This window comes from Miscanthus floridulus, chromosome 12 (genome assembly GCF_019320115.1).
Source record: "Miscanthus floridulus cultivar M001 chromosome 12, ASM1932011v1, whole genome shotgun sequence".
NCBI classification, from domain to species: domain Eukaryota; kingdom Viridiplantae; phylum Streptophyta; class Magnoliopsida; order Poales; family Poaceae; genus Miscanthus; species Miscanthus floridulus.
Window position 1 is genome coordinate 72,186,511 of NC_089591.1, and position 69,234 is coordinate 72,255,744.

Below are 69,234 nucleotides of genomic sequence, written 5' to 3' on the forward strand. Positions count from 1 at the left end.
AAGCTGGCCGCTGGCCGGCATGGCACGAGCACGACGACTCGACTCCAGTCTCGATCCGCCTCATCCGGAGGGCAACTTCGATGTAATTTCTAGGAGGACTCGAATTGAGAATATATCGATTACGTGATCTTTAGCTTTACAAAAGAAAAAGTAAAGAATATCGATTACGTGTGCCTGCCTTCCATCGAAAAGAAATCTTGATTGCGTGGTGACATAAAAAAATCCTTATATAGTCAATGAGAGTAGTTTCCAGAACATGTAAAACAATGCTAAACTTGCTACTATCGTGCATCGTGCACTACAATAATAAGCCGAATGGTTGGGTTGGGTAGGATGTCTACATCGGCGTTATAAAGCTAATCAATTTTTTTATCTCTACTTTAGTGCGGTTAAGTGTTAACTATATATATATATATATATATATATATATATATATATATATATATATATATATATATATATTCAGTAGCCAGTTACAAAATAAGTTATTTTGTATCCACCTCCATTTACGATAATTTTATATACTAATTTACGATAATGTCAATACATATTTACGATAGTTGGGTTACCGTAACATATGGGGATATTTACCATAACATTATAGTAAACCACTTAGTAAGGAGTTACTACTAATCTCATAAATTAGCATAGTAATTATCGTAACTCAAAGTAGGCTACAGAATAAGTTATTTTGTAGCTAGTTATAGGGTAGTAGTTCTCTCTCTCTCTCTCTATATATATATATATATATATATATATATATATATATATATATATATATATATATATATATATATGATAAGTGATGACGTCCACTGGTAGTACCCATTAATAGGTTGCATAGTTCTATATATGTTCCCTTTTTTCAATTAGATTCTAGATGAAAAAATTGCCTCGCCGCAACGCGTGGTGTGGCCCTGTTCGCTTCAATTTACTTTTCAACGAGCAAACAGTGTTTTTCTCTCACAATAAATCAGTATAAGCCAAATTTCAGCGAAACAAACAGTACTAGTGATTTGTTGTGAGAGGAAAACACTATTCGTTCGTTGAAAAATACTTCACTGTTGTACGGAGTGCATCTATATATGCAGCTATTAGGGATGAAGACGGTACGGAAATATCCCGTACCGAACCGCATGTTTTATACATTTAATTCGATCAAATTCGTGTTTTCGGACAAATTTAGAATTCAGTCCGAAATCCAGAACATCAAATTCTAAATCGGAACGACAACGGTTTTGACATTTTTTTCGACCGTTTTCTACTTTTCTACTTTAAATTCAGAATATCCCGAATTCGAAATTCGGTTTAAACCAAATTTGGCCCACTGGAAGTCCAGCCTTAAAAAAATTATACCTTTTTATATGATCTTGGATGAAGATAATTTTTATATGAAAATTATAGCTCTCGACGAGATCTACAACTTTCTAGTTTTAAGTTTTTTCATTTACGGTCTTTAAGATGTTTAAAAAATTAAATAAAATTTCAGCGGTATATTGACAGCGTACCAGCACGGGTTGCTTTCCACTGTTCACCGAGTCCTGTAGCAGTTACTTCTCGACCGTATATTTTTTACTACAAGTGCACAGATCGAGACTCAAATTTACGAGACAAATCTATTAAGCTTAATTAGTTCATGATTTAATAATATGGTGCTACAGTAACATGTGCTAGTCATAGATTAATTAGGGTTAATAGATTCATCTCGTAAATTAGTCACGACTTCTGTAATTAGTTTTATAATTAGTATCAAATATCCAATGTGACATCTATGTGATATCCGATGTAACGTCTTCTAAACTTTAGTCCATGTATCAAACACCCCAAATCTGTGCAATTACCCTTTATTTTCTTTTGCTCAACCGTAAGTACATCTTTTACCGAGTCCATTGTTCATCGAGTCAGACACAGAAAATCTGCCCTAAGGGCATGTGCCCTTACGCGCAAAACTTTCCCCCGTCGAGTCCTGTAGCATTTACTTCCCCTTTTCCTTTTTTTTTTTGCTCAACCGTAGGTCTTTGTAGCATTTACTCTCCCTTTTTCTTCTTTTTCTTTTGCTCAACGGTACATACATCTTTTACCGAGTCCTGTAGCGTTTACTTTCCCTTTTCCTTCTGTTTTTATTGTTCCACAACAATTACCCATCGATAATCCTATCGCAGACTACTGTAGCCCTTTTCCTTTTTTTTCTTACTACCAAGTCCTGTACGTACTTTCTTTTGCTCAACCGTACGTACATATTTTACCGAGTCCATTGTTCATCAAAATCCTGTAGCATTTACTTCCCTTTTTCTTTTCTTTTTTTTCCTCAACCGTACATCTTTTGTCAAGTCTGGTAGCATTTACCCTCCTTTTTCCTTTTTTTTTCTTTTGCTCAAACCGTACGTCCGTACGTACATCTTTTACCAAGTTCCTTAGACTGTCTCCAATAAGGTAACCTAAACTCAAAAACTCAAAATGCATCGTACATAGTGTTTGGCGTATCAATAAACATGGTCCAACAGCACACCAAAACAGATGACCCATTTTGCATCCCATCCGAGTCGAAACGCAAATAAGCGTTTTCGACGGAGACGACGCAAATCTCTGACGCCCGAAGTGGTGGGCCTGTGGCGAGGCGCGGCCGGCTCGACGAGGCGAGCCCGCGGCGAGGAGCCACCGACGCTTCTAGACGGGTCCACAGGCGGGGCGCGGCCGGCGGGGCAAGGCAGGGAGTGGGGCGAGGCGGGTCCGCGGCGGGGAGCCGCCAGCGTGGAGAGGAACGGCCAGCGGCGAGGAGCAGCCGGCGTAGCGAGGCGGGTCCGCGGAGGAGCGCGGCCAGGCGCGACCGCGCCGAGGAGCCGCCGACGCTCCGAGCAGGCGGCCGCGCGGGCCAGATCCAGCTCCCAGTGCTCTGGTCGTCGTCGGGGCCACGCGTGCCGTCGTCATAAGGCCGCCATCGGGACCGCGTGGGGTAGTCCTCGGGGACGCCGCCGAGGGCCTAGTGGTGGTTGACGAGGTGGAAGAAGCCCCAGCTGCGGGCGCCCTCGGCTGCGGCTGCGGCGACGGCGGAGAGGGCGCGGGGATGGAGAGGTCGACGACGGGGATTGAGACGCCCGGCGGCGCGAGGGGCGCAGAGGCGTAGGGGTCCGGATGGACGAAGAGCACGGGGACAGAGGAGACACCGGACTCGACGAGGCCGCGGACACCCGTGTGCGCCTCGTCGAAGGCCTTGAGGAGCGCGGCGCGGTCAGACTGCGGTGCGGTCAGACTGCGGCGCCGGAGGATAGGGGATGCCATGGCTGGCGGATTGCTCGAGAGTCGAGACGCTCGGTCGGTGCTGCATGGAAGGATAGGGAGCAGGGGAGGATTTTTGCGTCGGCTGTTGAAGAAGACATGTTGTGGGTGTGGGACTCTTTTACTGTGCATGACCTAAATCATGGAATGGGTCTCTGGTTTAGGTCTGTGTCGTTGGAGCTAGTCTTATATAGTCAATGAGAGTTTCCAGAACATGTAAAACAATGCTAAACTTGTTACTATTGTGCACTACAATAATAAGGCGAATGGTTGGGTAAGATGTCTACATCGGCGTTATAAAGCTAATCATTTTTTTTATCTCTACTTAGTGCTGCTAACTCGTACTTCCATCCATACTAAAAAATAAAGTAATTTTGGACAGAGATATGGTCTTCCAAAGTATAACTTTGACTACTTATTTTTATAAAGATATTTATCAAAAAGTGATATATGTAAATTTTACGAAATTATTTTTCAAGACTAAATCTATACATATGATTTTCATATTTCCAAACTCAACGACTTAAAAGTTATTCATGATTTTATATTCTCAATGTTTAACCTAACCCTTGTCAAAACGACTTCATTTTTTTTTTAGTAAGGAGGGAGTATATACCTTCATAATTCAGTGGTCAGAGCACTATTTCGGACGTCAATGGTGGTCACGGTGGGCAGGGGAGATAAAGCCTTGTTCTGCTGTTCGTCGTGGCTTGATGGTCAAGCTCCCATTTATATGTATACCTTGGCTTGGAGGAAAAATCAAACAGTGAAGGACGACCTACTCAATCACAACAGGACTAGGGGGCTGCGGAGGATGGAGACCGTGCATTAGATGGCCGAATTTGTGAAGTTATGGGACCTCGTAAATCGTAATAGCCCAACAACTTAATGACCAAGATGATCAAATTTTATGGAGATAAACAGCAGATGGGACCTATACTACAAAGTCTGCGTACCTGGCTCAGTTCAGCGGGTCTTACTCTGATATAATTGTTCTTTTAGCTTAGCTGATAAGCCATGATTGAAAGTACTGTTGACTGATTTATTGTAAGAGAAAAATAATAATTTGTTAGCTGAAAAAGTTCGACAAACGAACAGGGCTGTGTTCCTGGTACTGGTACTACACGTATGCATATCCACAGGAACTTGACTTGTGTTGACCTGCGTTCTCAAACTCCCAGTTCTGCCCTCGCAGCTTCCGCCATCCACGTTCCGCCTTCCGCAAAACCGCCCGCGGACCACGACGGGGCAAAACCGGCATTTTACGGCCCCACTTCCACGGCGCGCCCACGCCCAGTATAAACTACCCCCTCAAACCTCCCCCTTTGAACATCATCATCTCACCCGCGCTTCAGCGGAAAACACTCCTCAGTGGAAGGGAACGCGTTCGCTCCGGAACTGAAACCCTCGGCGCTTGATCGATCCATCATTCCATCCACGCTTGCGATGGAGTACGAGCGCGGAGGCGGAGGCGGGCGGGGCGGCGGAGGTGGCGGCGGGTACGGGCGGCAGCACGGAGGCGGCGGCGACGGCCGCGGCGGATACGGGCCCCGCGGAGGCGAGTACGGCGGCGGCGACGGCCGAGGCGGTTACAGGCCCCGCGGAGGCGAGTACAGCGGTGACGGAGGGGGTTACGGGCACGACGGAGGAGGCTACGGCGGGGGCCGTGGAGGCGGCGGTTACCACCAAGGGCCTCGCGGAGGGCGCGGCGGCCAGGCGTACGGGCCCGGCGGCGGCCGTGGCGGCAACGCGTGGGCGCTGGCGCCGGGTGCGGGTAGAGGTCGTGGAGTTGGCGGCGGCGCGGCCGAGTACGCCCCCGTCAGGGGGCCCGCGCCCGCGCCTGCGCCTGCGGCGAGGGCGGTTGCGCTTGCGCCCAAAGACAAGGACGCGCCGAGTTCGTCGGAATCCGTTGGTAACTGCTTCTCCCGATTTACTCGCTCGAATTGTGCAGCTTGTTACATTACATTACATTACATTACTCTGTTTCTGGCGTTCAGAATATATTTTAAGGTTCCGTTCCGTGATGCTTTGTTTTCTTTCTGTGCTACTATGGTTTCTCCACCGTGGTCGATGGTACAGTAATCGTCGCTTATCATTTTTTAGTGTGGTATATATTGTTCTTGCAATTTTCGATGTCTGCCTGCTGATTCGTGCTCATTACATAGATTAGACTACTATGTATAGTTTTCTGTTTCTGATAAATCATTATGTAGATTAGACTACTATGTATAGTTTTCTGTTTCTGATGAATCCATGTCTAGCGTTGTAGATGAGATGAGTGGTCCTGGTTTGTGAACTGAGGTTTGGATTTAGAAGTGGAGGATCTCTCTGCATGTCAATATCCATTCACCGATTTTGATGCGTTAGAGGTTAGACCTATAGTGGTAGATTGTTAAGAGGGCGCCCTTTGTGCTATTACTCTCTTGTAAGTAGTGATACATGTTGTCACTTTGCCTTTGTTTAGAGAGTAATCTGCTAGTTTCCCTTTTTTTTTTGCTTGCCTTTTAAGTGAGTAGTCTTCTTTGGCGGTAGCTCAGCATCCTTCAGGTTCTCATTACTTTATCATTTGTCGAGTGTTCCTAGAAAGCTCTCAGATTTGACAAGTAAAAATTATGTGTCGTTTATTATCTAATACTTACTTAAAAATGCGTTTATCTCTTTCCTGCGCTTTTGGTACTTGGTAGTGTGTTCTTTATATAAATGCACTTGACAGATGTCATGAGAAATCACTTCATGGTTTGGAGAGTGCATCTGCAGGGAGTGAATATACTTTCATGTATTGATGGAACTGAAATTGCGGTGAATGAAGATCTTTACCTGAATCTGAATTCAATTTTACCGAGCCAACATTTGGGAGATTATGTTGGGCCAATAAGACTTAAGGGGATAATGTAGCTTGGCTAATCTTTTATTTAACATCTTGCTCTTTTACTATTTTCTCTCATGTACAATTGACCATGTCTGTTTCTAATTGCTCTTCCTTTTTCTTGTAGAACGCATCGCATCCAGTGAATTGGCCAGAGTAGAACTACTAGCATCCACACTAGCTGCCACATCTTCTGCTGGCACACGAGTGCCAATGCAGAGACCTGATTCTGGAGGTTCATTATCTCAAGCAAAGGTCAAACTTTTGGTGAATCACTTCGTTGTCAACTACCGAGAGGTGACAACTATTTTTCACTACGACATAAACATCAAGCTTGATGAAGCTTCCTCCAAGGCTTCAGGCAAAGAACTCTCCAAGGCAGAATTTCTTTCTGTCAAGGATGAACTCTTCAGGGAAAGCAGTTTACGGCGTCTTTCCTCATGTGTTGCTTATGATGGCGGAAGAAATCTCTACACTTCTGCTGAACTGCCAGCAGGTTTATTTCGTGTGAGAGTTCGATCAAAGACCTACATTGTATCAGTAGATTTGAAGAAGCAGCTGCCATTAAGTCAACTCTCAGAGTTACCTGTGCCTAGAAAGGTCTTGCAGGGTCTTGATGTTGTTGTGCGTGAGGCCTCCAGATGGCGCAAGATTATCCTTGGTAGAGGATTTTACTCACCAAGCAGCAGTGTAGACATTGGGCAGGGTGCTGTAGCAATGAAAGGAACCCAGCAGACCCTTAAATGCACTCAGCAAGGGCTGATCCTGTGTGTTGACTATTCAGTTATGCCATTTTACAAAGGTGGGCCAGTGATGGATATTGTTCAGAAATTAGTGCCCCACCTTGATTACCGGACAACACTGAACAAGAGGCAAATGGGAAATCTGGTTGATGAGCTAAAAGGCCGACGTGTGACTGTGATTCATCGGAGGACTAATCAGAAGTACACAGTGCAAGGGTTGACACCCTTACCTGCCAGCCAGATGACCTTTGTGGATGCTGAATCCGGCCAAACAAAGAGGCTTGTGGATTATTATGCTCAGAAACATGGCAAGGTGATTGAGTATCAGATGCTGCCATTCTTGGATTTGAGCAGGAGCAAGGACAAACCGAATTATGTGCCAATTGAGCTCTGCACTCTTCTTGAAGGACAGGGGTTTCCAAAAGCAAACTTGGATAAGAATTCTGATAGGATACTAAAAGGGAAGGCTCTAATTCCTGCATCTAATCGGAGGAATGAGATTCAAGACTTGGTGAATGCTTCGGATGGACCTTGCAGGTAACTAACTGTTTTTCCATGTGTTCTCTTGTCAACCTGAAAAGTTGAGCTACTGCTATATAGCTATACTTTAACTGTCACTGTGAAATTAGATGCAATGTGATTGCCCGTTCCTCATAACTCAATTTAACTGTATATATACATATACATACTATTAGTTCTCTTATTTATTCCTACCATTTTTTTCTCCTGCAAATGCACAACAACGTAACTTTGAGCCATTCTGCATCTCTTTTCTAGGATAGCATACGAACTGATCATTACCTTTTCTTTTCAACAGAATATGCAATGTGTATTACTAGCTACTGACTATCATTTCATTTACAGCGGAGAAATTGCACAGCAATTTGGGATTTCCTTGGATGGGCGAATGACAGAAGTCACGGGTAGGATACTACCCCCACCAAACCTCAAACTTGGGGCATCCAATGGCCAGACCTACAAATTAAGTATCGATCAGAACTGCCAGTGGAACCTTGTGAAGAAGAGACTAGTAGAGGGCCGGGATCTTCAGTGCTGGGGCATCGTTGACTTCAGTGCTGAGCCGTCTCACCCCTGGCAGGAGCCCCTCAATAGATGGATGTTTGTTGAGAAGATTGTGAAGAAGTGCTGTGAGCTTGGTATCCGTATGAACTCTAATCCATGCTTCGTACACACATCAAAGATGGCAGTGCTCTCCGATCCACATCGACTTCAGGAGGAGCTAAACAAAGCAAAACAGGCTGCAGTGAGCAAGAAGCAGAGGTTGCAGCTCCTTTTCTGCCCGATGTCCAAGCAGCATCCAGGGTACAAGACAGTGAAGCTGATTTGTGATACACAGCTGGGGATCCTGACCCAGTGTTTCCTGAGCGACCGCGCAAACAATCCAAATGGGCAGGACCAGTACATGACCAACCTTGCTCTCCAGATTAATGGCAAGCTTGGGGGCAGCAACGTTCAGCTGTTTGACTCGCTCCCACGGGTCGGTGGTCGGGCACCTTTCATGTTCATCGGTGCTGACGTTAGCCACCCGTCACCTGGGGACGTGGAGAGCCCATCAATCGCTGGCGTGGTTGCGTCTATGAACTCCAGTGCCAACAAGTACGTGACAAGAATCCGTCCCCAGCGACACCGCTGCGAGGTGATCCAGCAGCTTGGTGAGATCTGCCTGGAGCTCATTGGAGTCTTTGAGAAGCAAAATGGCGTGAAGCCACAGAAGATCATCTACTTCCGTGACGGCGTGAGCGACGGCCAGTTCGACATGGTCCTGAATGAGGAGCTGGCTGGCCTGGAGAAGGCGATCAAGGTGGATGGCTACGCGCCGACCATCACTGTGATCGTTTGCAAGAAGCGGCACCACACGCGGCTGTTCCCCAAGGACCAGGGCCAGCCGCAGACGAAGAACGGGAACATGCCGCCTGGCACGGTGGTGGACACGGGCGTGGTGGACCCGTCTACCTACGACTTCTACCTGTGCAGCCACACCGGTATTCTGGGGACGAGCAGGCCGACGCACTACTACTGCCTGGTGGACGAGCACGGCTTCGGGTCTGACGACCTGCAGAAGCTGATCTACAACCTGTGCTTCGTGTTCGCACTGTGCACCACGCCGGTGTCGCTGGTGACGCCCGTCTACTACGCCGACCTCGCGGCATACCGTGGCAGGGTCTACTACGAGGCAACCGTGATGGCGTCCCAGCGAGGGATGGGGCCGGCTTCTTCGGCATCCTCGACCTCCTCTGTTGGGACTTTTGACTTCACTAACTTCCCGAGGCCGCACAAGGACGTGGAGGACAACATGTTCTTCATCTGACACCAGTTTTTTCACCGTTGTCGTCGAGCAAGCTCGGGCTGATAAGTCATGGCTGAAAGTACTGTTGGCTGATTTGGTGTGAGAGAAAAATACTGTTCGTTGGCTGAAAAAGTACGGCTTATAAACCAAAGCCCAAACGAACAGGTGTTTGCCGTGTGGCAACATCGCATGGTTTTTATGCTGTTGCCTTTTGCTGGTCGTGTCCTTTTGCAAACTGTCGGTGTGTTTGTGATATACTGCAGTCAGTGAAGGTTATGCTTAAACTATACGCGTCTCAGTTTGTTTTTATTGTGTGTGTGTGACAGATTGATGATCTGGTGTAAATATGGTTCTAAGTTTTAACAAACTTTAGTATGCTGCAGTCTACAAATTCTTACTGGATATACTGAATGACTGTAGATGAAGGAAAAGAAGCAGGTTTGAGCTCCGAAGATACTTCTGTACTTGTTGCAGTACAACAGATATTATTGCAGGTTCCCGCTGAATAAGGGGAGCAGCTCACATGTGGTGTAGCTTCTCTGATTGCAGGTTCCCGCTGAATAAGGGGAGCCGCTCACATGTGATGTAGTTTCTCTGGTTCAGGCTGGGCACTCAGCCTGTTCGGGAGGCCGTATCGTATCGTGGATTATTTACTGCTGGCTGGTTTGGTGTGAGAGAAAAATACTATTTCCGGCTGGAAATTTACGATCGTTTACGAGCAAGCGAACAGGCTAACTGTCTAGGGCAGGGCGTTGTGATTTGGTTGACGGGTTTCAGGGTCTTGTGCCGTTTTTTCGACCCCGGGTGCGCTCGTCTTCCAAAGCTGTCTGGTGTACCATGTTCTTGTGTTTGTCCCAAAGCCAATTATCTATTCGGAAAAGCCCCCTCACGACATCTCCTATGCTCACCACGACCGACGCCTAGAAGACGGCGGTAACATCTCGACTTGAGCATGGCGTGATCTTCAGTTCGTTCTCAAAGATCTGCAGTCAGTTTAAACGTACGCAAGACATGGATAGATTATTTCCTGTCAAGTAGGATTCCGTTCCGTTCCAGTTTCCATTCCGTCCGATTCAAGTGTTACTTTTATGCTTAGAAAAATTAAGCATCTATTGCGCATGGCACCATACATACACACTAATAGTCTGATACACAACGACATCCATCACTAGTTACAATGCCATCCATCTACCGGGCGAGCAAAGCAAACTACTAACCTAGTACTTACAGATAGCCAATTACAGTATATACAAAGGCCCAGAGGGTCCTTTTGGGATGCAGAACTTAGTAAGTAGAGAAAGGAAACATCCGATGGAATTCCGCCATATATCTGGATCTCGCTTCTCTTCGGGCGCCAAATGCTTTTTCAACTCAGGTGAACGGCAGCCTCTCACGCGCAGGGTAGGATGGACAGTGCAGGGAAGGATGGCAGTGCGCCAGGCAGCTCAAAGAAAATCCCACACTGGTATTGACGACTGACCCTCATCGCCAGTTCTGATGATCAATTTGAGGGGTTGTCTCCACAAATTGCAATGCATGCATATCGCCAGGATATCCCTGAAGCAGTGTACAAATCATATAATTCATACTTCAGTAAATGTGGCAGTTAGGGTGCTAGGAGCAGATAACAAAATAGCAGATTTCCAGCACAATGTGCATCTATACTTTGGTCGCATGCCGTTACTCTACAGTGGGAAAGAACTTCAAATGCAAAGGGGGGAAAAATGAAATCCAACATAGACTTCTCTACGAATGCCAGTAATTATACAAACATGGAACTCACTGGGGTTAGTTGACCATTCCCAGTAAATGGCTGCTGTTGCAAGGTAGAAGCTGAGGAAGCCTGCATGCAGCACTAGCCTGAGAATCTCAATGCTTAATCAGCATGATAAGAAATTTACATTACAGACAAGCACAGACCTGATCGAACTGATTCAAATTGTCATGAAGGTTCTGTGAGGTACCTAGCCCAAAGTTGTGGCCAAGTACATAATGTCCCTGCATGATAAAAGCATCAGCTAATGTAACATTTTCCCAGACTAACAAGGGAGGATAGTAATGATTGCCATCCTGCTTAAGAATTCACCTGCATTAATTGATCTGGGATGAACTGGTTTGAATCATTACTTGGCTCTGATTGGAAACTTCCTGGTGCAATGTTCAGCTCTCCCCTTGTTGGTCCACCATCTGTTGCATCAGGTTGCCCTTTGTTGACGACAATAAGTGAAAATATTAGTGTTCAGATTTACATGCAGAACATCAACGATAAAATCCTTAAAAGGAATCTATATATACACACACCTTTTCTTGCTTTCTTCCGCTTATTGGTTTCCGAATCATTTCTATGGCGAGTGCACTTCACACTTCTTTCCAGTAGAACCTATACCTTCAAGGCCAGATGACTTGTCAGACAGTGTAGATAACAAAGTTCCTTCAACTTCTACAAGAAGGTTATCTGACTGGCTTGCCATCAGTGCAAATATCTCTTCATTCTCTGCAGCCTTAGCAGCAATCTTGTAGAATAGACGGCAAAGAGCTGCATAACGTCCTGGAATGGAAGATTTTGTGTCACTATCAAAATTAAACCCATCAGTTTCATCCATGGTCACCAACTTTGCATCTTTCCTCCACCTCTTCAGAAAGTACTGTGGGGGAATCTCTTTAACATTCCTCAGCTCATATACTTTTAATATATGACAGCATAACAGCCCAGAATTTTCAAACTTTTTGCATGTACATGCAACTGAAGCATCTGATGAGTCAAATCGCACAAGCTGATCCTTAGTTTTGTTCTTGATGGTAATCATATATTCAGAAAGAGAGCCAAATTCCCCACAACCATAAGCCATGCAGTCCATACTTAGTTCACATTCCTTTCTAAATAATTCAAATATTGTTGGGGTATACAAATTCACAGCCTGCCATAGCAATGGCAGAGGTGTTCTCGGTACCCCTTGATTGGCTTGGTAATCAGCTTGAATCTCTTCTTGCCTCCTCTTCTCTGCTGAACTTTCAAAAAATTTCAAAAAAAGGGACAGATCTGTATCGTAACCCAAGTACTGTTTAAGCTTAGTGCCAACATTTTCTGCTTGTAGCAAGCTTTTAATCTCCCCAGAGAATATTTGTCGATTGTATGGCATGGCCCAGTTTTCCCGATCTTCGTAAAGCTTAATTAACCATTCATTTTCTCTAAGGTTGTATTTTTCCATTATCATGTTCCATGTGTCAACGAACTCTTGTTCATCCTCGATATTAAAAACACAGTGTCTAAAATCATATGTGAATTCTTCAGAAGCACTAAACATATGTGCCAAGTACTTAACAGTGCTCTGGTATATTTGCCACACACAGGAACGGTGAATAGTACCAGGCCAAGTAAGACCCAGAGCTTCCTTCAAAGCTGAAGATCCATCCGTCAAAATTGTCTTTGGGTGTTTCCCACACATGGCATTCTTAAAGGTCTCAAGAAGCCACTTGAAAGACTCAACAGATTCACCGTATAAAAAAGCCGCACCAAATATGATCATTTGCCGATGATGGTTCATACCTAGAAACAATGCTAAAGGCCTGCTGCAATCATTTGCTTTGTGGATCATGTCTAAGCGGACTACATCACAGAAGTAGTGATAGTCCATGATTGACCTTGCATCAGCCCAGAAGACATTAGCCGCTTTGTCATTTTCATCCACCTGAATGGCATAGTAAAACGATGGATTATCACTCTTCATTCTTCGAAAATAATCCATCAGAGTTCTGAGATCCCCTGATTTCATATCTTTTGTAGACCTGGACCGGAGATAATTCTTGTACCCTGGAGGGATGTTACTAGCATTTTGGCTTCCAGGTCGAACTTTGGTCAGCACTCTTTGTGATTTCAACATCTCAATATCAAATGGTGCAGCAAGTTGGTGATTATGATCCTCCACAAATTCTGTTACACGATATTTACCACTAGGTGTCACCTTAATTGCTATCCGTGCAGGGCAACCCACCCTTGTCTCTGAGCGAGGTCTCTTGGTGTCATTCTTTGAGCGAAATCCCTCCCTAGAACAGACATAGACCCTTGACCTCTTGGAACTTTTAGCTGTTTTCTCCCACCATCCTTTTCGAACACTAAATCCCATATTTCCTGCATAACTAACATAATACTCATATGCTTTTTCTTCACTCTCAAAGACCATACCAACTATGGGTACTCCTCCAGCATTTGAGAAGACTTCTGGTGGCAATTCTGGCTCTTCTTCTGCCTTTTCTTCTGTCTTATCTGCAGTCTGGGGAAAAAACAAAAGCTCTTACACAACAGAAGTTTGGATAACTAAGTATATATAAAATCATCTTTCGAACACAATGTTGAAGTATATCATTAACATGGTGTCTTCAGCACTAATCTCCACTTCTGATAGTTAACATTAGTCTCCACTTCAGCATAGGTACTCATCTACTACCCAGTTCATTTATGCAGTCAATATAGCTTGGACACTGAAGTAAAAGAGCCAAAACATCAACATTTCTAACACTAGAACTGCTTTGTTAACGCAAAATTCTCTCTATTGATGGCATGGCAAAATTCACATAAAACTGGCCTAACTTTTTTTTTATATATATTTCATGAACTTTAGCCTATTTGTAATGTGCAATACCAAGTGGTTCCATTCTTTAGGAACCGGATATCCCGGACTGTACCTGGGCGTCATCCTTGCCGAGGAACTTCCCTCCAGCACCCCTCCGCCGCCGGACTGCCAGAGCCTGCCTCGATGGGACCTGCAAGCAGCAGCGGCGGCAAAGAAACCTGTCAGCTTTAGCGCGCTCTGCAACCCAATCACCCCACTAAACTAAGCTCTCAACAAACAAATCGCACCTTACTGGCCGCGCGGTTGACGACCTGGCGGCCGCTCCGCTTCTGCATGTAGCGGAGGATGATATCCCGGCGCTCCTCGTGCGTGTAGCGGGAGACGCGGATGCCCAGCTCCCGGAGCAGCCGAGACGGGTGGGACGAGGACGGACCCGCCTTGGACCCGTCAGTTTCATCGTCGGCGGCATCCGTTCCCTTGTCGCCGGCGTTGAGCTGGTTCTTGGGAGCGGAACGGCGCTTCCTGGAACCGGAGAGGTCCAGGTAGGTGCGCACGATGTGGGAGATGCGGGATGTTGGGTGGCGACGCTGGGATGGTCCTAGTGATGGGGTTGGGACTGGTTCGCCGGCGGCGGCGGGGTCGCCGGAGGTGGATGGGGTGGCCATGGTGGTGGACCAGTGGTGGGATCGGGAAGATGAAGGGTACTTTTGTTGGGCTTTTGACGCTTTTCGCCTCAAAAGTTAAAAACTCAATTAAAGGGGTTGCTTTTTTAGGCGATTTTTTTAGAAGCAACTGTTTTTCCGTAGTACAGTTTTGAAAGCTGGTTTGATTCTACTTTTGACTTTTGGCTTTCTACTTTTCAAAATTGGTAGAATAAAAAGTTCTTTCATAGTTGTTTTAAGAGAGATAAAGATAGAAGATATATTTTATACTTTTTAATCAAACAACTTTCAGTTTTTCTACAGTTCACAACCCACAGCAGCTTTTTCATAGCTCATAGCCCACAACAATTTTTTTCCACAGCCACAGCTCAACCAAACACACCCGAAGCCTTAGGGATGAGCAGAAGGATGTGTGCATGACATGTGGGCCCATGAAATCAGTCCTTTGGGGTATTACGTAGGACCCACCTATCAGCGAGAGTGTTCGTGTTGAAACTTCAATCTTCTCTATTTTTGCTTTTCATTTTTCTAATGTATTAGGGGCTGTATGGATCATTAGCACTAAAAATTAGCTAGCTAATAGCTGCTATTTTTTAATAGATAAGGCCTGTTTATATCCATTAGCACTAAAAATTAGCTAGCTACTGCTACTATTTTTTAGTAGGAGAATGTTTGGATCCACCTACTATTAAGTAGTTGGATAATGAGTTGAAGGTATTAGCACCTATTAGCAGCTCTAACAGTTATTAACCCTCCAACTAAAAATTAGCAGGTCTATTTGGATCCATTAGTACTAATTTTAGCTGCTAATGGATCCAAACATGCCCTAGTATATCGCAATTCAGTGATTCACAGCCTGGAAGAAAAAGCTCAGTACACAACAAAGTTCATAAGTAGTACTACCAGTGTAAGGCATCCCATGGATACGGTGAAAAATCCAGTTCAATAAAATGTCCTGTGATATAACCCAACAAAAAATCACAATCACATAGTTCATCGAATATCTCAGTACAGAATTACAGAACGAAAGTTTCCGTGATCATATCCATTCCGCATACACATGGCAGTTAGAACAACCGCAAAGAAGAGTTTTATACAGCTTTCTACAAAGGGAACTAGGGAAGGCACCTGAAGGCTCAAGAGATTTGCATCCGAATTTACAGCTGGAAGACTTGAATGTCAGGGAAGGAGTGAATATATGCTAAATCAAACGGGCCAAATTTCTGGTAATCATGAGATTTTTGCTTTTAAGTCACAGCTCCAAATTATTGAGAATGAACACCTTGAATTAAGGTGGCCTATATACAGATCTCTACAATGTGATCTTGAGAACCTATGAAAGGGCATTGTTATTCCAACAAATTCTTCCCTGGAAACAAATGACATGGAGCAGACATGATTAGCCGACCAAAATATTAGATTCCTTAACCGTAAGAGACATAGGAATGGACGAACCTGCTTGATTTAGAGAGAGAAAATACTGCTTCTGACAAATTTTCATGATTGGTTGCGATTAAGCATATTCTGGAAAGAAATGTATAAGTCTTTGTGTTCTGTTCCAAAAATCTCTTCTGCTTTTGACAGGGTGTCCTGCAGATATTAGCTAGTTAAATAAAAATCATCACATTGACATGTTTTCCATGTTTCTGTCGTAACCATGAAAACAATGGTAGATTACGATACCTCTCGTGATTGTTTCTGAGCATTGAACTCCTTGATATTAGCCAAAAATGCTCCAAATTGCTCATAAGAAAGTCTTGTCCTGGGAGTTGTAGGCACAAACGTTAAGAGAGAAACAAACTAACCGTTGCTGCAAAAGGTAACCAGAATAACAACTAACCGTGCTTGTCGGAAAAATTCCTTCCCATCTATACGTGGCCGCCCTGGAAACAGAAAAGAGTTAGTGTATGCATCTTTAGTAAGCTCCAATATATGTCACATTTACTGTCTCAAACCTGTGAACGAATGGCGTTGAGGAGGAGAGGTAGGTGCTGAATACTGATGACTTGATGGTCCTTGCCATGATGAAAATGTCAATTGGACCTCAGATCGAGTTTTTGTAGGAGAAGTCGGACCAGATAAGAACTTGGGAGAGGGTGGGCCAGTTGAATAAGCTCGGGGAGAACCACTGGAGGACGAAATCCTAGGTGTTGAGCCAGGAGTTAATTTTGGAGGCATATATGATGTGTTTGAGAACTTGTATCCTGTAAAAGTGTAAATTTTTCCACTGTAAGTGGCTGGGCTCAAAAATATGTTAATAGTTTAGCTGTTCACTGTTCAGTAGCGAGAGTGAATTACCTCCACCATGGACGGATTCAGTCATTGTGGATCTGATGGACGTATCTGAAGAAGTTTTACTGCTTGAAACTTCATCTATAGTCATTTAAAACAAAATGAAAGCATGTATCAGGCATGTGGTTATGCCTATTGTTTAACAGAAAATGGTGTCAAAACTGTAAGGTTGCTGAATGACACCTTTCCAAGACGGGACTCGAGCTGTCAAATTATCTTCTCCGTTGTGATCTTGACTGGTTTCAGACAGTTGCTATGAAAATATGCCAATAAAATCATTTGCTCACACAAAAGTTCCAGCAGAAGAGAAGGCTTGAAAGGTAACAGTAAATTTTGACTAAGAGTGAAAAAAGATTTGATCAATACAACTCACCAATAGATTATCTTCACTCAACGATTTCATCAATTGTTTCTTAAATGCTTCCAACTGCACAGAATGAACAATCTCTGGTAATTTGGGTAACTAGCGAAGTGCATTTTTCATGTAGAATAAAAGTACAGTTTTTGAAACTTCATGCTGGTTAGAATTCCTCGCCAGGCTCATACATACGACATCATACAAGGAAATGACAAATAAACAGAAAAGTAATGTTCCAGTCAGAAACTTCACAGCCAATTATTATAGTTTCTGCAACACTATGCGTGAAACTGCAAAGTAAAGTAACTGACAGTAAAGCAGTAGCCGAACCTGCCCTTATTTCTATGCTATTTATCTACTGAATCAGTATCCACAAATCTGGCTTGACAATCTGGTATCCATAGCGTTGTGTTCAAAATTATTTATTACCGGCGGGCTTCTCTAAAATATCGTCAATTTAATCTGCCACACAATCTCAATGTCTGCAGTACAATTATCTATTTTCCAACTATACGAAATCCTTAACTAAGACTGAAAGATATAAAAAACACCCGCAGTGTACAATTTTGTATCCAGCCGAAGTTGAACCATCTGACTAAAGTAAAGAAACTTCTACCGCGTTCTTGAAATCATCAAGAACAAATCAAATGCTGTATTTCTTCCATCACAGTAAGTCAGTAATCATATAACATAAGACATACTCTCCACTGCGATGACGACTACACTATAAACAAGGCTACACACACGGTATATCCAAATTCATAGCAATCAAATGCATGTTTGTCCTATCTTTACCAAGTGTCCAAAATCATGGACTCATGGTAACTGAAAAGCACATCTCTGACATACAAAAGCAGACAACACTAAAAGAAGAGTGTCTGGTCAAAGTCACCAACAATTCCACCAACTGAACACTCTAAACACACCTCTAATCAAAACTTGCAGGTTCACATAACAATCCATGCCAAAGCCAAAACTTGCAACCAGAATTGAGAGGATTCGCACTACAGATGGGCCTAGAAAGCTAGTACCTTTGCCAAATTCCTGGCCAGCTTTTTGGTCGTCGCGGCGAGCGAGTCCCTTTCCTTCGCTAGCTTCGCCTGCGCACCAAAGGATCAGAGCCAAAGAAGCCCAATTACAGACCACAATTCTACGGGAAGAATTCCGGCAAAGGGAAGGGGAAGGCGAGGACGGGGGGAGCTTACGTTCTCGTCGAGAGCGGCGGCCAGGCGCGCGTCGGAGTCGGCGAGGCGGGCGCGGAGCTCGGCCTCGGCGCGGTCGCGGTCGGCGAGGTCACGGCGGAGGCGCGCGGCGTCGGCCTCGAGGCGGGAGACGCGGGAGGCGATGGCCATGGAGGTGATCTTGCGCGCCACGTCCAGCTGCTCGTACGGGTCGGTGGGGATCACGGCCAGGATCTCGTCGGGAAGGTGGAAGTCCACGCCCGGCGCGGCCGCGGCCGCGGACGCCGACGCCTCGTGCCTCGCCATCGCCGCCGCCGCCGGGGGACGACGGGCGGGTGCCGGGGTGGGTCACTTCTTGGTGGCGCTGGCGGTGGTCCCCGCCTCCCTGGCGTCGGGGAAGAATAGGAGTGGAAATTAAAGTTTTTTTTAAAAAAAAAATCTTTATGGATACGGACGCGGACATGTGGTTTGTGATGGCCTGATGGGGATGGGTTTGCCTGGCTGTACACTGCGGGGTGTTCCATGTCATTTTCCCACTCATTTTTTCTCCTTTGATTCCTTTTGCATTTTCTTTGTACACCCTTTTGTTCCTACCCTCCGTATATTATTGATGAGTTGGTAGGAGCTACACTTATTCCTCCCATGATCAATAATGTCTAGCATCTTTTTTCTTTAAAAAAGATATAAGTGCTGGCAGCAACACTATTATATTGAAAAAAGGAAATACAAGCAAAGCAGTACGGAGTACTATGCAAAGCTGTATTTGTAATAATTTATAAAATACTTACTATAGCTACCAAATCCTCTTCTGCTTTATGTAGGCAACCCTTGAACTAAAAACCTCATATTTGAGTACAAAGAAAATCTTATTTATTCTCCAACCAACGTACATATCAACATGCTGGTGTGAATATGTGATGTGCTTTGGTGACTAAGTAGTTTCGTATAAACTCGTACTTAGCATTTTCTTCAACCTCCAAATGTCTAGAAAGAAGAAGAAAAAATAGAAAACACGTGCAAAGGTGAGAAAGATCAAGGACCGAATGGCACTCTTACGAAGTCATCTTCTGCTGGGCCGGCCTTGCAGCTTTCGCTGTGGGGAGTGAATGGCACTCTCAAGGAGTAACGCGCCAGGCCCAATTCGCGTCGCGCAGCCGAGGCCGCACAGCAGATCGCGCAGTGAGACAGTCGAGTTCGGGGGCATTAGCAGTTTTAGTACACCTCGCTGCTCTAGCTCAGTTGCAGTCCGAGAGAGAAGCAGGCTCCGTTGGTGTGTCCTTAGATCCGGTTTCATCCGATTTTTTTTTATTTGGAACATTATTTTTTTTTATAGATTCCTCCAGATTCATCCAAATTTATTCAGATTCCTCCAAACGAACGAGGCCATAAAAGGAGGGCCAGGGCAGCCTGAGAAGGCACTCAGCTCCACGGTGCACACCACCTTTTACTAAAGAATACCGTGTGTGCGCCGCAAATAGCAGCATACGCCAATTTTTGGAGCGTATTCTCTTTTCTGGAGGGCCCCACAATTCAAATCAAAGATTTTTTTAAAAGAATTTAAAATTTAAAATAAAGAATGTTTAAAAAATATTGTAGCTGTACAAGTTGTCTTTCAGAAGTAAAAGAATTTTTTAAAAATTTGGCAGTTTAACTCTGTACGTACAGTAAGAAGGTTTTTGAAAAGTCTTTTTATGTCCTAGTGTCAATTCAAATCAAAGTTGTCTTTCAAAAATTAAAATAAAGAATGTTTAAAAAATATTTTACACTTACCAAGTCGTCTTGCAAAAGTAGAAGAAAAAATTTAAAAATCTGGCAGTTTAACTCTCTGTACGGTAAGAAGGTTTTTGAAAAATCTTTTTTTGAGAGCGGGAGGCTATGTGCAGTGAAGTTTGCAATTCAAAACTTTATATACTGGTTTTTTGTGTAAAAAAATGCCATACGTCTGATGGCTGGCTTTTGCTCAAGCGCGATGGCGCACGGAGGTGATAAACGCGTGGTTAGATATATGTTCGGGAGGTGTACATATATTACATATGTTGTTGAACAAATCGATGATGATACATAGGTATATACACACACCCATACTCCCCCATCGGGGTCGCATCAGGTCATTTTTAGTACAACTCAGATCCAAATCGCACATGTCATGGTGGCCTGTATGCTACATTAGGTATAACTGCGTAGCTGCCGATGATTCTATGGGAGTCTTCTTAGTACTTTGGTGCACGATGAGGGTGCTGGTGAATGAGGCCATGCTTTGGCAGCCAGATGATACTGTTCATGTACTATATATAGCATGTTAGATGTGTGTAGGTAGAATGGAAGTGTGCTGTGTCTTTGTGACAACAGTATTTCACCTGAATTTTCATACAATCCTATTAAGCAACCTGCAAAACAAATGCGATGTAATGTAGCTGTAGTGTACCTGGTGACTGGAATGCGGAAGTGGCGCCATCATCTGGCAGGGGTATGTAACCTGTGGATGAATCAACAACAGCTTGGAAGTGATGAATTAATAATTTGCAAATTCAGGTGTTTCCCATGTTTGAGAAAGCAAAGGAGGAATTTGAAGCCTCATTGTTCATGGAAGTATTCAACATTGCACGTCAGGCCATCTGTAACGGAGGAACGGGTATATCTTTAGACAAATCAATCCGATATACCAAAACCGGCGAACTGACCAAGAAAACTTACATGCAGTTGTATACGATAAGAATTGAGTTAGAAATGCATCCTAAACATATGAGAGATCACATTCTATATTGGCAGAGATTGTAGTACATGTTAGCGCTGCATTAGATATCAACTGCGTAAAAATTCAAAGATTTTAACAGCAATATAGAAAAACGTACTATGAAAACTTGAGGTTGGAGGTACGTACAGCAGCTGCGAAAGTGGCTCATTCTAGTGCACCACATCAGGTAAGAAGCCAGCATCACCCAAGGAGGTTTTTTTCTTTTGCTTCATAAACAGTACATGTAAACCCCTTTTTAACCAAACAGCCATGTAGAAATGGAGCATAAAAAATAGCATGTTAATTCTATGGTGTTCTTTACGCAACCCACTACTGCAGGCAAAAGTTTTTTTATTTGGCTCGTGGTTCATTTCCAAGGAGAAAAATAAATTGAAACTGCACTAATTTAAGAATATTAAGCAAATAAATCACCTTTTGCATACGTATTGGGAGCCCAGGACTGCTTGGGTGACTTGGTACAGCATGTAAGCTGAGGTGGACTCCAAAACTGGGGAAGCATCCAGCTCTGCGATATTGAGGGGAACCATCAATAAAAAGAGGACACCGTGAATCCACTCAAAAATTAGGCCGTAAACTCATGCAGCAATGCCATCTTTAGTAACCTAAATGGAAAAAGGTGCATATATCTCACAAAGTTTCAGCCCAATGTGGATCATAAAAACTGTTAACAGTCGAACGTATCTCTTCCTTTTCTTGGTTGGACCAGATATCAGTCTGACATTAGTGTCTACAATTTTAGGGACTCAATTAATAATATGGAGGTTCAAGGTTTTCTAGTCTGCTAAAACTGCGCATAAATATTAAGATATACTGTAAAGACATGGAAACAAAGAAGCATTTCACAATTGCCCAATCTTCATATGCTCGTGCTAGTTATTCTCTGTCGAGCACCTAACCTCAAGGCAAAATACAAGGCTATAGATAACTAAGGAGTAAGACGCAAAAACCTTAATCAATACTAATGTCTCTGAAACAGGATATTTATAATACAGAGCGTTGTCGTGTATATATTGTTTGAGATATGAAAGATGCACAAGGCATCTTTTTTGTTTTGAAGGGACAGAGGGATCCTGGACAGACAGTATTGGTTGACACTTTTGACACCACCACTAACACCATAGATATAGCAAAGATGCAGCACCTGATTTTGGCGATGGTGCATAATGCATCTATGTAGACATGAAAAACTAATAGTCACTGAAGAAGTATTGTTCGGAAAATCATCTCACCAATAGTGCAGTTTGCCCAGGCCGACAACCTTGATCTGATGAAAAACCTCTAAATTTGCAAATGAGGTCCTTGTTGTCCCAAGCTGAAAGAGAAACAAAGCCATCAAGCCTCCCAAAATAATGCATTGAAATCGGCAAAACAAAAAAAAAACATGTCGAAGACCAGACATGCAAATGGGGAAAATAGAGAAAAGACACTAACCAACCTCTAGATTGAGAAAAGGAGGAAGCAGGAAATCAGAAAGCAAAAAGATGCGGAGTTTCTTAAACCCCCTCCAGCATCCAACTATTTGAAGGGAAAGAATAAATGAAATCAGCATGATTGAAATCCCTTCCTTGCACCATGGCCTCCCCTCCTACCTAGTGTGTACATAATAAATAATATAGAAAAAGAATTAAAATGAGGACGGAACCTATAGCACATTGAAAGAGTGAGCAGTAATCAGACCTTTAAGGTACAGTATTGTAGAATGATTCTGGCATAATGTAACTTCTGAGTTGACTCAATTCCTATAGATCAGGCTAGAGAAGAATGTGATGATGCAAACCTGAAACATAACCTGCAACAAACAGAATCACCTTGTAAAACCATTTTGGGTAGTGAACAAATTGCAGTGATGCTAAGCAAGGAGCTCAATGGAGAGCCAAATACTGGCCGCTAAATGTTTACTGTATTTCTCATAGATCATGGTCGATCATGTAGATGCTGATCATGTTAGGAGTAAAAAACAAAAATGATGGCAGCTTACCTCTGAAACCATGGCAACGTTTAATCACAAAATTGGTAAGCATGCCTATCAATATAATGTAAAGTAATTTCGACGTTGGAAATCCAGGTTTTCTTTTTTGTAAACCACATATTTATATATTGTATCACCTGAAATACACAATACATAGAAATTAATAAAGGAAACTAAATTTAGGTAAATCAGCGGTACTGAATGAATAGCAAGCAATTGAATTAGTGGCAGTGCATGATGCCTAAGAAATAAAGGATAATGTCACATGGCAGCACAACAGAGAAAGCTGGAGTAGTGCTCGAGCAAGGAAAAATAAGAAGGCAATCTTTGTGCAGCCTAATGTTGGGCACCTAGAAAATTAGCAAAACAAAAGCGCTAGCATTCATTACTGAAACACAATACTAATCGCAGCAGAATAGGCTGCACAGTTTGTGTCTGGCCATGGGAAGGATCTAAGCCATATCTTATTTGTCCGAGCATGTAAAGCACCGAATTGGAGGAACAAGGAAATCTAGAATGAGCGTATGTACATGGCAGTTTAAAATATTTCATTTTTATTTAATGGGAATGGCATAATATAGTTTGCTTCATTGGTGGAGCAGTAGGTCTGTATAGAGTATTGACGCAACTATATAAAGTAGAACTATATTGAAAAAGCAGTGGACATATTTGCTGGTTTAACTGAACGTAATATGGGACTGTGGATGTATAATGAGATGTAAAAAAACAAAGAATTCTATAATCAGTAATATGGAGTTATCAGCAACCATGATATTTCATACTAAATAAATTACAATTAGGTTGACGAGCTGACTCTAATAAATTGTCACAAAATGATGATTTCTCTTAATCATAATTTACACACTCTGTAAATGTATTCATTTTTATTTAATGGGAATGGCATAATATAGTTTGCTTCATTGGTGGAGCAGTAGGTCTGTATAGAGTATTGACGCAACTATATAAAGTAGAACTATATTGAAAAAACAGTGGACATATTTGCTGGACATATTTGCTGGTTTAACTGAACGTAATATGGGACTGTGGATGTATAATGAGATGTAAAAAAACAAAGAATTCTATAATCAGTAATATGGAGTTATCAGCAACCATGATATTTCATACTGTTATAAATTACAATTAGGTTGACGAGCTGACTCTAATAAATTGTCACAAAATGATGATTTCTCTTAATCATAATTTACACACTCTGTAAATGTACAACACATTTTTTAGGCATCATCTACAGCTCTGTTGCACACAGTCACAAACTGTAGCAAAAGAAGTACTTGAAAAGACTAAATGGATCAAATCGGATGGAGGAGAGATACCAAATAAATGGAGACATACGCAACCTGCGTTGATCACACACATTTGACATGGTACATAGTATAAGGAAAATCAACAACAAATGGTGGGTATTCAGCCGAACCTGTGAGCAAATGAGTAGTAGAGTGATGAGGCCACACCAGTTGTTCTATACGATCACACCAAGGATACAAAGAAATTGCAAATCCCTTAACTCTGCGCACTAATGTTGTGGAGCATTCAGCCGACACAAGGTGGAAAATTAAATAAAGCACGGAAGAAACAACAATCTTGGAACCCAGGTGGTAACAAAAACCTACAAAGGTAACCTACCAAAATGGAAAAAATTGCAATCAGGAGGGTCTTTGGAGCAGAAATATTTCGCCAAAAGCGGTTAACCTGAACCTGTAAACATTTTGATAACATGACTGCATGAGTACCAGCAGAGGGAGTTTAGTGTACCAAAGTACATTACATCATAATCACAGGAAGAAACAACAATCTTAGGCAGTATGAATGGGCAGGAAAGCGTAAATGCATTGAATGGTTGCTGGGAAAAAATGGCCAGCACAACTAAGAACTCAGTTAAGCCAAGAACCCACGCTCTAAATATAATGAGGGAGATGGCATGACTATATATGTCCTACCTACTTGGAGCGAAGAACATACACCACAGTAGCATAAATTATCTGCAAATTAGAAAATGTATTGTCAAATATTGTAGACGTAAGCATACATTCTGTTATCCATAACTGGGCATAGGTTGGACTGATAAAATAACAGGAAAAATACAATATGTGTCCATAACTGTGGCACAGTTTATTAGGGGAACAGAATATGAATATCCGTGTAGCAAAGCTATTATATTCTAAAGTTATACTCCAGATTAGGAAAGTCATATTTCAGATAGCAAAGTTCATAGCAAAGTCATATCTCACAATGTCGTGGAATGAACCTACAAATACACAAAGAAGCCGGAAGGCATGGGAATAAACTGCAACACTAAATGGATAGGCCTCTGGCTGCAAATCTGAAAAATGAATATAACATGGACCTCTATGTTTGCAGAAACTATATCAATTTCAGTTTCAGATCGCAAGATGGCAACTAAGTTGGGGTAGACAAAATAGAACCTATAAATGATGGAACATCCCTAAAAAGGAATCCATATATTCTTCCTCCCCTCGGCACCCTACATGCGACAAGATTCTTAATTGTTGAAAAGATGCTTATATCAATTCCTAAGCATTACCTCAAACCACCAATCAAATAGAAAGGCTCATAACTTGATGTCGCATTATTGTGTTAGTATCCATGAGCTGCTCATTCAACCAACCGCTCGTTCAGCAATTTTTTAGATGATTGATGTTGTTCCTCTACCATTTTCTTTCCAATGGATCATTATTAGAAAATAGGCCAAAGGTTACTTACATTTGTAATTCTTTGGTTGACGTTTGCAAGCATCAGAAAATTAAAATGGTTTCGCTGATTGGTAGGTACCGCTAGACTATTGCTCTGTAATGAAGAATCAGACACGGACGAATATGCATGTTCACCAGGTAAGAAATATGAAGAAGTCAATTTTTGAATGTAGTAAACTAAACACTAAAGATCAAGCATAGGGGAAGTGCCCATATCCATCCGTACCTGGTGACTGGGCTTCTGTGCAATAGGAGAGAGGCGAGGAGGAGGAGACGGGCCGGCGGCGCCGCCGCCGCCGCGTCACCCCGCGTGGAGGGGTGAGGTACGCCAGTTCTGTCCACCGAGCTGAGCCACCAGCGCCGCCTCCGAAGAGGAAGAGGCCACGCGCAGCCGGGATCCTGAAGCACCTAGGGTTTAGTCGAGCACAGGAACCAACGCGGACAAATGGGAGGAGGCCGCGCGGGGGGCACCTGCGCCGGCGGCCACCGGCGGGGCCCTATGGAGCCACGCACGGGGGCGCACGCGCGGCGATGCGCCGCAGCCTGGGGGCACCGTCACCCCGCCGTGGCGCCGCGCACTCAGCTTAAGCGGGCGGATGAGAAGCCGGAGAAGCTGAGAAAGAGGCAAAAAAAAGTGAGAAGCAGGACGAGGAGCCACTTCGGACGAAATCCGCTTCAACAAATCTGGACCGTCTCATGGAAGATCTAACGGCTGAGAGAATTTGGAGCGACGTGGACCCTTCTTCACCCACCTTAAGCGGGCGGGTTTTGTAGGGTAGAAATTGGTATTTTGTCACACGTTGCGTTGACAAATGTGAAAGAATACATGATTTGAATCTGATGGAAGTATTTTGCATAAAAAACACATGGCTCCTATAAAAATAGGTTCATATAACTGATTACATGAATCTGCACGCTAGGACGCTTGGTTCGACGTGACGAGACTGATCCTAAAGTGCACTTGACTACTAGAGTGTTAGCTTGGATCTTTGTATACCGTTGACTTTGCCGTCATATCCAATTATCCATCTCCATTGCTTCAAAAAACGTACAATTGTTCTCCTTGGTCTTGAGAACCATTGTCAGACAGAGTAAATATATGGACAGTTGACTTAAAATTTGTATGACTGTGAAAACTCAAACGGAAACTACCTGAGCTAATTTTCGACTTCTGAATCAAGCAAATATCAACCAATATATAGGTGTTCATTCCAGATAATTCAACTAATAAAGATGAATAAGTGGCACCCTGGTCAGTGGGGATCCTGTCAAACTATACACAGACAGCGCTCCTGTTTCTAGTTGACAGTAGAACCTTTGTACATCTCAAATATTCCGAACGAAACACTCAAACAGGCCATTTGATTTCATTCACAACGGACGGTTTACACAAGGGGGGAAAAACAGAGCCACAAGCAAACGGAACCAATGCACAAAATCAGAGGTGATCTCGGTTGTTTTTGCCGTCTCTTCTATTATCCCCTCCGGTTACCTCAGATTCATGATCACTACAGGCTTCTGCTCCAACATCAGCCTGCAATGTTGATGCTATCGAGATGGAACCCTGCAACAAAATGAAGCAGTCAGAAGTCCGGGCATTTCAGCTAACGGAGATAAACGGCAATCAAGAAGTCAGGCATTTCATCTACAAAATGAAGCAGTACATTTTCTCAAAATAAAATGGGATTCAAGAAGATGAAGAAGAGTAAGCATTTACCGTCGAACCGGAATGAGCAACAATGGCCCCCCTTCGCTTCCTCTCTTCCTTGGATTTGTATCTCAGTGATTCCACCGGTGTGTACACCTGCCAGCCACCATGACGTCGTCTAATAAATTTACCAAAATTGATAGCAAAATCAGCGGTCCGTCGCAGACACAGAACGCCACGGCGGGCGGACTTACCTCAGGCATCCCGATGAGGCGCATGAGCTCCGAGACGAGCCTTCGCTGATCCTCCGCGCGGCGCTCCCACTCCGCCGCCGCTCGGTCCATCACCTCGGCGCGGCTCTCCATCTCCCGTTCCGTCTGCTCCCGCGCCGCGCGGAGCCGAGCGCGCCGCTCCCGAGCCTTCTCGAGCTCCTCCGCCAGCGACACTTCTGCCACCCCCGCCGCAACAGACACGCCGCACTGGGCCGTCACAGCCAACGGGAACAGCGGTGCCGGCGGCGGCAGTGAAGGCAAAGCCGCCGGCCTCGTCCCAGCCTTTGGATGAGCTTTGGGCTTAGGCGCAGCAGCAGCCTTCCCGACCACCACCGTGGACGCCGCCACGTTGGTGTCCCGCGGTTGTAGCGGCCGCCGGACAGCGGCGCTGGCAGCTACGGCCAGGCCACCGCATTTCGCCTCCATCCCCATCAGCCTTAGGCTTCGAATGAATCTCAATTGGGAATGATTTGATTGATTGGTAAGGAAGGAAGGAGGCGTCGTTGATGACGATTTTATTTGTTGGGATTGGAATCTGGTGGTTTGCGGGATTCGAATTTGAACTAGCAAGGCAGGAGAGCGAGCGATGGGGGTGAAATAAACTGTCTAACGGCTAGTAACTTTGTCAGCGGAGTGAGGGGGAAATGGTTTACCGTTTACGGGATAGGCGGGTCTCACACTCACAGCAGTGCGGGTGCGGTGCTGGTGATGAGCTGATGACCAACTTTCGCTTGGATTTGGGGCCTTGTTGACGATGTGCTCCGGCAACGGAAGTGTCACCTGGCGTGTTGGGCAGCTTTCGGGTCCGAATTGAATTGGTTCCCAAAGGTTAGAAAAAAAATAGATGAGATCGTGTTTGATTTGGGGATGATGTAGAAGTGGAGTATACAATTGTGAGACAGCTTTGGACAAATCATGAAAGCTGCGCCACTAAATATATGTACTGTGACTTGAAATTTGTATGACTGAAAACTCAAATGGGAATTACCGGAGCTTATTTCTGATTCAAGCAAATATCAACCAATATATAGCTGTTCATTCAACTCAACTAAAGATGAATAAGTGGCACCCTGGTCAGTGGGGATCCTGTTAGACTATACACAGACCACACTCTGAATCTATTCCTAACCCTGTTCACTTTACAGACCGCACACCAACAGTTCTGACTTTAAACTTGTACTGTGGCAGCTCATCTTCTTCTTCATCGTCGTCATCTTCACTTGAATCGTCTTCAACTTTGTCCCATTTTGAGTAATCAAGCCCTGAATGGCCCTTTGGTTTTGGGATGGCCTCCCAACCCTGGGGTTTTGAAGGCAGAGCGGATGGAAGCTCAGCCTTTAGAGGTTCACTTGCAGGTTTTCTATCGAGAATCGGTCCAGTTGAAGGTTTGTTATTGAGAGCCAGTTCAGTTGCAGGTTCGTCGGGCTTAGCGATAGAAGTCTCAGTCTTCTGAACTTTTTGAGGAAGTTCTTCCTTTTCTTCTTCAAGACAAAGAGACTCCTCTTCACACTCAGGAATTGGGGCTAGTGACTTCAAAACAGTACAACAGATGGGCAATAAAATAGGTCAGCTAAGTACACGAGGCACAATTAGGTGAGGATGCCAGGGAGGTGAACCAAAGTGAATTAACGAAGGGAGCAAAAACTGAAAACATACTAGCTGTGTCTTCAATCGTGCCTGCAGGTTCCGATATACTTCAGACGACGGATTTATCTCAATGAGCCTGTTGACATCAAATAGAGCCGACTGATAATCTTTCAGAGTAACGAGAGTCTGGGCACGTAACATCAGAGCTCCAGCATGCTCCGTGTCCAACTCAAGGACAGATGTACACTCTTGTGCTGCCTGTACCAGATGTCACAAATGGAGAATTTAATGTTAGAAACAAAAATGATGATATAGAAAAGGGAATAATAAATGATGCCATGATGCCTGCAGTACCAGATGATTCCAGAGGAACGCAGACTGCTATTTTCACGGTCAATACATAAATAATACTCCCTCCGTTTCTTAATATAAGCCATATAGATTTCTAAAGAAAATTCCAAAATATAGGTATGTATCAGCTCCTACGTCGATTAGTTTGGAAACCTTCCCACCGTACATAGCACATGGCTCAACCAATTACTTAGATTTAGGAAGCAATCTGATTAGGAGAGAGAAGATGGCCTAATTTTCCTTTTTTTCCTCGGTCTCACATCCTTCCTCAAGCCGTGCGTTAATATTGGTGCTAAAAACTATATGGCTTATATTAAGGAACGGAGGGAGTAATAACTATGGCCCCTTAGGCCTTGTTTAGTTCGCGAATTTTTTGGGGAAATGGTACTGTAGCACTTTCGTTGTTATTTGATAATTAGTGTCCAATCATAGTCTAATTAGGCTTAAAAGATTCGTCTCGTAAATTTCGTCTAAACTGTGTAATTAGTTTTATTTTTTATTTATATTTAATGCTTCATACATGCGTCCAAATATTCGATGTGACGGAAAATCTTAAAATTTTTTGCAAAATGAAGTGCAACTAAACAGCACCTTGCTAGCTTTCATAGTCGAACATCCATTAAGCCATTTGGCCGTCCCTCAAATTTCAGGTGCCCAAATCAAGGGAATCTTTGAGTAGGGCCATTCATAAATTTCAGGTATCCAAGTCTCTCTTTTTTTTTTCCAGATACCGTGCTACCTTGCATGTTTTCTAGTACTTTTGCTATTTTTGGTAAGGCAACAGCAAACAAAACAAAAGCACTGCATCTTCTCAAGTCGATTCCAATCAATCTAATGAATTCAGTTGCGTCTTAGAACACAAATTTTACCAGCAACTGAGATAAATGCGGAGAGATCACCATAATAAGCAAAAGCTAGACTGAAGATTAGAGGAGCTTGGACATAACAAATTAACAGGAGTACTCAATTAACAGTATCACTACCTGCACACAAATGCCTAGTGTCACAAGTTCCCCTTTAAAGAATGGAACCCATCCACAGTCCAAATTGAGCATTCCTATCGTTGTATGACGACCAGAAAACACAATCTATCTATGAGACCTAAATAGCAGGAGCCCTGAACCCGGAACGAAACAGGACACCTGTAAGTATGGCTGAAAAAATTCGATCCTTTGTACCAAAACTGACACTTGGAAGCACCAAAAGGGACGCCCCTCCCCCGCAGCCACCACCGAGGCGAAGTCAAATCAAAAGCAACGACGCAATCCGCCAAGGAAAGCAACCCAAACCCAGAGCAGAGGGAGCCGGGAGCGGGACCTTGTGGAAGTCGTGGAGCTTGAGGTAGCAGGCGGCGCGGTTGCTGTGGAGCGCGATGCGCTGCGCGGGGCCCCGCGCCGCCGCCAGCGCGGCGGAGTAGAGCTCCAGCGCCTCCCGGTGGCGGCCGCCCCGGTAGAGCCCGTGCGCCTTCTCCACCGACTCCGCGCCCGCGGCAGCCCCTGCCATCGCCCGCGCGAAGAACCGGGGCCGAATGAATCGGAGATGGGATTTGGAATCCGGGGGATAATCACGAGGGGAGGAGTGAGACGAGACGACGACGGAGCGGAGGGCCGGAGGGGAGATTTTGAATGGGGGTGGTCGGGTGGATGCCTCTGGACAGTTGCGGGTTGTTGGGTTTTGCTGCCCGCGACCGCGCGAGGAACACGGCTCCAGGCTCACCTGGGCCTGGGGGTTACCTTACCTGTAGCAATTGACGGATTTGCCCCCTTCTTTTCGTTAACCTTCCGAGCTTCCTGGCTGCCTTCCCATGCGCAGGAGAAATGTGTGTACAGATGTTCTGCATGTTCAACTCTCTATTTATTTTGTTTTTTTTAAACTCTCTATTTATATTCACCGACAAGAAAAGTCACTGCATTGATTCACACAAAACGAGTGATTTTTATATAATTAAGATAAAACTTTTCAATATTGCATCACAGTTTTATTTGGCATCTAGCACCATCAACTGCAAGCAGAAAAGGTCATTTGAGCCTTGTTTCAGTGTTTCATGTGTAGCCACATTAGAATGTCATAATTTATTTTGCGGTAATGCTCAATACCGAGCGTTCGTCCAGCCGGACGGGACAGACCCGCCTGCCCAGCGCCAGCGCTTGCGTCTCGTGCCTCGTGCGCCTCGTGCCTCCGCCCACCCGCGCCACATGCCTCGCGCCGTGCACTGCTCTCGCCTCGAGTCGCCCGCGCCTCACGTTGCGCTCCACCGCACCTCACGCCACCCACCCAGACTCTTGTTGCGCACAACCAAGGTCCGACCTCTGCGTCGTGGCATTGATCTCCGTGCCACCGTCAAGCTCCACGTCAACGAGCGTCCATTTGGAGGCAGCAAGTAGATGAGCACATGTTGTAACTATATATTTAATGCGTTTCAGACGTATGCTGCATATGACTATACACGTACGTTGCAAGTGTATGTTTCAAATGTTTCAGCTGTTTCAAATGTATGTTATAAGTGTTTTGTCTGGATGTTGCATATGTTGCACTGGCAATACACGTATGTTTGCAAGTGTATGCTTCAAATATTTCAGTTGTTTCAAACGTATGTTGCAAGCGTTTTTATCTAAATGTTGCATATGTTGCAGTGCCCATACACATATGTTGCAAGTGTACGTTGTAAATGTTTCATCTGTTTCGGACGTATGTTGCAGAAAATGCCTTATGTTGCGAGTGTTTCATAAGCAGGCGCGACAAGGGGGTGCGGGCGAAGGTGGTCCTCTTGAGCGCAGCGGTCCCCGCGTGCGCATGGGAAGCGAAGCGGGCGTAACAGCAGGCGCTAAGCACAAAGCTTTATCCATGGGCGTGGCAGTAGGCGTGGAGCACGAAGCTGTATCCTTGGACGGACAGCAGACGCGGAGCACGAGGCGAAGCTGAGCTGCATCCATGGGCAAGGCAACATACGCGAAAAGCACGAGGCAAAGCAAAGCTGCATCGATATGTGCCATGAGGGTATCATTATTGAAAATGGGCGGACAACAGGCGTGGACGTCTGGACGTCCGGACGCTAGTCTCTCCTTATTTTATTACGCGGATTTTTTTTACACAATAACTTTTTTTGACATTGAACATTTTTTACCAATATGATTTTTTAGTCCATGAATATTTTTGGCATTAGCAATTTTTGCATAGATTATTTATGACAGTACAAGATTATTTATGACGGTACAATTTTATGCAACTTGATGTACGTTTGGTACTTTATAAACAAATGATCATTATCCATATAATTATACTACCATAAATAATTTGTGCAAAACAAAGTTGCAATGCCAAAAAATATTCATGGTCTAAAAAAATTGTACTGTAAAAAATGTTCAATGTAAGAAAAGTGAAAATTTATCATTCGACGCTACATAAGCAACCATGTCATATTTCTATACTAAATAAGGAATTTTCTCCCGATAATAAGACGATGTGGGTTATTTCATTGATGTTTAGATCCGATGATTTAATCTCAAAGTTTTTCATCATAAAAATAGAATACAATTAAGCACATGTATGTATTTATAGGTGTGAAGTGGACGTTCCTAAATGTTACTGTGTTAACGTATGTTTTACGGTGTTTTTCTCTCACAATAAAACATCATTAGTCGACTTATCAGCCACAAAAACCATCGGCCGAACAGCTCGAGAGTGCATATTACAGGTCTGTTGAGCTGCCATTGCTGCACCTGCTGCAAGCTGTGGCTGCAATTCGATCTCTGATGTTAGAGTGGCAGCAGCTGCAGCAAAGTATCGAACGGAAATGCTAGCTGTCGTTGAGCGCGGTTGATCCTACCGTTTGTTGTTAGCTAACGGTCCTCAGCTTGATTAGCTGCTAACACTGATTGTGCTCTCCCCGTCACAAACCACTGATCGATTAGCCAATGTGACTTCGCGCCACGCCGTGTTAGTTGTTTTTTTTAAAGACTAGATGAGTGCCCGTGCGATTTGCAACGGGTACAACATTGAATAAGATGTTTGTTAGCCAAATCAAAATCAAGAATATATCAATTCAATTTTTCACGTGTATTATATCATGATAATGTCTAGAAACACATTTATTAGCGTAATGAATCTGAAATAAAAGCTAGGCTTTGAGTTTGTTGTCTAAAAGTTACGATAAATATCATGTCGGTGCAGAAAGTGATCAACTTAGTAAATATTTGTAGTTTTACTGTACGTTGTGATCAGAGGTGGCCTAGCACTCAATGACACAGGATTTACACTAGTTCAGGCAACGTGCCCTACGTCCGATCGGGGTCGGTCTGTGACTTTATTCCTGAGCCCAGGTGCTCGAAGTCTGTAGTGGGGTTACAAACGAGAAGGGGAAAGGAGGGGATATACAGGAGCTTCGATTGGCTCCGACCGAAAGAGTTGCAGTCGGAACTTAGTGGTCCTACGGTTGTAAGGTGTTGATGTCGATCTAGTGAGTCTGAGCTTCGTGAAGTCGATCTCCCCCTCCTTGGAGGGAGTGCACCCCCTTTTATAGATGAAGAGGATGGCTTTACAGGTGAGAGGGAGAGAGTACGGATGTTTCTAATCCTTGTCGCCTACGGTGATAAAAACTAGATAATGGTTGACGCTCCCTAGTACTGTCGATGTCGCTGTAGGATGTTAGATGTGCACGGGGGGTCAAGCTATCTTCTTCAGGAAGGATGACGCCGGTACCTACAAAATACTTCTTAATGCCTAGTGGCATGTGAGGAGCCGTGCTATGTTTACCCGGTATGGCAAATCCTGAAGCCCATACTGCGATCAATGTCTAGAGACACGCGGGAGGCTTACATTATGGGAGTTTGTAGTGGCCCCTACAATACTTTGTGTCAGGATGGCTGCAGAATACTGTTTCACGCAGGGTATGGTCCCTGGTACAGTGATTTTGACTTGTGAGCCATGCCTTACCTTTCTCCACATGTCTTCTGGTTCCTTCCGAGCGGGGCCCCCGATCGGATGGCTCTAGTCGGCTCTCAGTGCGCCGGTCGGAGAAGAGCGGTGAGCAGGGTTCCCACGACCCCTGGTCGCGGGGTCGGAGTAGGAAGCAACATTTTGGGCCAAGCCTTCTGATTGGAGAGACCGCTTGGAGACGGCTGGTGCCTGAAGCGAGTGCTCCGGTCGGAGAAGTGGGCCGAAAAAGCTAACGAACGGGCACTTGTTCTTTTGGGTAGACCTTCCGGTCGGCGACCGGACTGCCCTTCTGGCCCATTGTGTTTTAGACTCTTGAGCCGGCCCGTGAACTGTATGTTGTTTTCCTGGGCCGAGCCCGGGCATGGAAGCCGGTCCTCGAGGGACCCCAGGTTTATGAACCCGACAGAAGCCCTCGAGCCCCTGAGCCCCCGGGCGATTTGAGCTGAATCGTCCGGAGGATTTTTTTGTCTTGCTGGCGGGTGCGCGCGAGCGCACCCGTGGGTGTAGCCCCCTAGCCCCCGGGTGATTCGGGCGGAACCGGCTGGGGGGTTCTTTGTGTTGTGTCCGTGGGTGCGCGTGTTTTGAGTTTTAAGAAGTAATTTTGTTTAACCATGGCGTCATTGTGTAGCCGAGGTGTGCTTTTTTAAGCGCGGGGATTGGATTGAGACAGAACTTACTGATCCCGGTGTCGGTGCGCGCCGGGGATTAGGCGAGGAAGTTTAGTTTGAGACAAGCCCTGGCGTCGGTGCGCGCCGTGAACGGAGATAGCTTAGTTTTGGATGCAACAGAGTTCGATCTTTGGTGTCGGTGTGCGCCGTGGGATCGGGTAAGGTGGAGTTGCGAGTAGACCCAGGCGTCGGTGCTCGTCGTGGATCGAGAGAGTTAGTTTTAGTTAGTGAAGCCATTATGCGAGTTCAGAGTCATGGTCCCAAGAGCCGTAGTCGGATGTCGTCGATCCAGTTGACGCGAGTTCAGAGTCACGGTCCCAAGAGCCGTAGCCGGATGTTGCCTATCCCGTCGACGAGAGTTTGGAGTCGTGGTCCCAAGAGCCATAGCCGGATGTCGCCTATCCTGCCGATGCGAGTTTGGAGTCACGGTCCCAAGAGCCATAGCCGGATGTCGCCGATCCTATCAACATGAGTTTGGAGTCGCGGTCCCATGGCATTTAAGCCCCCGAGCCTTGTCGGACCTTCGTGGGGGTCGATGTGAGTTATTTTGCGCTACCTCATCCGGTTCCTCACAACCGGAGGGGCTGAGTTTCGTCGCCTGTCCCGATCACTCGGGCTCAAAGACTAGCTTGGTGAGCTCACTAACGGGTGTGATCGAGTGGAATCCAGGTTCGTCGTTCGTGACGGGGTCGGCATAGCCCTCTTGTGGCATTCCACTACTCATTTACCTACAACCCGGCAGATGCCTAGGTCATTCCGGAGACCGACCCGGGTGGCCTGACGACCTCCCCTCGATGGAGATTCTGTGGGTCTAGCGAGAGGTTCAGGATTGAACAAGAAGGTTGAGATGACCCGGTTTGCCAGACCAAGTGAAGGCCGCATGGTGCTCATCCACGGTTTTCTCCCCTGGCTCTGTTTGGTTGCTCATGTCGAATGAGGCAAGCCGCCGCTTCCTGGCACAACACGGAGCGTTCTGGTGTATTTCGCTGCACATGTGATGCTTAGTTCCCGAGCCCCCGGGCGGTTCATGCCCTAACCGTCCAGGGGGTTTAGGCGTATGAGATGAATGCGTGTATAGATGTATAAATGATTTGTAATGAAATAGAGGGGCTTTTATTGTGTTTTACCTTAAAGACTGGAGTGACGAGGTTCGAAAAGCTCTAGTCAGAAAACGTCCGCCTGGGACTTACGCTCGTTAATCGTGGGTTAGCCCTCATGTGAATAGTTTTTGTATTTAATGAACACAAGCTCACCTTGATGACCTGAGAGACGGGATTTAGAGAGCTTTAGTCAGAAATGTCCGATCGGGACCCGTGCTCGTCATTCAAGACGTAGTCGGCATGGCTCGTGTGGGGCGTCCCTTCGCTTCCTATCTATATCTCAGGTGCTTATCCTGAGTGAATCAATCGACTTAGGAGGCCGGTTGATCTCTTCCGGTGGAGATTTCACTGTTGGATCTCTCCAGGTCTAGCCTAAGGAGATGGGGAGCCATCCGCATGTGGTGGTGCTTTGGTTTTCGTGCTCGACGTGCGGTAGTGGTTGGTTGTGCGGTAGTGGTGGGCCATGTCTCGGTCATGTCTTGTCTGATTAGGAGCCGTTTCATCACGCTGGGCACGTCCCATCGGTCAAGGGGCGTCCTATCTGCATTAAATGAAAAAAAAAGAGAGAGAGTTTCTCGCCCCGCCGCTTCGCCTTTCTGATCAGCACATCCTTTCTTAACCGCTACCGCCTTCCTTTAAGTAGGAGAAGAGAGAGGGTGTTCGCCTCGTTCTTTTACCTGTTTGTCGTCTGCCGCCATCGCCTTTCTTTTTCCTCCTCATCGAGAGTGTTCCTGAGAGCTACGGAGGTTTCTAGAAAAGGAAGTGGGAGAGAGCGAGGGAGAAGAGGAGAACTCACTGATCCTTTCTGCAAGCCAGAGCAAGATGTTGGACTGGAGATCGTCCACCATGAGGAGGTCGGTGCTGGAGTCTTTCATCAAGAAGGGTTTTCTGTCACCGCAGAAGGTGGCGCACTGGAGGGTCCCTGAGGGAGAGGAGTTCCTACGACCTTGTCTCGACAAGGTGGTGTCCTTCCTTACCTTTCATGAGCGTGGGCTAGGATACCCCGCGCACTGGTTCCTGCGCGGGCTCCTCAATGAGTGGGATTTGGAGCTGCAACACCTCAATCCGATGGGGGTGCTGCATATCGCTGGTTTCGTCACCGTCTGCGAGGCTTTCCTCGGGATGGAGCCGCACGCGGATCTCTTCCAGCAGTTCTTCTCTAGGAGGACCTTAACGACGGGGAGCTCGGTTGAGGTCGCGTTGGTGGGGGGTTTCACCCTTCAGAGGAAGCCAAGCGCAGGAGGTTCGTACCCCACATACACCCCTTGTAGTTCCAACCGGGGGTGGCACAGGGAGTGGTTCTACATCAGGAACCTGGCGGCGGCGCCGTTCCTGGTGTTTACCGGTAGGAGGCCGGAGGAGCAGGAAAGCTGGTCGTGGGGTTGCGGCCGTAAGGAGAGGCACAAGGTGGAGGCCATCGAAGAGGAGCTCCGGAAGCTCATGAGGCGCGACCTTGATGGAGTGCGGGTGTTCTACACCCTCTACCGCTGCCGAATCGTGCCATTGGCGGAAAGGACACATCCGATGTGGGAGTATGGCGGCCGGTCGGACCCAAACCGTGTGTCACCGGAGGAGCTACCGGATGACAAGGTCTGGAGTCGCGTCGGCTGGGTGCTGCAGCTGAGGCCTAGGGAGACGGTCATAGGAAAACCCATACCGCTCAATGCCTTGATTGCGTCCACATTGGTGCGTTTCCTTGTTTTTGTCCATGCTTCTTCTCTGTTCCTTCCTATTTCTTTGATCTGGTGCATTCATTTCATTAGGGCTTAGGAAGTATAAGTCCTGACCACACCTTCCCAAGGGACCGAAAGGCATGGCTCGGCAGACCGCTCAGAAGAAAGCGGCCAAGGCTCGGAAGAAGAAAAAGAATATGGAGATCCTACGGAAGCAGGAGAAGGAGCAAGAGATCGTCCAGTGCATGAGGGCCAAAGAACATAGGAGCGACGTCGAGTCGGAACTCACGTCGGACGATCCTACGGATCCGGATGATATGGTCTTCTCCGACAAGGAGGAGAGCGAGGGGGTCGTTGCGACCTCGGCGGACCGTTGTGATACCGCGACATCGTCCACCGATGATGCGCTGGTGGCCGCGTGTCGTGCGGCAGATCCATCGTCGAGGAAGCACGCAGCGGGTGTGGACATCGTCGGTGAGCGGGCATCGAAGCAGACGCGATCATCGTGCCCCTTGACAGTGTCACCAGCCCCGTCCCCACCTATTGTGGACATGGCAAAGCAAGGCGGGTGGTCTGAGGAGCGGACTAGAGCACATGTGCCGCGTGAGCCGCAATTGGAGGATAGTGCGCCTGTCGCCTCGGTCAAGGATTCCCAAGCCGGGGGTCGGGATGACCCGTAGGCCGGGCAGGAGCCGGTAGGAATGTCTTTGCCCCATGCTGAAGTAAAGGAGCGTGGGTCATGGTCTAGAAGCGGTCCTCGACGCGTAGGCCCGTCGACATCGAGGTCGGCCTTTAGAGTTGTGCTGCTCGCCACCCGATATGTCTTTCTTCGTTTTCCTTTTGGTTTTTTGCTAGTTGAGCTTTTTGTTGGAGTGTGATTGACCCGTACCTTCCATCAGTGGCCTAGGGATGCCGGGGATGAGTATTGCCATGTCCGCCATGCAAGAGACCTAGAAGCCCATTCTGTAGTGTGTCGCGATGGCAAGACCTTCTGTTCCAAGGATGATGCCCCAAGGTTCGGCTGTTGATGAGGCGACAGCTGTGGCATCGGTGTTGGCGGCGATCCTAGTGCCGATGGCGATGGTGGTGTCGGAGGTGACTCTCGCGGCTTCCCCTCCATCGGTTGTGGTGGAGGAGGCGAGGGATACCGAGCTCCCTGTCTCACCGGGTGGAGGGTCGCGTAGCTCACCCTTGACATCGGAGCTGAAGGCGTCGAGGGAAGATGTGGCCGGGCCAGGGTCGGGACGCTCAGAGGCGTCCTAGGCCAACGAGGTGGTAGAGATCCTATTTGATGATGAGGCGGACGTCATGGCGGAACCGTCGGCGCCGTCGTAGGGCCTAGCGGTGGTCCAGTCGGTGGCTGGGACCTCCGGTGGGCCGGTGGTGTCACCTCGGGACCTGGCGGTAGCACGATTGGAGGCTAGGCCCTTCGACAAGGTGCTAGAGGGTGACCTGGAGTGGCCCTACCCTGAGCACCCCACAAACACGCGGTTCATCCTCTAGGACTCCTGGGAGCATCAGCTCTGGGACATCTTTGGGGGACAAGGGCATGTCGCGATATTAGAACTCACCAAGCTGACCGCGCAGCTTGAAAGTGCCCGGAAGCAGGCTCTGTTTGCCTGGTAGTTTGTTGAGGGCGACATGCAGCTCGCAGTGGAGGTGAGTTTCTGGTACTTGTCCTTTACCCTTTGAATCCCTTGTCGGTTGTTTTTAGCATGCTTACCTTTCGTAGGAGATAAGGAAGATGTCATCCCACAAGTCCTACTTCCTCTGGTCGGAATACGCCCGGGTGGTCGAGCTCAAGCGTCAGACGAAGTCCGCCTACCATGAGTCCTGGGACCAGGCGGCCACGATGCTGGTGGAGGGGCAGCATGCGGAGGAGCGGGCGACTGTGGCCGAGCAAGGGCTTGAGGCGGCAAGGGCTCATCAGACGGAGATTGAGGCAGAGTTGGGGCATCCCTGGCAAACACCAAGGTGGTGCTTTGAGAGGCTTTGGTGGCCCTTGATCTGAAGTGCGCTGCCCTGGAGTCAGCGGAGAAGGCCCTAGAGGTGGAGCGGAAGGCCCGATTGGAGGCGGATCGAGAGGTGTTCGCGCTCCAAGGCCGAGTGATGGAGACGGAGGACGCGAGTGCTCGGCTACAAGAGCAGGTGACCCGGCTACGCGAGCAGGTGGCTCAGCAGGCGGAGGATCTCTCGACCCTTTAGGCTTCTCATGTTGGGACGTACCTTTTTTGTTTTCTTGTTGTGTTGGCTTTTCCCTTGGCCTGTTGAAAGGTCCTTGTTTGGTTTTGGTAATTAAGTGACAACTTAGGTGGACTAATTGTGTTTATGTGAGATACATAGGTGATTAGTCCACAGGTACATGTGTGTGAGCAACATATGCCATGAAGGTGAAAATGGCTTGGAGATGTTGCAAAGCTCACACATGTGATGATGAAGGAGCTTAAATGCACATGAGACATGACATTGAGTCATGTAATCAAGGTGGAGAAGATCAAGATAAGAATTGGCTTGATGGACCAGTTGCAAGCGTGAAGGGCAAGTCGAAGGCTTTGGAGTGATGGACCACGTGATGGTGAAGCTTGAGCAAGACTTGGCACCGATGGACGATGGCAACGGTGAAGAGCAAGTAAAGTCAAGATCGATGAACCAATATGATCACGTGATGATATGAAGTGAATCATATCATTGTTGATCGTGTTGGTGCATGTGTTGCATCAACATTGGAGGAGATGGAATGGAATGCGCAAGGCAAAGGTATAACCTAGGGCATTTATTTCACTAGTCATAGGTGTGTAGAGAAGTTTATGACCGAGTTTATAATAGATGGCCGTACTATCAAGAGGGACAAACTTATTTGCATATCAGTCATCTAGTGCCACTCGAGTGATCTAACTTTGCATCATCGCTAGGATCGAGTGGCATGGCAAGTTGAGTGGCTAACATCCTTTGAGAAATGATTGTGAAAAGCTAACACACATACACATGGTGGTGTACACTTGGTAGTGTTGGCACATTTACAAAGGAGATGGAGTTGGAGTTGATGTGGATCAACTTGGTGAAGAAACTCCACCGGTGGAGTGTCCGCCCGTAGAGTGCGGACAGTCCGACGGTGCCACCGGTGCCCTACACAGAAAAGATAGGGTCTCACAGAGTACATCGGACGCTGGTCATATGGTGACCGGATGCTGGGGTCCTGCGTCCGGTCAGTGGTGGCCGAGAGCATGCAGCGTCGGTCTTCGACCGGACACTAGCACTAGAAGTGATCGGACGCTGGCAGGATGCGTCTGGTTAGGCTAACGCATGGTGACGCAGGAGCTGGTGTATGACTAGACGCTGGGCTACGTCCGATCACGTGCAACTGGACGTGTCCGGTCAAGGTCGGTACCTTACTGTAAACGACCGGACGCTGAGGTCCAGCATCTGGTCAGTTGAAGCTGCTACATCTGGTCAGAAGATGACCATTGAGATCAGAAGAATGCCGTTGAACACATGTGACACATGGCTATCATCGGACGACTAGACATTGAGGTCCAGCGTCCGGTCAACACGATCGGAGCGTCCGGTCAGCTCGACTTTTGCCCAGTGAAGGGGTAACGACTAGTTTAGCCCTTGAGGCTATAAATAGAAGTGGCCTTTGGCCATGGCTAGTGCTGAGCACCTTGGAGGACTTTGTGTCCATGCTTGATAGTGCTTAGGAGCCCTCCATCTCACACATACTTGATAGTGATTATCCGATTGTGTGAGTGAGCGATTCTAGTGCGATTGCATCGTGAGGTTGCATCGAGTGGCACTAGATGATCGAGTTGCAAGCCGGTGGTGCTTGTTACTCTTGGAGGTTGTCACCTCCTAGATGGCTTGGTGGTGGTCTCCGTTGAAGCCCGCAAGAAGCTTGTGCGGTGCTCCGGAGAAGTGCTTTGTGAGGGGCATTGTGCTCGCCCCGCGGGAGCCGCGAAGAGCAACTTTAGTAAAGCGTGTCATTGAGCTACCCTCACTTTCGGGGTAGGTTCTTGCGGCGCCCGACGTGCGGGATTAGCAGGTGATGCTAATTAGCCACCGAACCACCAAGTGAGCGGTCGACACAATGGGGACTAGCGTGTTGGCAAATACGTGAACCCCGGGAGAAAAATCATCATGTCAACCTTGTTCTTCCCATTGGTTTACATCCCTATTACATAAGCTTGCAATTACTTTTACACATATTAAGCTTGTGTAGTTGCTCTTGTAATTAGAAAGCTTGTGTAGCTTGCTAATTACCTTCTTGCTTGTGTAGCATAGAAGTAGCTCCCTTGCGTGGCTAATTTGGTTTGTGTAACCTTGTTAGTCACATTACTTAGTTTGTGTAGCTAAGTATTTGCGCTCTCTAATTTGGCATTGATTGCCTTGTTATTGAGCATTGCTAGTGAGCTTAGTTGGCTTTGTGCTTTTGCTTACTAGCATGTGTAAGAGATCCCTTGTTGCTTAAAGTACTAGTGGCATAGGTTTGTGTGACCTTGCTCCTAGAATTGGTTAGGTGAGCTCTAGCTAGCTCGGCACCTTTGTTGCTTGATTAGTATCTTTGCAAGGTGCTTGTGAACATAGATAGAGGAGTGTATTCTTGGCTAGACCGATAGTTTTAATTCTGCACTTGTTTCGGTTAGCCAACATGATTAAGTTTCAAAAAGGACTATTCACCCCCCCTCTAGTCGCCATCTCGACCCTTTCACCTGTTTCTGAGCTCGTTGCTCTTCTCGTAGAGCTGGGCGGAAAAGTGAAGGTGCTGGAGCGGGATATAGAGACGACCAAGGCGACACTTGGCCAAAATACGGAGGAGCTGGCCAAGTCCCATGAGGAGCGTCATGCTCTTGAGGGGGATTTGGACCAGATCCGCAACGTTGCCTAGCACATCGTCTCGAAGATCTTTGGGTCGGTGCCAGGCACCAGCGCACCTGCTGTCCAGTTGGCGGAGGTCCCAGGGGAGGTCCAGGATCTTATTAGGTCTGGGTTGTTCTACAGAGCATCGGGGGTGCTGACCGTGGTGGGGACGCACCATCCGCACTTGGACTTCGCCACCATCTATAGCGGATACGCTGAAGGCATGAGCATGGCGGACATCCAGTCGATCGGGGAGCGCTTGCTGCCGCACGCGCGGTCGGTGGCAGATCAAGTCTCCGCCGAGTGGGTGATGGACGTCTGCCGTGAAGACCTGGCCAAACGCGCACATGGAGAGGATGCTGCAGAGCTTTCGAATGGCGAAGAGCCTGGGTCAGAGGTGAATGTCGCCCCGATCTTGGCCGAGCCAGAAACTGTGCCGTCGGGAAATGAGCAGCTTGCGCCTTCGTCGGTTGCACCGTCGTCGGATGTCACCGGGCTAGTCCAGTAGTATGTAAAAATAATAGTAGTTTAGTGGAAGTAGATAGTTTTAAGTTTGTGAAGGATGCCCCCATATAAAACGTTCGTGTGCTTAACAGTTATAATGGTATTTTGTTTTCTGTGATGGAGTTACTCTGTTCGGGGAAGCTTGTTTCCTTTCATTCCTTAGTTTTCCCCTAACATAATTTTGCTTTTTAGTTCTTTCTTTCTCGTACCTGCCTGTTTGTTCCGTAGGTCGCAACTTTGCGAGCCTGGGGCGTGGCCCGCGAGGCTCGGCCGGTCGTAACCGTAGGAAAAGGCGAGGTGTGATCGGTCGGAATTTCTAAAGCAAAACTACATAAGGTAAATTAAAGGAATGAACTACCCCCTCATTAGGGTAGGAAGGAGTTTCTCCATACAACAGTAAACAAAACAGAAAGTTAGTAGTGCCCCCTAGTGGAGCCCTCGAGCGCCTCGAGCCGAAAAATGTTCGGGTCGAGGTGCTCTTACAGGAGCATATGTTAAGTAAATAACGGTAAGACTAAAACTTAGGGGAAAGGAAAACGGCATAGCTGTTCCAAGGTGCTTGGTGAGAGCATTGTCGTCATTATCCTTCAGTCGGTAGGTGTCCGGTTAGATCACTTCATGCTCCAGTCGTCTGGATCCTTGTCCGCTGCGCCCCCCTCTTCGGTCGCTGCCTCCTCGCCTTTTTCTTCCTTTGGCCTGTTGGCCTACCTCAGCAGGCGCTTGAGGAGCTGGCAGTCCTTGTAGAGATGGTTGATGGGATAGTTGTGGTTGGTGCACGAGCTCTCCATGAGCTCGTGAAAGTGGCCCGGAGGGTCTTGCTGGGGCTAAGTGCCCACGTAATCTGCCGCGGCGGCCAACACGGAGTTGGCCGGTCGGTGACGATCCTTTTTGTTCTTCTTTCCCCTCTATGTGGAGGGGCCCTCGTCTTGATCCTAGCGCTTGGCCTTACCTTTGTCGCGGCCCCCGTTGAAGCGCGGCAGAAAAGGCGCTTGCTGGGGGTGTTGGATAAAGGTCTGTGGTTCCAGGCTATCAGGGCTGGGACTCCGGTCAACGCTGCGCGCGTCTTGGTTCGGCCTGAGCCACGCGTAGATAGGCGGTCGGCATGGGGCGGTCGTCAAGTCAAGGCGAGGAGTGGTTGCGGCTTCTTGTGCCACAATCAGTGGTTGAGACGATGACAGGGTGTAGTGCCCCATCTGCTGCATCCCTGTTCCCCGGACGGGGAGCGAGGTCGTGAGTCGGCGTCGTGATACGGAGTACTCCGCCTGTTGAACGGTGGCGGTCTCCAATAGTTCTCGGAGGTTCTAGTGGATTACTCGTCCGCGAGGGTCGTTCGGCTCGGGCAGGTCACGCAGGAGCATTGCCACGGCGGCAACATTCTGACTGGCCTGAGCGAACTACGGGGGGTCGGTCCCCCAAACCGGGGCGTTGCGCTAGGGCTGATGGGCGTGACCCTAAGCGCCGCTTGTCGGTCTATGCTCACAGGGCGTAGTGTGGTGCGCCGAACGCGTTGGTGTAGTTGGTGGCTGATGCGGCCACTGTCGTCGTAGATCCTCCCTGTGCTCACGTGTGAGCTCGGGGGTCTCCGTGTGAGGGCTCGGTGGGGCGTGGGTCCAGAAGGACTCTGTTACCCCTAGCGGCTGTTCCGGGGCGTCCGTCATAGCGTACTCCCAGGACCGACGGTGGCTAGGTGCCATGTCGCCGATGCTGGAGCCATCACTCCCGACGTCATCATCCATGATGTCGAGGAAACAGGTGGGAGCATAGCTCGCCATCCCCACGAACTCAGACGTGAGAGGGTGCGGCGCCAGCACCTTTTGGAGTCTCTGGGCATATGCGTCCACGGAAGACACGAGGCCATAGGGGAACCAACCGTATGGCGGGTGCGACGGGGACAATGGTAACCCATCGGGTATTTGGCGGAAGATAGAGCGTAGTAAGTAAATAACAGCATGTATATTACTCACAGTAGGGTTTGAGCAGAGAGTTTACTCAGAATGAAGCGCAGAGGCCGCGCCGTCGAAGTCACGCGCCCCGGAGTCGATGGAGGACGTCCCTCCGACGGGTGCCGGGTCGTGAGCCTTCTCGCGAAGGTGGAGTACGCCGAGCCAGTCGGCGACGAAGTCCAGGCTCCCAAACCGGAAGGCCTAGGATGGCTCGAAGACGGGTGGAACCCGCATCCCGGCGGGGGGGGGGGGTGAGAGTGCGGGGAACTCCAGCAAGCCGAAATGAATCGTATCGCCCGAGCCCGCCACGGCGGGGGTGGCGGAAAAATGGGCTATCCGATGACCAAAAGAGTGTTGAACGTACATCGTCTTCCCCACGGACGGCGCCAACTGTCGGTGCAGAAAGTGATCAACTAGTAAATATTTGTAGTTTTACTGTACGTTGTGATCGGAGGTGGCCTAGCACTCAATGACACATGATTTATACTAGTTCAGGCAACGTGCCCTACATCGAGTCAGGGTCGGTCGGTGACTTTATTCCTGAGCCTAGGTGCTCGAAGTCTGTAGTAGGGTTACAAACGAGAAGGAGAAAGGAGGGGGTATAGAAGAGGTTCGGTTGGCTCCGACTGAAAGGGTTGCAGTCGGAACTTGGTGGTCCTGCGGTTGTAAGGTGTTGATGTCGATCTAGTGAGTCTGAGCTTCGTGAAGTCGATCTCCCCCTCCTTAGAGGGAGCGCATCCTATTTTATAGATGAAGGGGATGGCTTTACAGGTGAGAGGGAGAGAGTACAGATGTTTCTAAGCCTTGTTGCCTACGGTGATGAAAACTGGATGATGGTTGACGCTCCCCAATACTGTCGATGTCGCTGTAGGATGTTAGATGTGCACGGGGGGTCGAGCTATCTTTTTCAGGAAGGATGACGCCGGTACTTGCAAAATACTTCTTGATGCCTAGTGGCATGTGAGGAGCCGTGCTATGTTCACCCGGTATGACAAATCCTGGAGCCCATACTGTGATCAATGTCTAGAGACACGCGGGGGGCTTACCATATGGGAGTTTCTAGCGGCCCCTACAATACTTTGTGTCAGGGTGGCTACAGAGCACTGTTTCACGTAGGGTATGGTCCCTGGTACGGTGGTTTTGACTTGTGAGCCATGCCTTGCCTTTCTCCGCACGTCTTCTGGTTCCTTCCGAGCGGGGGGTCCCGGTCGGATGGCTCCAGTCGGCTCTCAGTGCGCCAGTCGGAGAAGAGCGGTGAGCAGGGTTCCCACGAACCTCGGTCGCGGGGTCAGAGTAGGAAGCAGCATTTTGGGCCAAGCCTTCCGATTGGAGAGACCGCTTGGAGACGGCTGGTGCTTGAAGCGAGTGCTCCGGTCGGAGAGGTGGGCCGAAGAAGCTGACGAATGGGCACTTGTTCTTTTGGGTAGACCTTCCGGTCGGCGACCGGACTGCCCTTCTGGCCCGTTGTGTTTTAGACTCTTGAGCCGGCCCGTGAACTGTATGTTGTTTTCTTGGGCCGAGCCCGGGCGTGGAAGCCGGTCCTCGAGGGACCCCGGGTTTATGAACCCGACACATCAGTTGTCTCAAAGGCTGAAAATTCATTGCTAGGTATCGAATTGAATTTATCCATGCTCTGCCTTGCCCAAAACATGTATACTCGGACTTACAATATCCTAGCCCACGCAACGCGAAGAACGACGGACGAGATTTGGATCACGATCATGATCATTGTGTGGTGATATTCCAATAAATTCCTTTCTCTTCCCATAATTCTCTTTCCGTTTTATTCCATTTTTTTTACTTGCCTTTCAGTGTATTCATACGGTGATTATTTGCCTGCCAGTGATTATTCTGGAGGCGTGGTTGTGGATAGGGATGCACATAGATGGCATCAGGATTTGATTGTTGTTTTTTTCGTGTCATTTGTCCGATTTTCCTTGAAAGAAAAAAATACCATAGATCTTAGAGCGCTGGGGTGCACGCAATCGGACACAATAACGTCCTGACGGTGGACGTTAACATTTTCCCTTATTGTTGATTTTTTCGTGATCTGTGCTTTCTGGATTTGTCGAAAAGATAAGAATATCACGGCTGCATGTTGGAGCGGGGTGCACGTGCATGCATCCATGCATGGAAAGACCCGAAGGAACCTGTGAGGGAGGAGTGCGGGATAGAGCTGGACAGAGCAGCCATGCAAGGGTTGTGGGAATTTTCTTTTTTGCGTCGGGTAATCATGGATCGCACGAAGATTTTTTTATGCCGGATAGTCATGGATCGCATGAGTGTTTTGGTCCTGCCGGATAGATGTTGACAATCCGTATGTTTTAGTTGTAAAGATAGAGAAAAAGGGAAATTAAAGATCAATGACCTTAACGAATCAAAAGGGGTGGGAAGACTTGCATGTGGATGCATGCACCACATTGCACAGCTAATATATATAACGTGATTCACATTCACACACTTGAGTATATATCTCTGATATCATAGGAGGGGGCGAAAAAGGCGGTGAGGAAGAGGAAGAAAGCAGAAAGAGAAAGGCGTACGTGTGAGCCGTGTGACGGAGCCGGGAAGGTCAGCGTACGCCCATTCCCAGCAGGGAACGTACGATGCCATACTAAACAGCTGCACCAGCCACGTGATGCATGCCGAATTCAACAGATACATCCCTTTGGAACGTTCGTCGGGGTCTCCACTCTCCAGACGTGTCACGCGGCTACCAGCAAGCAAGGCGAGGCAGGCCTGGCGCCGGCGCAGCACACGCCATCCCATTCTTGGCGGGGACGATGACGAACCACCGCCAAGGAAAGAAACGCTTGCCATCCACCGTACGCGACGTCCTAAAACCTGCTGCCATTTCAGAGTGCCTTCCAAAACAAATCTTCAGCCTCACAATCAAGTAAATTTCTCCCAAGATCACCCATCTACATAGCTGTAACTGTATAGCCACAAAACCAGAGCACAGCATGGTCCTAAAATTTAGAAGAATGATGACGCCACATGCATGCCAGGTCAGCCTTCACGTTTCTGCGGCTAGCTAGCTGTCACCTGCCTTCATCGACGATGGAGGTGAAGAGCGGCGACGGGACCACGGGCGTCAGGTCCCCGGGCTCCGGGCTCGCCTGGACGCCGCCGCCGGACGACGACGACTGCGGCTGCGTCGACGACGACACCACCTGGCTGCTCGTGAAGCTGCCGCTGACGTCGGCCACCTTCACCTGCCACTCCGTGATGTAGCTCGGCTTCGCCACGTCCTCGGTCGTGTCGGCGTCCCCGGTGAGCATGGCCACCACCCTCGACATGGACGGCCGCTTGTGGGGCGAGCTCTGGGTGCAGTGGAGCGCCACAAGGATCACCCGAAGGACCTCGTACCCGTTGTACTCCGTCAGCTTCGGGTCCACGAACTCCAGCGGACGCCCGTTCTCGTACAGTTCCCACACCTGAAACGTAGCACGATTCAACGATTTATTTAGGACCATATCGATGCTGCGTTACACTACAGTGTGTCCACAGTCTGATATTGAGAATTTCCAGTGACAAACTGAAGTTCAGCGTATGGTGTAATCAAATTTCACTCTGATGATCTTACCCTTTCAAATATATAAGTCGTGTCTTCCTCCATCGTATTCTGATAGTTTGATTCACCAGCAACAATCTCCAACGCGACCACGCCAAACGCAAACACATCGACCTTCTCGGTCATATGCCCTCTCATGGCGTACTCAGGTGCGAGATAACCACTAGATGATACAGCCAAACACAACCACGAATTAACCAACTGCCATTAGCTCCATCACATTTGCAAATAACACACCATGCATTATACCCAAAGGCGAGATGAAAAATACACTTACAACGTGCCGGCAACTTTCGTGCTGACGTGAGTCTTTTTGTCATCGTAGAGCTTGGCAAGACCAAAATCGGAGATCTTAGGGTTAAGATCGTCATCGATCAACACGTTGCTGGCCTTTATGTCCCTGTGCACAATGCGGACAGTTGACTCCTCGTGGAGATAAGCTATACCTCTTGCTATGCCCAAACATATCTCAAATCGTGTTGGCCAGTCTAGATTCAAGCTTCCCTTTCCTGAATATGAAAGTTTTAAACATATTAAATTTCTGAACTAAAGTTGCACTCTTTGTCATACAAGAATGGGTGAAGTCATACCAAACAACGCTTGATCAAGGCTTCCGTTCTCCAGGTACTCATACACCAACAATGGTGTGTTGCTCTCAAGGCAGCAGCCATACAACCTCACGAGGTTTCGGTGCTGCACTCGAGAGATGGTTTCTATTTCTGCAGCAAACTGCATCTTTCCCTGATTAGAGGATTGAGAGAGCTGCTTCACTGCCACCACTCTTCCATCACTCAACTTACCCTGCAAGAAAAGTTGCACATCTTTACTATTATGCAAGGCATTTCATAACTCAGGTCAAGGTTTTGCTTCGCTTGAAAAGCATCAGTTTATGATAAAAGTGTCATAGGGTGACTTTTCTGTGTCTATTCAGATCATCAGGAGGCAACATTTAACTATTTATTTAAGCCTTCATAAGTTCACACATCGAACACAAATCCAGTTCTATATATACTAGATAACTAGAATGACAAACCTTGTAAACTGATCCATATCCTCCTTCACCAAGTAGGTTACTAGAACAAAAGTTCTCTGTAGCTGACCTGAGCTCACTGTAACTGAAGACATTTGGCCTTCCAACTCTGGTATACAATTCTGCAAGGTTCGGAATAGCTTGTCAGCATACTTTCTATTTGTAGTTGAGCACACACTGTAATATTAGTATATCAAGCACCTTCTAGCTCTAGAAATAGCTTTCTCCTTTTCTGACACCATAAGAAGATTCCGGCCAGTGCGATCAATGCCAAAACTGAAACACCAACTACAACCCCAACAATCACACCAGTTTTACGGCTGCTCTTGCTGTCTGCTGAACTACGGACTGTAGGGACAAAATCTGAAGAAGAGTTCAGTTAGTTGAGCATTGAAAACCTTATATAAAACAAAATTGAGATGCCATACACTGATACACAATATTTACAATAGTTACAATTCCACCAAGTAATAAAGAGGATAATGTGCAATCTCAGCCCTTATCATGGGTGTTCTATGTTCTGCTTTTGGTATGAAATGTCATAAATTCAACTCAATTGAGGCCCGCCACTGCCAGCTTATAGTTATATATGCAGTTACAACTGTACAACATCATAAACATACCATGCCGACAAATTTCCATGTTCTAATTCTTCTATTAAAGATAACAGTTTTTTCATCCAAATTTAAAATTTCATATCATGTATACCACACTAACGAGTCTATTTTTTTGTGACTACACTAGTATATTGAATGATACTTCAAAATGTCATTTGGGCAGTAGTATAACTGCAATGTAGAACAAGTTTAAGTTCAGGTGAGTACTTGGAGTTGCACTCAGGGCTGATATTGCAGGACCATAGTATCCCTTATAAGGAATGCAACAAGTGCCCTTGCCAGCCCAGAAGAGATGAATCTCAAGGAAGTTTTTGGTTACTGGAACAACATACTGCTTCTTAACAGCAGAGAAAGATTTCCCTCCTGCTGCCTTTCTAATGTCAAAGTTCTGCTCCTTGCGCTCTCCCTAAACAAGCATGAAGTATCAAGCATAAAAGTCTATATCTAGAACAAATTATATGATTTAAAAGCATCAGATGGCAGCCAGATACAAGTTTGTAGCTACCTGGACATAGATATCGAAAACCCTCCTCCCTCTGCTTCTCCAAGACTGCATGTCTGGAAAGTCAACCTCTGCAAATTGAAGTGTGACTGTGTAATTTCCATTCTCAAGTCCAATGCCATAGTATCTCAGAGATGATGGTGACATCCTTGCTGTTTGGAACAGTGCAGAGTCTAGGGTGTTCTCAAACTGGCGTGAACTGTAGATGATGTAACTTCCATTGGGTGCATCTGCATCCAAGAATAATCCAACGCTGCTAACACCCCATGTAGGTGCACCCGCAACATAGTATGATGCGGCTCTAAGGCTGGCATTATCAGCCTGATAGATGGAATTATCTGAACCTGATATTGCTCTACTACCACCAGAGTCCACCGCAAAGGAGGCAGCTGCATCCAATTTATCAGAATAGTGTTTAATTGGAATATTGCAGATCCAATATTAGAAAATAGATACATGCTCGAAATTCCAAAGGGTTGAAGCATTACACTTTGGAGAACCGAGGAAACAGGGAGTACTGCGCTGAAGACAGTCCAATCCCCATGGCAAAACACTGCAGATGAAATGTTTTACTAGTTTAAGTTCTGATTACAAGCTAAGACGGGAACTTATTTTGATGCTAGCCTTGAGGGCGAACTGGTGCTCACCTGTTATTGGAGCTATCTATCACAAAGTCGTTTGCCACCAAATTCCTTAGTACAAAGTAGAACATAGAGAGAGAATTAGCTATTACTGTTGTATTCAATCAGGCAGGCTTTGTGTGCAATAACTAAGGAGTATATTTTCATGAGAGAAGTTTCAGAACACAAACATACAATTGCAAATTTTTCTCAGTAGCCCAAGAAGGAAAGTTTCCTGAGATATGGTTGTATGAAAAATCTCTGTGAACAGGCAGAGAAAAAGGTAAGTATTAGATCAATAACATATTTCATTGAGCACAATGCCAAAACAAAGAGCATGTGAACATACAGATTGGTCAGTAAGGGACTTTTTGTGGCAGGCAGACTTCCTGAAAGGCTATTATTCCCTAGAAATCTGATTCAAGTAGAATATTTGCAAATATCAGCAGAAGGTTAACAAGAAAGAAAAAACAAATGTCCCATTCAAACAGATTATGAAAACTGCAGCAAGTAAAACTTACAAATAACTCAGAGACGGAAGATTCAAAATTGATTGAGGTATTTGTCCTGTGATATTGTTGAAACTCAGGTCCCTGTGAGAAATAAGAAAAATAGCATTAGACAACAAAAGGAAAAACATCATCTTAAAGTTGAGCTATAATATAAATTTATCACTTGATTGTGACTTTCTGACAAGGGAACCATGCTTACAATAAGTATAAGTTTACAAATTTGGAGAAGTCTACTGATGCTAGTGAATCAGATATCTTCGTATTCCTCAACACTCTGCAAGATGGAACCTTGAATAATTAAATGTTTAGGCTATTAAACTGAAAAAAATGTGGAGGGTACATGTCGTACAGTTCACCCAAAGATGTCATGTTGCCAATGAATGCCAGTGGAGAGCTTCCATTCACTATATCGCCTATTCTTCTGTTACATTGAAATGATTAATGCCATGGTTATTATCTTTGCAACGATAGTAATCCTACAATCACAGAAACTACTAGGGACTCACAATTTTTTTAAGTTGACAAGATTAGAAAGACTTGTGGGAATGGGGCCTTGAAAAGAATTCCCTTGGAGCCTCCTGTAAGTACATAGATATTTAATTAGAGAAGTAATTAGATATTTAATTAGAGAAGTAATACGTATGCTGGTTCCTCATGACAAACTAATTGTGCTATAAAATAACAGATGATGTAGGTAAATATGCAAAAACCTTGCACTTCTCCAGAAAAATGAATGACTTTCTTTACTATTGATATCGAGAAAACAATTTCAAAAATATTGAAACCTTAGTGGTTTTCAGATATAAATCTTACAGTTGGGTCAAGTTAGTCAAACTCCCGAGATAATCAGGAATCTGCCCACTGAAATTATTGTCTGATGCCCACCTGGATACCGACAAAGGATGGGTAAGATCATTAGCTTCTACCTCTGAAGGAAGAGCAAATTCACGAGGTGCTATCTTATTTTACTAAATTACAAGATTGACAGATTCTTCAGTTGGGACAATGTCGATGGCAGAGGACCACTGAAGTCGTTACTATCAATGTATCTGCAACTCAAAGATGGATAACATTTTTCAGTTATGCCATGCATATAATTATCAGTTTAAAGAGTGAAGAAAAACATAGATGGTAGAACACATATAAAGCGACCAAATAGACAACTCACATTTGTCGAAGTTTTGTCAGTTTCCCCAGCTCGTCAGGAAGTGTGCCGTTAAAATTATTTGAGCCCAATGCCCTGAAAGAATTAATTAATTAAACCAAGTTAGATCCAAACAAATGCTCAAATGGAAGTGCTGTTAAGTACTTTTTGAGAATCGGAAATTCGAAATGCTGGTAAATGTTTGATTGGGACGATGCACATTCTTTTACGCCAGATTCTCACTTCCACAATATCATATTAACTTGTTGAGAAAACGGCATTATAAGATTATACTCAATATATGACCATAGTATATGCAAAACTTCAAGCCCTTGGCATACAGCCTCGTGACTTTCATGCAATTGAAAATCAAGTATAACCGGGACAACAGATGCATGACAGTAACTGAACATTAACATGGTCAGAGAATATCCATCTTTAAGACTACCCAGGATAATAACATGATTGGAGGATCTTACAGTGATAAGAGATTGGTAAGATTTCCAAGCTCCTTTGGGACAGGTCCAGATAGTGCATTGATTCCCACAGTCCTTGTGATTTTCAAGGAAAAGAATGTAAGATTGCTTGAACGCAGGAACTGCAGCACGGTTTTGAGTTCAGAGTATTACATTGATTCCAGAGCAGTTAGCTCTCCAATGAAGGCTGGTAATGGCCCATAGAAGTAATTTTTCCTGAAGTCCCTGAAATGTTAAGCAGCGTTAATCTTACAAGTTAAGCAGCCTCATTGATTCTGAACTCAACACGAATTTGAAGAACTTTATGCGCACTCAGATTTCGAGCCACCTTCAGCTTGAATTGAGGTATTTAATGCCTAAAAGGCAAAAGCGACTATAACCAAACAAACATTATGCATACGGCATTACCCCAATTCTGAAAAGAGAGAGCATAAATGTGTGGTCATGGACACTGGCCAAGGCACAAAAAAATCAGCAGGCAAAGAAATTGGCCAGTGTGATTGTGGACGCTGAAGAGACGCATGGGGGACAGGTACAACGATGGGTTATACCACTATCCTAGGTTACAATGAGCTTGGAAGTTGGAATTGCGGGGAAATTCTTCATAAAAAATATAAAATAAAATTTGCGGGGGCATCACAGCAAGCTACCGAGCTTGGAGTCGGAACACGAGCGGAGCACTCCTCGTTTCTCCGGAAGGCAAGTGACACCCGGGCGTCTGCGCCGTCGAATGGCAATGGCATGCGCCCAACGACGGCGGCGGCGGCCGGCGACCTTCCGCCATTTCGAGGGCTGGACTGTTTTTTCTTTTTCTTTTTCTTTTTCTTTCGAGGGATGGGGGCTGGACTGGTGTAGCGGAAAAAATTTACAACTACAGGCGAATGGGCTGGCTTGCCCCAACAAGACTTTTTAACTACAGGCGACAGTTTGGCATTTGTACAGAAATAATCCCATTCGTGGCAAAAATTTGTCGATCTTCAACATGAAATCTCGTGAACACTGCAAAGTTTGGAATTTCTACAGAAATAATCCCATTCGTGGCAAAAAAAAGGGACCTTAAGCAGCTGGCAAATAATTGAAGAAAAAAAAGGAGTACATGCCTTAGACTGAGAGACGAGTTTTAGGCAGGACATACAGCTTAACGAGGTGAGTGAGGTTCCGCAGCTCCTCTGGTATGGGGCCAACCGCGTCCAGCGTGTTTATCTTCCTGCATCACCACCATCAGAGGGAGATAGATTGAGAAGCAAAGGGAGCATGGACATTCGCAAGCAGCAGCTCTGGAGACTGGACGGACACGGACTCACAGCCTGGTGACATGGCAGAGCGTGTTGTTTCGGTCGGAGCAGTCGCACTTGATGGCCGGGTTGAACGCCGGGTTGTCGTCGATGGATGTGTCGTCCGTCGCCGCGCCGCTGCAGGGGTTCCCGCTGATGTTCCACGATGACGGCGTGCTCAGCCCCAGCTTTCTCAGGATCGCGTTCACCGCCGCCGCTGTCCAGAGCCAAGCCAATCCTCTCATCGACGCACGAACGACCATCACTTACAGAGCTCTGTCGAGCGAGACAAATACCTTCAACCAGATCAGTCTGGGGCGCCTGCTGAGCCTGCGCAGCCGCCCTCCAAGAGCTCGCAAGCAGCAGAAAGAACAGCAGCACAGGGGAGACCGAGACACAGCCATGGAGGAGACCGCAGCCACTCAGCCTGGGCTTCCTCATCTCTCTCCCTGCCCGGAGCTTGCCCGGCCCCTCTCTGCCTGCTCACTCTGCTGCTCCCTTCGGATTTATCTGAAACAAGTGGCGGATCGAATCGAGCCGATCAGAGGAAATGGACAAAAGTGTCGTCACAACAGCGAATCGTGTAATGACGCAGAGGTGTAGGGCATACTGGTACGTACTAGCTTGGTGAAAATGATTACGGTCAGAGTCGTTACATGCATGAGGTGTAACACGTGGATATCTGCATTTCTTTAGATGTGGGAGTTTTTGGTTCTTGTGCTTGGTTCCTATCGGCCGTACTGCACAAGTGTGCCAACTTGACTCAACCTCAACACGTCGTCATCTGCCGTTAATCAGTTTTAATTTCTTTGCGAATTTGCCGTTGATCCGCTTAGAGAAAGGAAAAACTAAACGCGGTTTGCCACAAATATCAACACAAAAAGATTATGCCACATCACTGAGGGATTATGCGTATCACTCTACTTTCCACGAATCTTTCCTGAGATTTAGCAGGCTAGCGGTGCCAAAAAAAAAGGTGGATTTGATTATTATCACTTGACACCAATCTATCCAATTATACGAAGGTATATATTTATTTTTGGAAAAGTTAGCAGGAGCACTGCTGTATGATATAAGGCGGAAGTTACAACAATTTGGTTCTTACATTACTAAGACCACTCAAACTCATAAACATAGAGATAAGAAAGAGGATACTCATAGTGATAACTCTAATTTTCCCAAAGCTTTACAGAGGAGACCAGCTCTTACTTGATTAGCCCCACTACTTGGGCCGGTGTTCTCGTTGTCCCCTTGAAAGTTCTCCGGTTGCACTCTTTCTAGATATTCCAAGCCAAGTACATCAAGATGGGCTGCCGTGGTTTTCTGCTAAGCTGCTGATCTCCCCTGCAGTGACTTCTCCCACCATATTTTCAAAGTCTATATAGCGTCATCAATGAGGACAATATGATCTCCAACCCAATTGGTTCTTGTGCTTGGTTCCTATCGGTCGTACTGCCCAAGTGTGCCAACTTGGACTTCAACCTCAACACGTCGTCATCTGCCGTTAATCAGTTTTAATTTCTTTACGAATTTGCCGTTGATCCGCTTAGAGAAAGGAGAAACTGAACGCGGTTTGCCACAAATATCAACACAAAAAGATTATGCCACATCACTGGGGGATTATGCGTATCACTCTACTTTCCATGAACCTTTCCAGAGATTTAGCAGGCTAGCGGTACCAAAAAAAAGGTGGATTTGATTATTGTCACTTGACACCAATCTAGCCAATTATACGAAGGTATACATTTATTTTTGGAAAAGTTAGCAGGAGCACTGCTGTATCATATAAGGCGGAGGCAAACCAGTTACAACAATTTGGTTCTTACATTATTAAGACCACTAAAACTCATAAACATAGAGATAAGAAAGAAGATACTCATAGTGATAACTCTAATTTTCCCAAAGCTTCACTGAGGAGACCAGCTCTTACTTGATCAGCCCCACTACTTGGGCCGGTGTTCTCGTTGTCCCTTGAAAGTTCTCCGGTTGCGCTCTTTCTAGATATTCCAAGCCAAGTACATCAAGATGGGCTGCCATGGTTTTCTGCTAAGCTACTGATCTCCCCTGCAGTGACTTCTCCCACCATATTTTCAAAGTCTATACGGCATCATCAATGAGGACAATGTGATCTCCAACCCAATTGGTTCTTGTGCTTGGTTCCTATCGCCGTACTGCCCAAGTGTGCCTACTTGGACTTCAACCTCAACACGTCGTCATCTGCCGTTAATCAGTTTTAATTTCTTTGCGAATTTGCCGTTGATCCGCTTAGAGAAAGGAGAAACTAAACGCGGTTTGCCACAAATATCAACACAAAAAGATTATGCCACATCACTGGGGGATTATGCGTATCACTCTACTTTCCATGAACCTTTCCTGAGATTTAGCAGGCTAGCAGTGCTAAAAAAAGGTGGATTTGATTATTGTCACTTGACACCAATCTAGCCAATTATACGAAGGTATATATTTATTTTTGGATAAGTTAGCAAGAGCACTGCTGTATCATATAAGGCGGAAGCAAACCAGTTACAACAATTTGGTTCTCACATTATTAAGACCACTCAACTCATAAACATAGAGATAAGAAAGAGGATACTCATAGTGATAACTCTAATTTTCCCAAAGCTTTACTGAGGAGACCAGCTCTTCCTTGATCAGCCCCACTACTTGGGCCGGTGTTCTCGTTGTCCCCTTGAAAGTTCTCCGGTTGCGCTCTTTCTAGATATTCCAAGCCAAGTACGTCAAGATGGGCTGCCATGGTTTTCTGCTAAGTTGCTGATCTCCCCTGCAGTGACTTCTCCCACCAGATTTTCAAAGTCTATACGGCGTCATCAATGAGGACAATGTGATCTCCAACCCAATTGGTTCTTGTGCTTGGTTCCTATCGCTGTACTGCCCAAGTGTGCCAACTTGGACTTCAACCTCAACACGTCGTCATCTGCCCTTAATCAGTTTTAATTTCTTTACGAATTTGCCGTTGATCCGCTTAGAGAAAGGAAAAACTAAACGCGGTTTGCCACAAATATCAACACAAAAAGATTATGCCACATCACTGAGGGATTATGCGTATCACTCTACTTTCCACGAACCTTTCGTGAGATTTAACAGGCAAGCGGTGCCAAAAAAGGTGGATTTGATTATTATCACTTGACACCAATCTAGCCAATTATACGAAGGTATATATTTATTTTTGGAAAAGTTAGCAGGAGCACTGCTGTATCATATAAGGTGGAAGCAAACCAGTTACAACAATTTGGTTCTTACATTATTACGACCACTCAAACTCATAAACATAGAGATAAGAAAGAAGATACTCATAGTGATAACTCTAATTTTCCCAAAGCTTTACTAAGGAGACCAGCTCTTACTTGATCAGCCCCACTACTTGGGCCGGTGTTCTCGTTGTCCCCTTGAAAGTTCTCCGGTTGCGCTCTTTCTAGATATTCCAAGCCAAGTACATCAAGATGGCTGTCGTGGTTTTCTGCGAAGCTGCTGATCTCCCCTGCAGTGACTTCTCCCACCAGATTTTCAAAGTCTATACGGCGTCATCAATGAGGACAATGTGATCTCCAACCCAATTTTTGACTAGCATCCAGACTTCCTTTGCAAATGGACAGTGAATGCAAATATGGACCATTGTTTCCGCTTCCATTGGGTTGCAAGGCCAATGCCTCAGCAGAAGTTTATCAGCCGTTAAGATTTTTGCCTGCACCAACAGCCACGCAAAGAATTTTAGTTTGTCTTCAGCACGAGCCTTCCAATTGAATTCGCCATTCACCCTGTTCGCTTGGCTTACAAGCCGTACTTTTTTAGCAAACGAACAGTATTTTTCTCTCACATCAAATCAGTCAACAATACTTTTAGCCATGACTTATCAGCCAAGCGAACAAGACAATTATATCTGAGTAAGACCCACAGAACTGAGCCAGGTACGCAGACTTTGTAGTATAGGTCCCTTCTGCTGTTCATCTCCATAAAATTTGATCATCTTGGTCGTTAAGTTGTTGGGCTATTGCCAGGTCCCGTAACTTCACAAATTCGGCCATCTAGGGTGCGTTTGCACACCTGGACCAGCACGGCCTAGCTACCCCAAACGAACCAGGCGTGGGCAGGCCTGCCCCAACTGCTGCAACGCAGCTTGTTTGCGCACCTGTACCGATTCAGTCCGGCCCAAGCGAGCTGGTGTTTGTGACCCAATACTCAGCCGGGCTCAAACGCCAACCGCCACCAACTGCCGAGCACAGATTGTGTTTGCCAGCTGCTGTGCTCGGCCTGGCCCAAAGAGAAGGAAGAACATCATGATCAATAGAGAAGCAAACACTTTGAATGAAAATATACAAAAAGACATAGGCCTCAGACTAATTCCATTTAATTAACACATACATTGCCGGCTACATTGCATAATCAAAGAAGCAAATTAAGAACAGTAGCAGAATTAAGTAGTTTGGCAAGCTGAGAAGGGCAACAAGTTAACAGAAAAGAGAGTACATGAATCAAAGTGGCATGTAGCCAGCTAATGCAGTCATCCTATTGTGTCATCATCGGCCTAATTAAAACAACAGATGTGGCACATGAACAGCTTGAGTGACAGACCAACTACAACCATAAACAAGATCAAGATGACAGCATTTTTGCAACAGCCTTGCAGCCCAGATGAATGAGGATAGATTTCAGAACCTTGAGCTGTCACTAGTTCATGGGATGCTGATGCATCCCCATGAGGGACACCAATTGGTAACAGCAAGGGTTCTTGAGGTACCCTTGCATTAAAATCTCTAAGAGCATCATCATAGTTGTTGTACTTCTAATAGATAGCCCCTTCTTCCCTAAGCACTTGCTTAGCACACTCATACCATGTAAAATAAATCCTAGGTTTCTTCCCTTCAAAGACCACATAGCAAGGAGGCATTATCTGAAACCAACCAATTGTAGAACATGTAAGTGGTCTGAATGACATACCTCAGTCGACCATTCAGTTTGAATGATGGTGAACATCATCGGCTACTTGATAAAAAAATTAGTGCCTTTTTCCTACCCCTGAAAGCTTGTTGCATGCGCCTAGGAACCCTTGCTAGGAAATGAGTGCCATCTATAAAGCCAATGACATTCTAAAAAGCATGGGTCAGTCATTGCAACAGGTCTAATATAACTAATGAACCCAGGGTATACAATTACCTTAAAATATGGATTCCATGTATGGCTTCCAAGAATCTTTGGGTGAGTGGTAGTGCTAGCTGGCTTTATCATTTTATTCCTAAGCTCACCCACAGCATACAACACCTGATGAAAGTGCTTGTGGACAGTTTGGATGGACCTCCTAAAGGACTGGTGGACAACCCTAAATCTTTGGTTGTGCCCTACAACATGTAAAAACATGGCAACCTGCTCTTCTACTGACACCCCCTCCCTATCAGTGATAAGACTCCTCTCTCTAAAAGTTCTCACTAACTTAAAAAAAGCAGCTCTCTTCATCCTAATCATAGAAATACACTCTGAATCAGTAGAGTTGTATATCATTCTCAGTGGTCTCTGTCTGTGCTGTTCATTTTCATCCCTAATCAGGGCCAGTGCTATAGGATCAGGCAGTGGGGTTTCAGGTTCAGGGGTTTTCCTTTTTAGCCTAGTGGATACAAAGGAAACCATAACAATAGTCAAGGCAGCTGCCTTCCTACACAACATGTCATGGCTCAAAGACAGATCCATCTATAAGCATGTAAAAATGTAACATGATTTCAGCTTAATGTACCCTACTAGGCATCAACATGAATATGAAATGAATGCATATGAACAAAAGCACGGCTGCATCTTGTATGTGATGCCTCCTAGTGCTAAATTTGGACAACATCATCGACCAATGATGGAATAAAAAACTCAGAGCAATAGTAATCAGAAACAGATCAATATCCTTAACAGATCAAGAACAACAAGGTACAAGTAACACTAACAACTGCATCAAACAGTTATGAACAGCAAGGTACAATACTAATCTGAAACAGATCAACAACCCTAACAGATCACGATCCCAACAGATCAAGAACAGCAAGGTACAAGTAACCCTAATAGGAGTATGAAGCAGTTATAACAAGTATGAAACCCTAACAGATCATGAACAGCAACGAACAAGAAACCCTAAGAACTTCAAGAAGCACCACAAAAAAGAAGATTGGGGGTCGATTTCACCTTGGCTCGGGGTCCAAACAACGAAGAGGAGGCAGATCTGGAAGTAGAGGATGCAGATCGGGAAGAAGACGAAGCAGATGCGGACGGAGAAGAAGAGGAACACCGCCGCCACAGAGTCCCAGCAGCAGCCAGAGCGGGGACGCGGCAAAGAACCTCGGCGCCGGTGACCGAACCCACAACCAACTGGAGGTCGCCGCCGCCACCACGCACCACCACTCACCGCCAGTCTCTCACGAGGGAGGTGGAAGAGCAAGCACTGAGTGGAAGAAGGAGAGAGTGGAGAGTGGGAACCCGTATATAAAGGCCGGCGAAATTGCCGCCATTTCGCTTTGCGCGCGGCGGCCAGAGCAGTAGCGGGGACGCGCGCGAAGAAGTTTCCCCTTCTCGCCAGAGCCCGCGTGAGCCACCCCGCCGCTGCCCAAAATCGCCTGCGTGCGCCGCCACGAGCTCGGCTCCAAAGAAACGAGGGTTTTGGTCGTTTCCAGAGGGCCAGGCGGAGAGGGCGTTTTTGGCTCTAGGAAGCCAGGCTCGCTTGCGGGCCACGACCACAAACATGGCAAGTTGCAGCCCATGGGCGCAGCCGGGCGTCCGAGCCAGGGTCGCAAACGCGCCCCTAATGCACGGTCTCCATCCTCCGCAGCCCCCTAGTCCTGTTGTGATTGAGTAGGTCGTCCTTCACTGTTTGATTTTTCCTCCAAGCCAAGGTGTATAGGTTAGGACCTATATCATTGGGAGCTTGACCATCAAGCCACGACGAATGCCAGAACAAGGCTATATCTCCCCTGCCCACCGTGACCACCGTTGACGTCCGAAATAGTGCTCTGACCACTGAATTATGAAGGTATATACTCTCTCCGTACTAAAAAATGAAGTCGTTTTGGATAAGACTTGGATCAAACATTAGGAATATAAAATCATGAATAACTTTTAAGTTGTTGAGTTTGGAAATGTGAAAACCATATGTATAGATTTATCTTGAAAAATATTTTCACAAAAATTTACATATATCACTTTTTGATAAATATCTTTATAAAAATAAGTAGTCAAAGTTATGCTTTAGAGACCGTGTCGCTGTTCAAAACGACTTCATTTTTTTTTAGTATAGAGGGAGTATGAGTTAGGAGCACTAAGTAGAGATAAAAAAATTGATTAGCTTTATAACGCCGATGTAGACATCTTACCCAACCATTCGGCTTATTATTGTAGTGCACAATAGTAGCAAGTTTAGCATTGTTTTACATGTTCTGGAAACTCTCATTGACTATATAAGGAACTAGGTAAAAGATGTACGTACGGACGTACGGTTTGAGCAAAAGAAAAAAAAAAGGAAAAAGGAGGGTAAATGCTACCAGACTTGATAAAAGATGTACGGTTGAGAAAAAAAAGAAAAGAAAAGGGGAAGTAAATGCTACAGGTCTTTGATGAACAATGGACTCGGTAAAATATGTACGTACGGTTGAGCAAAAGAAAGTACAGGACTTGGTAGTAAGAAAAAAAGGAATAGGGGCTACAGTAGTCAGCGATACGATTATCGATGGGTAATTGTTGTGGTACAGTAAAAACAGAAGGGAAAGGGAAAGTAAACGCTACAGGACTCGGTAAAAGATGTATGTACCGTTGAGCAAAAGAAAAAGAAGAAAAAGGGGGAGTAAATACTACATGACTTGGTAAAAGACCTACGGTTGAGCAAAAAAAAAAAAAAAGAAGGAAAAGGGGAAGTAAATGCTACAGGACTCGACGGGGGGAAGTTTTGCGCGTAAGGGCAGATGCCTTTAACTCTCTCCAACAACAACAACAAATAAAATACAAGATTTATTCATCTTTTAGGTAGCGCTATAGGCAAAAGGTTCAATACATATTCGACATCTTTTCCAACAACAAGATTCAAAAGAGAATCATTTCTGTAAATAGGTTTTCAGGAGAGAGGATGCCTATATTTGGGTTGTGTGTGTCAGGCAACCCAAAATAGGTCTTCCATATAGATACTCTGTTGGAGGCTAATTTTAGATCTCTTACTACTCATTTTGGGTTTAGGTGCCCATATAGATTCTTTGTTGGAGACAGTCTTAGGGTAGATTTTCTGTGTCTGACTCGATGAACAATGGACTCGTTAAAAGGTGTACTTACGGTTGAGCAAAAGAAAATAAAGGATAATTGCACATATTTGGGGTGTTTGATGCAGGGACTAAAGTTTAGAAGGCGTTACATCGGTGTCATATGGATGTCACATTGAATATTTGATACTAATCATAAAACTAATTACAGATACCGTGACTAATTTATGAGATGAATCTATTAAGCCTAATTAATCTATCATTATCATATGTTAATGTAGCACCATATTGTCAAATCATGGACTAATTAGACTTAATAGATTTATCTGGTAAATTTTAGTATCAATCTGTGCAATTAATTTTATAGTTAATCTATATTTAATACTCTACATTAGTGTCTAAATATCTGATTTGACATGAGCTAAAACTCTAGGCGGGGAACAAAACACATAAGGACTTGGTAAAAAATATACGGTCGAGAAGTAAATGCTACAAGACTCGGTGAACAGTGAAAAGGCAACCAGTGCTGGTACGTCGTTAATATACCGCTGAAGTTTTGTTTAATTTTTTTTGAACATTTTAAAGACCACAAATGAAAAAACTTAAAACTAGAAAGTTGTAGATCTCGTCGAGAGCTATAACTTTCATATAAAAATCATCTTCATCCAAGATAATATAAAAAAGATATAATTTTTCTAAGGCTGAACTTCTAGTGGGCAAAATTTGATTTAAACCGAATTTCAAAACCGAATTTCGAATTCGGGATATTCCGAATTTAAAATATAAAAAGTAGAAAACGGTTGAAAAAATATCAAAACCGTTTTCGTTCCGATTTCGAATTTGATGTTCTGGATTTCGGACTGAATTCGAATTTGTCCGAAAATATGAATTTGATCGGATTAAATGTAGAAAACGATATGGTTCGGTACGGGATATTTCCGTACCGTCTTGATCCCTAATAGCTGTATATATAGATGCACTCCGTACAACAGTGAAGTACTTTCAGCGAACAAATAGTGTTTTCCTCTCACTACAAATCACTAGTACTGTTTGTTTCGCTGAAATTTGGCTTATGCTGATTTATTGTGAGAGAAAAATACTGTTCGTTTGTTGAAAAGTACTGCTGAAGTAATTCAAGCGAACAGGGCCACACCGCGCGTTGTGGCGAGGCAATTTTTTTCATCTAGAATCTAATTGAAAAAAGGAACATATATAGAATTATGCAACCTATTAATGGGTACTACCAGTGGACGTCATCACTGATCATATATATATATATATATATATATATATATATATATATATATATATATATATATATATATATATATATGTGTGTGTGTGTATGAGTTAACACTTAACAGCACTAAAGTAGAGATAAAAAAATTGATTAGCTTTATAACGCCGATGTAGACATCCTACCCAACCCAACCATTCCGCTTATTATTGTAGTGCACGATGCACGATAGTAGCAAGTTTAGCATTGTTTTACATGTTCTGGAAACTACTCTCATTGACTATATAAGGATTTTTTTATGTCACCACGCAATCAAGATGCGCCCGTCGCACATTTGCTGTTGTTTGAAAATCGTATAATGTACAGAATTCTGCACATGATCGACTTTTTTTTTCATATAAGCTGTGGATTGACCAGCGACATGGAAACACATGCCATCAGGTGTCGAAATCCAATCATATTCAGACTAAACATGGTCACGAATTTCGAGCATGGGACGTACACTTTTTGTCATGGAAATTTTTGGACTAAAGATCTCTTTGACAGGACGGGATAGACCGGCGGACTGCATTATTTTCGCATCGTGGGTGATCTCCGATTCTAGCGTCCAGACGTCCGCGTCAGCACGCGTATCCCACGTGGGGGCCTGCACCTGCCCGAATGTCGCTGGCGCTGCTTGACCCCATGGGGAAACTGCTCGTGCCCCCTTTGCTTCCCTCGTCCGCGCCCGGTCGGCGGCTGTAGCAGGTTGGTCCCATTATAACATGAGTAATATTAGATTTAGTTTTGCAACATTTAACACTTGCAGCATATATTTGAAAAAGCTTAAACACCTACAAAACACACCTAAAAACACTCCGCATAACCATTGCATACGCAATATCCAAATAAAATATTTACAACATATGTGTGAAACATATGCAATATTCAGATAAACACGTTTGCAATATACGTATGAAAATACAGATGAAACATTTGGAATAGACGCTGGCAACATACGTGTATAGCCATTGCAACATATGCAACATCCCGATCTACTTTTGCAATAGCCATATGAAACATTTACAGTATATCTATGAAACACTTGAAACATACACTTGCAATATGCGCTTTCAGCAAAACCTGACAGGCAGGCGTAGCCCTATATAGCGAGACCGGCGCTAGGTCGTAGTGGAGAAAGAGGATGGCAGCGGGCGGGAGGGTGCGCGGGTCTCGGTGAGCGGCTGTGTTGTCCCCGACGATAGGGCACGTGCGGTGCCCCCGGCAAGCAGCGTCACCCGCGGTGGAGGTGGCAACGTCGGTCAAGCGGGTCCCCTGCGCTTGAGAAGGTCGCGACGAGCGGGTGCTATGCCCATGGCGAGACTCCCTCGTGTTGGAGAAGGCCGCGGTGAGCAGCAACTGTGCTGGAGAAGGCGAGCGGCAGGGAACGCCGCGACGGCCGTGCGAGTTGGAAAATAACGTTGTCTTTTTTTTTTGAGAAAACCGTGAAGGAAGGTAGAGAGAGCAGGCCCGTTGGACTGGTAGGTAGCGCGCAGGCTCAGGAAGCGCGCATCCAGACGGACAGATGCCCGCACCACACCATTTCCGTCTCCCATATATAAAACACAATCAATCCATATATTGATAAATTATTAGGTATTTTTTTGTGAATAGTAAAATCTGGAAAAAAATTAGTTTACCAAACGTTTTTTTTATATCGGTTTTAGGGACCTGATAGAAAAGTTCACAGTTTTCATGTCCGTGGAAGATAACCGATAGGGGAATTTTGTTTCTAGTAGTGTTAGAAACTCAACTCCGTTTGCCACAACTATCAACAAAAAAGAATCTGCCACATCAATGGAAGATTATGTATATATAATTTTTGCTTTCCACGTATCTTCCAGAGATTAAAATAGATCTAGCAAGCTAATACTACTAGTACAAAATAATAAGTGGATTTGATAGTTTAATTTATTATTATCACCTCACTCCCGGTCACCCCAACTGGATCAATGATTATGGAGCACTGTTTAAAATAGCGGGCTATTGAAAGTAGTGGCAATTTTTTTCTAGAAGCTATGCAGCTATAGCGGCGCTCTGCCAGATAGCGTTTTTATATAAAAAACATGAAAAACACCAGTAATTGATAAAAAAACATGGCAAATATGAAATTCGATGAACACAAATATGTTTCTAAGGTTCCATAATTCTAGGTAACATTACCAAATACCAAATGGCATTACAACATGATTCATGAAAGTTTAACCGTCCAAAATACCAAATTAGTAGCAAATGATAATTAATAAGTAGAAAATCGTCATATCGTTTAGCGGCGCTATAGCGGCAAATAGCGGTAAATAGCGGCGTTATAGCGGCAAATAGTGGCAAAAGTCGTCGTAGCGTTAAAAAGACCAATAGCTTAGCGGCAGGCTTCTCCCACCGCTATAGCGCGGCTATAGCGCCGCTATAGCCCGCCATTTTTTTCCATGTTATGGAGTATACTAGTTGCTAATAACTAATACTAGTAAGTAGTAACTAACGGTACCAAAATGCAGCTAAATACTAATTCGATTGGCTTTATCATGCTGATGCCGACGTCCCACCCAACCATTCGTCTCAACACGGCGTACGAAGGCTCCTTATATAGTTGTGTTTTCTTAGCATCGTCGTTTACATGCTCTGATATGCTCTCGCCAAACCTCTTACCATTTGCCCCAACCTCAATAAGGGAAGTCTCTTCTTATACATTGTGCACATATTGGATGACCGCAACATTGTGGACAATAATGTCACTCTCTGAAAAAAAAAGTAGATTGTGGACATATTGGATGACCGCGACATTGTGGACAATTTTATTTTAATTTAGAGTTTGTGGATTGACTAGGGACTAGTTGGAAATTAAACACATGCCACAAGATTTTGAAATCCAATCATTTCAATCCTTTTTTTGAAGGAATCATTTCAATACTAAACTATTCAAGACGGGAGGAAGAACCTTCAGGCTTTGTTTGGTTGCCTGAACCATGGTGGTCGTCAGGACCAGCTGGGCCAGAGCATCTGCAACCAGGTTTATCAGTTGCAAAGTGCCATGTTTGCTGTTTCAGTGTCTCGGTTGAGCCCAACTACCAACTAACATAACTACTTTCATAATATATAATTTATATGTTGTAAAATTTTAAGATTGATTTTTTAAAATTGAATGGACAAAGACAGATTTAATTTGTACTATGCTTTTATTAATTTTTTTGTTTGATAACAGTCTAGGCCTCTAGGGTCTGGCTTTCTACTCCAGTACCAGCGCAATTTTCCTTTCTTTTATAATTCTGTGCTCTTAAATGTTCCACTAGATTTTCCTATCAAGGTGTATGTGTCTCCTGTATAATTTTGAAGGATAAAAGCGTCTTCGTCAGGGCTTATGTCTATCCTTCAATTCTTCTTTTCCTTTCCATGAGTTGCTGATACTGTTTTATCCCTCGTATATGCGGACATTATTCTTTGGAGATTTAAGCATAAATATATAACTGCTACGGTTAATGCTTTTATCGTTTTATCTATTATTCCTACTACAAAAGAATAGTAGAAAAGGGTTGCTCAAGATCAAAGCAGCAGGAAACTGGGAATGAGGTACGGTCACATTAAAAGTTGTATGCTCATCATGTATAGGATCCGACACATATTCATGGTCTAATTCAAGTCTCCCAGGACATGACCATCATGTGCACAGAAAGCACATGTCCCCCGGCTTCATATCATGAATTACTTTTGCTATAAGGTGAACTAAAATCCCTACTCTGAAAGCTCAGATATACATGCACGTTTGGATCAATGTCATATATTGAATGCACATAAACAAAAACTAGCAAATTTCCAGCCAGGAACAGTGTTTTTCTCTCACACCAAACCAGCCAGCAGTAAATAATCCACGATACGATACGGCCTCCCGAACAGGCTGTAGATCTGGAATTCTGGATGTTTAGTTCACTTACTTGCAAATGAGACATTTGCACGTTTTGCTTATACACGTTCAATAAACCTAACATACACACAAATTATACGCATTAATATTTACTTCATTGAATCACATTCTTACATTTCCAATGTAATATAAAAACCCTGCAACAACTCACATTCTTATTTCTCAATGTAATATGGAAGTCCCGCAGCAACACACGGGGAATTCGTCTAGTACGCTTTATTGTACAGAGCTATTGTTATTCTTTGATGCATGGTGTCTGTTGAGTTCAACCATAAAACTGAACAGCTATGTCCCGTCCAGGGGAACTACGCACATTCCCTAGCATTGGACGTAGCGATTACATGGAAGAAGATGCCCATGCGTGCATCTCTGATATGTTGGCGTGGTCTAAAACGACGGGCGCAGCGACATCAGTGACGAGGATCGATGCAACCTCAGGAGCAGTGACAAGGATGTAACCTCAGGTGCATCAACCCTATAATAGATTAGACAATCCATCAAACAAAGTGGAGAAGAATAATAAAGTGAATTTAATTGCTTAAAATTTGATATCGAAAAACAACGACAAAATTTTCAGAAATATTTATACCTAGGGCTGGGCATTCACGGATACTACATTCTGACGGTTTTTTGGTCATTCATGACGGAAATTTTCCATCATGGATTAACATGATTCTTGTATTGATTGTTACCTGAATTTGGCCCGGAAAAAGCATTACCTAAAATTTCGGGTACCCGATAATTTGGGTTCGGGTTTTACCCAAGATACCTGAAATTGACAAAACCAACCATTTTGGAAGAATTCTAGTAGCATATT

At 45.4% G+C, this 69,234-nt stretch overlaps 5 protein-coding genes, 1 long non-coding RNA gene and 1 pseudogene across 29 annotated transcripts; 1 reads left to right on the forward strand and 6 right to left on the reverse strand.

Moving 5' to 3' along the window:
• Positions 1–4,640: 4,640 nt before the first annotated feature.
• LOC136497232 (protein argonaute 2-like) lies at positions 4,641–9,480 on the forward strand. Its single transcript, XM_066493022.1, has 3 exons — positions 4,641–5,188; positions 6,270–7,422; positions 7,750–9,480. The coding sequence occupies exons 1-3, from the start codon at positions 4,723–4,725 to the stop codon at positions 9,212–9,214; spliced, it is 3,084 nt and encodes a 1,027-aa protein (XP_066349119.1). The 5' UTR covers positions 4,641–4,722; the 3' UTR covers positions 9,215–9,480.
• Positions 9,481–10,230: 750 nt separating this feature from the next.
• On the reverse strand, positions 10,231–14,458 carry LOC136496782 (protein FAR1-RELATED SEQUENCE 5-like; annotated as a pseudogene).
• Positions 14,459–15,389: 931 nt separating this feature from the next.
• On the reverse strand, positions 15,390–18,672 carry LOC136496623 (uncharacterized protein At4g15545-like). Its single transcript, XM_066492351.1, has 10 exons — positions 18,282–18,672; positions 18,108–18,176; positions 17,092–17,145; positions 16,902–16,971; positions 16,725–16,799; positions 16,382–16,630; positions 16,267–16,309; positions 16,110–16,188; positions 15,882–16,016; positions 15,390–15,795 (listed from the first exon to the last, which is right to left on the reverse strand). Exons 1-9 carry the CDS (start codon positions 18,561–18,563, stop codon positions 15,924–15,926), a joined length of 1,014 nt encoding a protein of 337 aa, XP_066348448.1. The 5' UTR covers positions 18,564–18,672; the 3' UTR covers positions 15,390–15,795; positions 15,882–15,923.
• Positions 18,673–20,254: 1,582 nt separating this feature from the next.
• Positions 20,255–26,304, reverse strand: LOC136497723 (uncharacterized). 23 transcript variants are annotated; one of them, XR_010769406.1, is made up of 13 exons: positions 26,182–26,304; positions 25,937–26,109; positions 24,937–24,978; positions 24,623–24,694; positions 24,414–24,512; positions 22,991–23,118; positions 22,690–22,801; positions 22,448–22,601; positions 22,242–22,324; positions 21,424–21,517; positions 20,952–21,218; positions 20,683–20,872; positions 20,255–20,644 (listed from the first exon to the last, which is right to left on the reverse strand). It is a non-coding gene; the product is annotated as an uncharacterized lncRNA (long non-coding RNA). The 23 variants fall into 23 exon arrangements; XR_010769404.1 differs by having other exon boundaries at positions 22,991–24,336; XR_010769405.1 differs by adding an exon at positions 24,313–24,336 and having other exon boundaries at positions 24,414–24,694.
• Positions 26,305–27,030: 726 nt separating this feature from the next.
• LOC136497549 (uncharacterized) lies at positions 27,031–28,443 on the reverse strand. Its single transcript, XM_066493384.1, has 3 exons — positions 27,613–28,443; positions 27,428–27,514; positions 27,031–27,274 (listed from the first exon to the last, which is right to left on the reverse strand). The coding sequence occupies exons 1-3, from the start codon at positions 28,060–28,062 to the stop codon at positions 27,149–27,151; spliced, it is 663 nt and encodes a 220-aa protein (XP_066349481.1). The 5' UTR covers positions 28,063–28,443; the 3' UTR covers positions 27,031–27,148.
• Positions 28,444–28,619: 176 nt separating this feature from the next.
• Positions 28,620–31,224, reverse strand: LOC136497548 (uncharacterized). Its single transcript, XM_066493383.1, has 3 exons — positions 30,886–31,224; positions 29,287–29,475; positions 28,620–29,160 (listed from the first exon to the last, which is right to left on the reverse strand). The coding sequence occupies exons 1-3, from the start codon at positions 31,069–31,071 to the stop codon at positions 28,765–28,767; spliced, it is 771 nt and encodes a 256-aa protein (XP_066349480.1). The 5' UTR covers positions 31,072–31,224; the 3' UTR covers positions 28,620–28,764.
• A 16,505-nt stretch (positions 31,225–47,729) lies between these two features.
• LOC136497464 (probable LRR receptor-like serine/threonine-protein kinase At1g56140) lies at positions 47,730–55,540 on the reverse strand. Of its 2 annotated transcripts, XM_066493269.1 has the most exons (24): positions 55,291–55,540; positions 55,025–55,211; positions 54,856–54,927; positions 53,874–53,945; positions 53,724–53,795; positions 53,269–53,340; positions 53,078–53,149; positions 52,914–52,985; positions 52,607–52,678; positions 52,450–52,521; positions 52,300–52,374; positions 52,110–52,181; positions 51,938–52,003; positions 51,784–51,849; positions 51,616–51,660; positions 51,457–51,521; positions 50,972–51,357; positions 50,674–50,872; positions 50,051–50,212; positions 49,853–49,971; positions 49,410–49,620; positions 49,097–49,328; positions 48,832–48,982; positions 47,730–48,682 (listed from the first exon to the last, which is right to left on the reverse strand). In XM_066493269.1, exons 1-24 carry the CDS (start codon positions 55,433–55,435, stop codon positions 48,287–48,289), a joined length of 3,153 nt encoding a protein of 1,050 aa, XP_066349366.1. In that variant the 5' UTR covers positions 55,436–55,540; the 3' UTR covers positions 47,730–48,286. The 2 variants fall into 2 exon arrangements, with proteins under 2 accessions (XP_066349366.1, XP_066349367.1); XM_066493270.1 differs by lacking the exons at positions 55,025–55,211; positions 55,291–55,540 and having other exon boundaries at positions 47,731–48,682; positions 54,821–54,866.
• Between the last annotated feature and the right edge of the window lie 13,694 nt (positions 55,541–69,234).

What these genes read in the sequence shown, in the direction of transcription:
- LOC136496623 (XM_066492351.1), bottom strand. Translation starts at nt 18,563, where the DNA reads ATGGCGAGGCACGAGGCGTCGGCGTCCGCGGCCGCGGCCGCGCCGGGC. An exon ending in CCGCCGCTCTCGACGAGAAC is followed by an intron (nt 18,177 to 18,281) that starts GTAAGCTCCCCC and finishes TTTGGTGCGCAG; the next exon opens with GCGAAGCTAGCGAAGGAAAG. An exon ending in GAATTTTTCCGACAAGCACG is followed by an intron (nt 16,189 to 16,266) that starts GTTAGTTGTTAT and finishes TACAACTCCCAG; the next exon opens with GACAAGACTTTCTTATGAGC.
- LOC136497549 (XM_066493384.1), bottom strand. Translation starts at nt 28,062, where the DNA reads ATGGGGATGGAGGCGAAATGCGGTGGCCTGGCCGTAGCTGCCAGCGCC. An exon ending in GCCTCATCGGGATGCCTGAG is followed by an intron (nt 27,515 to 27,612) that starts GTAAGTCCGCCC and finishes GGTGGCTGGCAG; the next exon opens with GTGTACACACCGGTGGAATC. An exon ending in TTGCTCATTCCGGTTCGACG is followed by an intron (nt 27,275 to 27,427) that starts GTAAATGCTTAC and finishes ATTTTGTTGCAG; the next exon opens with GGTTCCATCTCGATAGCATC.
- LOC136497464 (XM_066493269.1), bottom strand. Translation starts at nt 55,435, where the DNA reads ATGAGGAAGCCCAGGCTGAGTGGCTGCGGTCTCCTCCATGGCTGTGTC. An exon ending in ATAGATAGCTCCAATAACAG is followed by an intron (nt 51,522 to 51,615) that starts GTGAGCACCAGT and finishes TTTCATCTGCAG; the next exon opens with TGTTTTGCCATGGGGATTGG. An exon ending in CCTTGATCAAGCGTTGTTTG is followed by an intron (nt 49,329 to 49,409) that starts GTATGACTTCAC and finishes TTTCATATTCAG; the next exon opens with GAAAGGGAAGCTTGAATCTA.
- LOC136497232 (XM_066493022.1), top strand. Translation starts at nt 4,723, where the DNA reads ATGGAGTACGAGCGCGGAGGCGGAGGCGGGCGGGGCGGCGGAGGTGGC. An exon ending in GAGTTCGTCGGAATCCGTTG is followed by an intron (nt 5,189 to 6,269) that starts GTAACTGCTTCT and finishes TTTTTCTTGTAG; the next exon opens with AACGCATCGCATCCAGTGAA. An exon ending in GCTTCGGATGGACCTTGCAG is followed by an intron (nt 7,423 to 7,749) that starts GTAACTAACTGT and finishes TTTCATTTACAG; the next exon opens with CGGAGAAATTGCACAGCAAT.
- LOC136497548 (XM_066493383.1), bottom strand. Translation starts at nt 31,071, where the DNA reads ATGGCAGGGGCTGCCGCGGGCGCGGAGTCGGTGGAGAAGGCGCACGGG. An exon ending in AGCTCCACGACTTCCACAAG is followed by an intron (nt 29,476 to 30,885) that starts GTCCCGCTCCCG and finishes CATCTGGTACAG; the next exon opens with GCAGCACAAGAGTGTACATC. An exon ending in CACGATTGAAGACACAGCTA is followed by an intron (nt 29,161 to 29,286) that starts GTATGTTTTCAG and finishes ACTGTTTTGAAG; the next exon opens with TCACTAGCCCCAATTCCTGA.